Raw genomic sequence first — 72,089 nt, forward strand, 5'->3', positions numbered from 1 at the left:
TCTCGATTATGGAGGTGATAAAAGAGTTCGTTGTAAAAGTTACATCGGTGCAAACTTTTACACTGATCCAGATGACTCTAAGTCTCAATCTGGATACATATTGAAAGTGGGAGCAATTAGCTAGAGTAGCTCCATGCAGAGCGTTGTGGACATAGAATATTTGCAAAATACATACGGCTCTGAATATGACAAACCCGTTGACTAAACTTCTCTCATAAGCAAAACATGATCATACCTTAGTACTCTTTGGGTGTTAATCACATAGCAATGTGAACTAGATTATTGACTCTAGTAAACCCTTTGGGTGTTGATCACATGACGATGTGAACTATGGGTATTAATCACATATAGATGTGAATATTGGTGTTAAATCACATGGCGATGTGAACTAGATTATTGACTCTAGTGCAAGTGGGAGACTGAAGGAAATATGCCCTAGAGGCAATAATAAAGTTATTATTTATTTCCTTATTTCATGATAAATGTTTATTATTCATGCTAGAATTGTATTAATCGGAAACGTGATACATGTGTGAATACATAGACAAACATATAGTCACTAGTATGCCTCTACTTGACTAGCTCATTAATCAAAGATGGTTATGTTTCCTGACCATAGACATGTGTTGTCATTTGATTAATGGGATCACATCATTAGGAGAATGATGTGATTAACATGACCCATTCCGTTAGCCTAGCACTTGATCGTTTAGTATATTGCTATTGCTTTCTTCATGACTTATACATGTTTCTATAACTATGAGAATTATGCAACTCCCGTTTACCGGAGGAACACTTTGGGTACTACCAAACGTCACAACGTAACTGGGTGATTATAAAGGAGTACTACAGGTGTATCCAAAGGTACATGTTGGGTTGGCGTATTTCGAGATTAGGTTTTGTCACTCTGATTGTCGGAGAGGTATCTCTGGGCCCTCTTGGTAATGCACATCACTATAAGCCTTGCAAGCAATGTAGCTAATGAGTTAGTTACGGAATGATGCATTACGTAACGAGTAAAGAGACTTGCCTGTAACGAGATTGAACTAGGTATTGGATACCGACGATCGAATCTCGGACAAGTAACATACCGATGATAAAGGGAACAACGTATGTTGTTATGCGGTTTGACCGATAAAGATCTTCGTAGAATATGTAGGAGCCAATATGGGCATCCAGGTCCCGCTATTGGTTATTGACCGAGAATAGTTCTAGGTCATGTCTACATAGTTCTCGAACCCGTAGGGTCCGCACGCTTAACGTTACGATGACAGTTTTATTATGAGTTTATGAGTTTTGATGTACCGAAGGAGTTCGGAGTCCTGGATGAGATCGGGGACATGACGAGGAGTCTCGAAATGGTTGAGACATAAAGATCGATATATTGGACGACTATATTCGGAGTTCGGAAAGGTTCCGAGTGATTCGGGTATTTTTCGGAGTACCGGAGAGTTACGGGAATTCGCCGGGGAGTATATGGGCCTTATTGGGCCATACGGGAATAGAGGAGAGAGGCTGAAAGGAAGGAGGTGCACAGCCCCCCTCTGGTCCGAATTGGACAAGGGGTGCGGCCCCCCTTTCCTTCGTCCTCTCCCCCTCTTTCCCCCTTCTCCTACTCCAACAAGGTAGGAGGGAGTCCTACTCCCGGTGGGAGTAGGACTCCCCTTGGCGCGCCCCCTCCTAGGGCCGGCCTCCTCCCCCCTTGTTCCTTTATATACGGGGGCAGGTGGGCACCTCTAGACACACAACAACACAAGTTGATCTACGGATCGTTCCTTAGCCGTGTGCGGTGCCCCCCTCCATGATATTCCACCTCGGTCATATCGTCGCGGAGTTTAGGCGAAGCCCTGCGCCGGTAGAACATCATCATCGTCACCACACCATCGTGCTGACGGAACTCATCCCCGAAGCTTTGCTGGATCGGAGCCCGGGGATCGTCATCGAGCTGAACGTGTGCTGAACTCGGAGGTGCCGTACGTTCGGTACTTGGATCGGTCGGATCGTGAAGACGTACGACTACATCAACCGCGTTGTCATAACACTTCCGCTTACGGTCTACGAGGGTATGTGGCCAATACTCTCCCCTCTCGTTGCTATACCATCACCATGATCTTGCGTGTGCGTAGGAATATTTTTGAAATTACTACGTTCTCCAACAGCTCGTTGATCAAAGATGGTTAAAGTTTCCTAACCATGGACATGAGTTGTCATTTGATAACATGATCAGATCATTAGGAGAATGATGTGATGGAAAAGATCCATCCGTTAGCTTAGCATAATGATCGTTCAGTTTTATTGCTATTGCTTTCTTCGTGTCAAATACATATTCCTTCGACTATGAGATTATGCAACTCCCGTATATCGGAGGAATGCCTTGTGTGCCATAAAACGTCACAACGTAAGTGGGTGATTATAAATATGCTCTACAGGTATCTCCGAAGGTGTCTGTTGAGCTGGTATAAATCAAGATTAGGATTTGTCACTCCGAGTATCGGAGAGGTATCTCTGGGCCCTCTCAACAATACACATCATAAGCTTGCAAGCAAACGACTAAAAGGAGTTAGTCACGGGATGATGTATTATAGAACGAGTAAAGAGATTTGCTGGTAACGAGATTAAACTAGGTATGAAGATATCGATGATCGAATCTCAAGCAAGTAACATACCGATGGACAAAGGGAATTATGTATGTTGTCATAATGGTTCAACTGATAAAGATCTTCGTAGAATATGTAGGAGCCAATATGAGCATCCAGGTTCCGCTATTGGTTATTGACCGGAGAGGTGTCTCGGTCATGTCTACATAGTTCTCAAACCCGTAGGGTCCGCACGCTTAACGTTCGAGGACGATATTGTATTATATGAGTTATGTGATTTGGTGACCGAATGTTTTTCGGAGTCCGGGATGAGATCACAGACATGACGAGGAGTCTCAAAATGTTCGAGAGGTAAAGATTGTATATATGACGATGGTACTCGGACACCAGAAGTGTTCCAGAGGGTACCTGGTACTTATTGGGTCATCGGAAGGGGTTTCGGGCACCCCCAACAAAAGAAATGGGCCTTATGGGCTAAGAGGGGAACACACCAGCTACAAGGGGCTGGTGCACCCCACGTATGGTCCAGCCAGGGATGGAGAAGGAAAGGGGAAGGGAGAAAGGCAAGTGTGGATTAGGATTCTCACTTCCTTCTCTCTCCCCCCTCTTTCCTTCCCCTCCATCAAAATGGCAGGGGGATGTAGGGCAAGGAAGCCCCCAGGGGGCCGGGGGCCAGCACTTGGGCGCCTCCTGGCCTCTCCCCTCCCCCTCCCACCTATATATATGTGGGGAGAGCGGCGCCTAGAACACATAATATCAATTGTTAGCCATGCGCGGCGCCCCCTCCACAGTTTACACCCCCGGTCATATTCTCGCGATGCTTAGGCGAAGCCTTGCGAGGATCACTTCACCATCACCATCACCATGTCGTCATGCTGACGGAACTCATCTACTACCTCGACACTTGCTGGATCAAGAAGACAAGGGACGTCACCGAGCTGAACGTGTGCAGAACTCGGAGGTGTCGTACGTTTGGTACTTGATCGGTCGGAGCTAGAACAAGTTCGACTACATCAACCGTGTTGTCAAACGCTTCCGCTTATGGTCTACGAGGGTACATAGACACTCTCTCCCCCTCGTTGCTATGCATCTCCTAGATAGATCTTGCGTGAGCGTAGGATTTTTTTTGAAAATGCATGCTACGTTTCCCAACACAAGCACCCACCGCTGCCCACGAGGGGGAGAAGCAGCCGATGGGGCGAGGGGACGGCATAGGGGAGGCGCCGATTACGCTGGCCGCCTGTCGGAGCTGCCCATGGGCTGGGAGGGTCCAGCGCCGGCGTCCGAGATGCGCCGACGGGGAAGCTGCGGCGAGGCTGCAGATCCGGAGCTGCCCCCGGTCTCCACCTTGGACCACTCCAAGGCGATGTGGAGGGCAAGCTCATACTCTGGATCCACCTCATCGTCAGAGCGGCTGCCAGAGCTTGACATTGCGCTAGATTCGATCTGAATCGGTGAGGGGAGAGGGGAGGACGGAGCGAGAGAGGAGAGTGAGTGAGCTAGAGTTTCAGACCGACGAGACCGATGTTTTTTTTTGTGGGGACACCCATGGAGTCGATGGTGGGCCGGGCTTGTCAGGCGGACGCGCCCGAGCGTGCCTTGGCCACCCTATATCCACCCCATATTTTGGCTGGATATGAGGGGTGCCGGTCAGTTCGAGCGTTTGAGACCCATTTGAGGCATCCGTCTGGGTCCAAAAAATGTGACCGGGCAGCCGGCCCGGGCGTATGAGGTGGCTTTGAGAGGTCTGGCTGTAGATGCTCTCAGAAGATCTTAATTCTTGAATCAACTACTCTTGTTTGATACTTTTTTCTGATAAAGGACATTTCAATGAATTGATATATCGAGGTGATACGACCGCATCAAAAGAATGCCCGATCTCTGGATAGCAAGATGCACACGCCCAATAAGTCCACAGACCCACAAATAAATATCATTTACAATAAAAAGTAATTCAATGCAGCCTAGGGTGCAACAGCTCCTAACTTCCTATTCGGAGATTACATCGCCATCTATGGAGGGAGAAAACCTCCTCATCATATGCTCTAGCCATGTAAACGCCATCATAAAAAGGTCTCTCTCCTGCTGCCTCTACAAGATAGACCAAGTACGGAGCCATCACATACATGCGTGAATAACCTGCACAGGAGATGAAACACAATTATTGTTAAAACCCACATCATTCATGGTAAGCCACAATGCCCAGCCTAAGGCAGGTGCCCCCACAAGAATATATGTAGAAAATAGTTTATCAATACTGGCAACCAATTGTCGAACATGTTAGGTGCACTACATGAGGGTATAGATTTGAAACTATTTGAACTATGACCCGAATTGCACGAGCGAACTTACACTCAAAAAATAAGTGTTTAATGGACATGTCGTGTTGACAAAAGACACATGTCTTGCTACCCTGCCAATTACGTCGTGCCGGGTTATCTCTAGTTAAGATGACCCCTCTATTTATAAATGAGAGAAAAATCTCCACTCTTAGAGAAATTTTAAGCTTTCACAATTTCTTGTTATCAACCAGAGCAACACAACGAACTGTACAAGGATTTGTTTGATGCAAATTCCATTGAGACTTATCTGGTTCACCTAACAGTTGAATAGCTTTCATACGAAGGAGTAATTCATTCCATGTGCTGCCAAGCGAAGTCTTAAAAGGTCCCTTATGGAAAAAATATCAGAGTTTTCTTGTTTCAAAACTTGTTTGATTGTGATGAATGATCCTATACAAGCCAAGCTATTGCACCTTAAGTGAGGTGGCCCAAGCCAGGTGTCCTCCCAAAATTGAACCTGAGAACCGTTCCTAATAAAAAAAGTGGCAAATTGAAAATAATAATTCCTTGACCTTCATTACACGACACAAAAATGTGAATCACCGGGTTTTCAATGCGATGTTCTTAGAGCATCTCTAGCATACCCAGTATAATGCCCCAACTCACAAAATAACCACCAAAATACAGGTCCGCGCGAAAAATGCAGTCCGATCAGACCCCGCAAACGCGTCGGACCCGTAATTTTTTTGGTAAAATCCCATCTCGAACCCGCGAAAACACAGGTTCCCCCCTCGAGCCGACGGTGCCCCGTATCCCAGATCAGCGGTTGACGGGAGGGACATTTCAGCCCGCACCCGTTCCCCACCCCCTTCGGCAGCCGCCCACCATTGGTTCCGCCCGTCCGCCGCCGGTGATTCCGACCAAATCTGCGGATGAAATCTCGTCGTGGGGGCGCCCCTCACACTATTCCACCTAGCCACTTCACCGGCTTCCCGGATCTGCCAAGCCGAGCCATCCCTAGTCGCCGTCGCCATCCCTAGTTGCCGTCGCCGCCCCTAGTTGCCGCCGCAGAGGCACTGCCCCGTAGCCGCCGGTGAGTATTTTGCTTGTTCTTTGGGTTGTGCTATGCATAGTTGGTTTATGCGGCGTTCGTATTTTTTGATTTAGATTGAATTGAGCCCTAGCGAGAAGTTTTTGCTCGACGATTCGTCTGATTTGGATGACTCGGATGTTGAGATGCTACTTGAGAACCATCGACTGCAGATGTTGGTGATGGCCATCGTTGTGAAGGAGCACGAAGATGAGAACCGAAAGAGGCGGCGAGGAGCGACCGTCGGCCGTCTTTGCATTCCTCAAAATCGCCATCTCCGGAACGAGATGTTGATGCAAGACTACTTGGTGGACAATCCAACATATCCGCCGCACCTCTTCCGGAGAAGGTACCGAATGCACCGCTCTCTCTTTGTAAAAATAGTGCAAGCTTGCGAGACCAATTGTCGATATTTTACTCAAAGAAGAAATGCCGCGGAATTGAAGGGATTTAGTGCATATCTAAAAATCTCGGCAGCTATGCGGGTAATTGCATACGACATTCCGGCTGACTATGCCGATGAGTATCTTCGTATTGGTGAAGACACTACAATTGAGTCGGTGCGTAGGTTTGTCAAAGTGATCGTCCGTGTCTTTGATCCTGAATATCTTCGGGCACCCAACAAGGAAGACAGAAAAAAGTTGATGGCACCAAATGAGAGAAGAGGTTGGCCTGGCATGCTAGGAAGCATTGATTGTATGCATTGAACTTGGAAAAACTGCCCGAAAGCATGGCATGGAATTTATTGTGGCAAGTCCCGTAATGCAACAATTGTGCTAGAGGTCGTAGCATCCGAAGATTTATGGATCTGACATTGCTTTTTTGGTATGCCTGGTACTCTCAGTGATATCAATATGTTGCAACGGTCTCATTTGTTTGCTAGGCTTGCTAGTGGTGATGCTCCTGCTTGCAACTACACTATCAATGAGCATGAATACACAAAGGGGTACTTGAAAGTGCTAGTATCGACTAGAGGGGGGGTGAATAGGCGATTTTTATGAAAGTCTTCAAAACTTGATAGTTTCGAAGACAAACAATCGAAATGACCTAATTGATATGCAGCGGAAGATAAACTACAATAAGAAAACCATAGTCAAGTATGCAATGATATGAAAGAACGGGACTAATGGCAGCTAAGTAGTAAGGATCAGGATGGAAGATAGTATGAAGCCAATCAACGATAGTAGTCAAGCAATGAAGTCAAACAGGTATGACAGATAGGCAATGACTTCACGAAGACAAACTCTAAGTAAAGGATGGGAAGGGATAGAACCAGTCACTTGTTGAAGACACGAGATTTGTTGGACCAGTTCCAGTTGCTGTGACAACTGTACGTCTAGTTGGAGCGGTTTTAAACTCAAGGACACCCAGTCCCGGACACACAGTCCTCACCGTATTCTCCTTGAGCTAAGAACACACAGTCCTCGCCCAATCACTCTGGTAAGTCTTCAAGGTAGACTTCCAAACCTTCACAGACTTCGTTCACCGGCAATCCACAATGACTCTTGGATGCTCAGAACGCGACGCCTAACCGGCTAGAGGATACACAGTCCTCAAGTGTAATAAGTCTTCAGGTCACACAGACAGAAAGACTTCAGTGATGCCTAACACTCTTTGGCTCTGGGTGTTTGGGCTTAGTCCTCACAAGGATTTCTCTCTCTCAAAGGCTTCGAGGTGGGTTGCTCTCAAACGACAGAAGCCGTGCACTAACTCTGAACAGCCACCAATTTATGGTGTAGGGGGTGGGCTATTTATAGCCACTGGGCAACCCGACCCGATATTTCCGAAATGACCCTGGGTCACTAAGGAACTGACACGTGTTCCAACGGTCAGATTTCAAACACACACGGCAACTTTACTTGGGATACAAGCAAAGCTGACTTATCCAGCTCAGGATAAGATTTGCTCTCATTGTCTTCGCTCGAAGACATAGGATTTGGGTTGAGCATCACTTCAATCATTCTGACTTAGTTCACTTGGACCCCACTTAACAGTACGGTGGTTCCTATGACTCAACAAAGAAGAAAAGGAAACAGCGAAACAACACAGTCTTCGCGCTCCATAGTCTTCACTCAATGTCTTCTCATGTCATAGTCTTCAATATGAATATCTTCACATACCACCATTGTCTTCAATGTCTTCACACATTTTTAGGGGTCATCTCCGGTAGGTAAACCGAATCAATGAGGGACACTACCTGCGTTATCCTGTAATTCTCACAAACGGATTAGTCCCTCAACCAACTTTGTCGTCAATACTCCAAAACCAACTAGGGGTGGCACTAGATGCACTTACAATCTCCCCCTTTTTGGTGATTGATGACAAACTAGTTGAAGTTTTCAACGGGGATAAAGTATGTGAAATTATAAAGGATAGGGTATTGTCTTCATAAGTAGCAAGGGCTCCCCCTGAAGATGTGCATATAAGTAATTTGCTTTTGGAATGCAAATGCACATGGCAGGTTGTACTTGTGGAGATCCACTTCAACTTATGAAGATAATTCATCATGCATGAAATGATATAGTAAATAGAATGACATGCATAATGAAAAATGGACGTCTGCAGAATGATCTAAGTGCGCAAGTTATCATCGCACATGCGGAATTTATCATTGCATCACAGTAAAGCAAATAAGTAGCAGACGACCATCGAGTTTAAGTGTTACAACTCAAAGAACCAAATGTTTCAAAAGTGAGAGTTGTAAACACGAGGCAAAATATAAAGCAACCGCCCATATGAACCCGCTTGAAGACTATCAAACTCATATGCTTCTCCCCCTTTTGTCAGTAAGGAACAAAAAGGTTTGAAGACATAGAGCATCTACTCATCCTCATGAGTAGGTGAAGAAGCAGGGTTGTCGTTGTTGCTTGGCGGTGCAGACGTACTTGGTGCAGTGTCGATGCGTGCAGAAGTAGGAGGCGGTGAAGTAGCATCATCTTCATCATCGATCACTCTTACATTCACAGTTGCCACGGAGGAAGAATAGTCAGAGTCTTCAAGTGATGGAGTTCGACGTAGGACAGCAGTCCATGGAGGAGTGGAGTCAAACTTGAATCTTTCAGTGAAGCCATCGTCTTGAAGATCTGCTTCAGCACTAAGCAGCATCAAACTCTTCCATGATCGCCGGCAAGTCTCATGAGCAACAAATGCATTCTTGGTGGCAAGATTTCGAATACAATTAACGTCCACCAAGAGACTTTGCATCTGTCTCTTGAGCCAATAGTGATGCTTATCTTGTTTCTGATGAAGTGCCATAAGAAGTTCTCGGCCATTTAGAACACGAGAGCATTTCTTAGGCCTTTGGGCAATGGTGCTTTCAGTGGCTTCAGTTTGCACACGATGAGGCAGACGAGTATTTCCAGCCATTGGATAGATACGTGATACTGCTTGAATGCCTTCCATGGACTGAGTGAAGCTTTGGTGGTCAGCATTTTGAAGACGAAGAGGCTCCTTGGCAGGCTTAGGGTATATAGCTTCAACTAACATATCAACCTCTGGTAGAAAGATCAGATGATTGCGAGCAGAGGGCTGATAGTTGACAGAAGAGTGTCGCTTGATGAGGCGCATGACCCATGGAGCATAAAACTTCACACCAAAAAGGTCAGGTCCAGAAGTAGCAAGTTGCCTGATGAAGAATTCTTGGGAATTGAAGCTGATGCCATTGAGGATGTAAAAGACCAAAGTCTTCATGGCTCCTTCAAGTTTAGCAGCTGATGAATGTCCTTTGATAGGCCATAGAGTTCGCCTGATGATGTGATATATGGTGCAAGGCAGATATTCAAGGTCATCAACAAAGAACTCCGTTGGATATTCAGCGTCAGATGGCAAGCGCTTCATCATGCTCAACATCTGGCTCATATTGGGTTCAGGCTTGTGGAAGATGCTCTCCAGTGCATTGCGGTGTAGTTGACAGTCAGGTTCATAGAGCTCTCCGGGAGTGGATAGGCCTGTAAGCTCGACGACATCAAGAGCTTTGGCTTCATGATGAACATTTCCGGTCATCCACTCAAGAACCCAGGTCTTGATATCTCTATTGTAGCCGCGAATGTGGAGGGTAGCATAGAATTGAAGCAAAAGTTCTTCATTCCAATGTTCTTTGTCAGTCACAAAGCTGAGCAGACCAGCATCACGAAAACAGTCAAGTGCTTCTTCTAAGCACGACAGTCCAGCAATGGCTTTAGTGTCGAGGCGCATATGAGGGAAAATGCGCCCTTGATCATACAGAACGCATGAGTAATAGCTTCGCTGTTGATAGATCCAGAAATGATCTGATGATATCCTTGGCTTTGAGTAGGGGTTCTTGGCGCTGTCAAAGAAGGTATTGTGGCTTTTGAAGCCATTTGCATTGAAGGACCTTGTAGAATTAGCAGTGCCTGGGAACCTTGGCAGTCTTGGCTTTGGTTTCTGGACCTGAGGCCTATGCTCAACATGATAATCAAATTGAGGTCCAGAGGCAGTAGGCGGTGGTACCAGAATGGGCCATCGGACAGTGGTTAGCTGACCATGATTGTATGCTTGCTCAATTGTATAGGGCCTTGGTGGCGGAACAGGAGCAGTGGTAGCAGCTAAGGCTTCAGGCTGCACAATAGGTGCTTCGGGAGCAGTTGCCTCATTGGCTTCAGGCACACTGGTTGGTTAAAGCTCCACATTATATTCAGCCATGACTACGTCATTGGCTTCACTTGCGTTGGTAGTGGCAGCTTCAGGATTTTCAACCTCCACTTGACGAGCTGGAGGGTCGGGCACTGGCACGTTCACATCAGGAACAACTTCTTCAATAACTGGGGGAGTAGGGACACGTACGTCTTCTTGTCTTTCATCGACTGATGCAGCCGGATTGTCTTCAGTAACTTGGGCTTCAGACGCGGAGACATTCTCAGTTGGAGTGGCTTCAGGAAACACTTGACGTGCAACAGGTTGATGATGCACTTCTCCTTCTGGAACGCTCAAAAGAGGGACTTGAGGCTTTTGTCCTTTGCGAAGCCTGCGAAATGACGGCAATGCCTTTGGAGATGGAGTTGGCTGGGCCTCAAAGTCTTCTTCTTCTTCATGCACGGGTGGTGTAACTTGTTGTTGTTGTTGGGGAGTACTTGGGGAGTCTTGTTGCTGTGGGTGATCAGCCCATGATGCATCCTGAGCAATTGGCGTCAGAGGACGACCAATGCTGATGAGTTCGCTGTTCATGAGAACAGGCAATGATACCATGTTGTGTTCGATCTGAGGAAGAACTTCATCATCTTCAACATTGTCATTTTGACCAATGTCTTCAGCAGCGGTGGGTTCAGCTGCTGGAATATCTTTAGCTTCACGAGCCTCTGTGGGAGCAGGCTCATGAACTATCATCCGTCTTTCTTGATGTTCAGACGCAGGGCGAACCACTGAGATAGGTTCAACAACCAAGGGCTCTGTGGGAGCAGCCCAATTCTTCTTGGTTTTGCGCTTCTTCTTGGAGGGAGCAGCATCAGAGGCTTCAGTATTCTTTCTCTTTCTGGCTTCAGCCTCGGTAGCCCTCGCCTTCTTCTATTCTGAAGCGGTAGTCGTGACCTTTAGCTTCGAGCCAGTAATGTTGCTTGGGAAGATAATGTGAGGTGCTTCTTGACTTGAAGGTGCAGGTTGGGCAGTAGAGAGCTTCTTCTTCTTTGCAGCCATCCTGGGGTCAATGCCAGGACGGCCAAGAGACTTGCGCTTCTCAGCCTCATTGTAGGCAAGCACACACTTGTCAGCCAAACTCTTCATACGCTTGCGAGAGCCTTGGGCTTCTTGGCGCTTCTTGAGAAAGGCTTCTTTAAGCTCATGCAGCATGACCTTGAAGTTTCTGACATCTTGCACGCTGAGCTTCGCCACATGCTTCTTGAACTGAGCCTTCTCATAATCAATTTTGTTTTTCAGCTCAACGATGCGTTGAGCGAGAGCTAGCTCAGAAGCAATGGCGCCATTAAAGGAGACGCTGAGGCCAATGGGAAGCTGCAGATCTTCAAAGCTGAGATTTGGTGTGTCAAACCACTCATCAATGAAGTTATGGATGATTGCCACATTGAAGAGAGGCAGGTTGTTGAAGATCTCTGCTTCTTCCTTGCTCTTGATCAGTTGCTCAAGGGCATCATCTGCAAGATCTTCATCGCTGGACAGATCAATGGGTTCTTCACGCAGAATGGCAACAGGAGTCAAGGTTTGATTAGTATGCCTGACGATTTGCTTTCTCTTCTCCGTCTTCTTGGAGATTCGGGATTGATCTTCAGACTGCACATTGTCTTCAGGAGGTGCAGTGGCCAGAGGCTTCGCACGTGAAGCTTTTGGAGCAGCTAATCTTGAAGCTTTTGGCTTCTTTTGCTTTTGCGGCTTTGGAGGAGGAGTTGGGGCTTCATCAGTGTCAGCATCATTATCAGAATGATCCACTTTGGCACCATGGACCAAGATGTAAGTGATGAGGCCATGAAGGTTGGAGAAGGGGCCGATGACATTTGGTTCCGCATCACGTGAGCCGCCAGCACGGGGAGCAGAGGGACCAGGGGTTGAAGTCTAATCCCAATGACTTCTTCTTTTCCTTGGCCGAAGCCTTTGCGTGCTGGAAGTTGCGCTTGAAGAGAGCATCATCACGACACCAGAGTAATGATGAGGGATTGGCATTCTCAGGCTGAGGTCCTCAGACCATGCAGGGATAGAAACCTTGTGCAATAGCTTCAGCTCTGTTCTTGGGTTGAAGGCCTCGATAGAGAATATCACCCCAAGGACACTTGATAGCATTCTTCTCTGCATATTCCTTGGTTACGAACTTGTACTTGAACCATTCTTCAGCCCAGTAGCGTCAAATCCATTGGATTCGTGTCTTGCGCTGATGATAATTCTCTTCAAGATCTATCTTGTAGAGCTCTGCTAGGTCATCAGGCAGATCTTTTGATGTACCCCCTCGACGCTATCTGCCACCCTTCCTTACTGATTTCTCTGCAGCCATGAACTTCAAACTGAATGGCTTCAATACGTTCAAAGGCTTCAGAGACTTACGCTTGCTGGTCAAGCAGGAGCTGGCTTCAAGAGAATTAATGTGATGCTGTAAGTATTCTGCAAACAAATGCAGACTATGAGAACCAAGGGATTCTCCCACGGACATGTACCTGTGACAGCATTAGAGATGCGAGGGAAGGGGAAGAGGTCATATGCATTCTCAGAAGGTTTTGAAGATAAATTAGTTTGAAGATATTGACCTCATGATGCGAAGACATTCACTTATATGTTGTGAGTTGGTTCCAGATTTGTACGAATCCATGAATAAGTACAAGTAAGGAATCAAACTGGATATGAAATTTAAGTGAATAGACTAGGCAGTATGAGATGCAGACAATATAGATCTAACATTGTGTAGGCAGAAACCACTTTTGGTAAATAGGATAAATCTTGAAGATCAAAAAGGTGGTAAAAATAGAGTTATAATTACCGCACGAAGAACTGCTAGATGAGATGAATAGGAGACCGAGCAGTTCAGTCCACCGTGCCCTAACTTGGCGACAGAGGACACCTACGGCGACGGCGGAGAGGACGATGTCCGCGGCTGGCGTGAGGACGGCGTCGGAGAAGTCGCGGCAGCTAAGCGCTTCGTCGTCGGTGTCGTCGAGAGCTAGCGGAGGCGCTAGGGTTTTGACAAGGTGGAGAGGTGGAAGAAGGATTTCTTTACCGCAGGGGACAAGTATTTATAAGTAGGTGTGCGGCATAGCGCAATTACGCTGGTGCCCCTGGCGGTTCACATCTGAGGGGCACATGGCAAGGATGCAACATACTCAGAGTTGTCCCACGTTCCCACGCCCGCCAGGCATGTCGGATGGTTGTTCCGGCTTCTCCGGATTTCAACAATAAAGATGAGTTATTTAAAACAGACTTAATGTTTTGTCTCTGTGCCTTCTGCTGACTAGGACGCAGAGAAGACATTCGACAGTTTCAGTAGAATGCATATGATTTGGACAGATAGAGTTTGAGATTGAAAGCATAGAGAGGTTAGGGTCCGATCACATTCACTTAGTTCAAAAGATTCAACTTGAAGACATAGCTATAAGTGAATGCTGTAGAAGACAGAACACTAGTATATATATATATATATATATATATATATATATATATATATATATATATATATATATATATATATATATCAGAAAGCAATCAAATCATCATAGTGAAGAAAATCATGAAGATAAATTGAAACTGAAGACAAACCAAATGCGAAGTCATTGCAAAAATAACGCCATGAGTGAAACACTTCAAACAGAGAAATTTGGTGGTGGCGTTACCCACCATATAGGAAGTATTAGACCCAGACACGGCGCACAATTATCGTGGCGCTCCGAAGTCAAATTCCATGTTAATGTATTCACACTTAGAGTGTAAGTCTTCATTGATTGAAGATATACATTACTTTGTGTGTTGCACATCTAAGTCATCAACATGCATAAGTGTTAGGATGTGTGCCTGATCACAGGACATTAGAGGATTCCAAGATATTTAGCTCACACCGTAACTTGCAAAACCTTTTCTCATCCAAGGGCTTTGTGAAGATATCTGCCAGTTGCTCTTCAGTGTTGACATGAATGATGTCGATATCTTTCTTCATGACATGATCTCTGAGAAAGTGATGACGAATTTCAATGTGCTTTGTCTTCGAGTGCTGGACTGGATTGTTGGCTATCTTGATGGCACTTTTGTTGTCGCAGAAGAGAGGTACTTGTTTTAGATTGATGCCATAGTCCTTGAGAGTTTGCTTCATCCAGAGAAGCTGAGCACAACAAGATCCAGCAGCAATGTATTCAGATTCAGTAGTTGAGAGTGATACACAGTTCTGCTTCTTTGAAGACCAACAGACAAGTGATCGACCCAAAAAGTGACATGTGCCTGATGTAGACTTGCGATCCACCTTGTCACCAGCATAATCAGCATCCGAGAACCCAACCAAATCAAATTTTGAGCCCTTGGGATACCATAATCCGAGTGTTGGGGTGTAAGCCAAATATCGAAGAATTCGCTTCATAGCTAAGTGATGCGATTCCTTTGGTGCCGCTTGGAATCGAGCACACATGCAAACACTAAGCATAATATCTGGCCTAGATGCACATAGTAAAGTAAAGAACCAATCATGGAGCAGTATACCTTTTGATCGAACTCTTTACCATTGTCGTCGGGACCAAGATGGTGTTTGGCTGGCATTGGCGTCGTGTAACCTTTGCATTCTTCCATTCCAAACTTCTTCAGACAATCTTTGAGGTATTTTTCTTGAGATATGAAGATGCCATTCCTTTGCTGACAAATTTGAAGACCAAGGAAGAACTTCAGCTCACCCATCATGGACATATGATATTGCTCTTGCATCATGTATCCAAACTCATTAGTATACTTCTGGTTGGTGCAGCCGAAGATTATGTCATCCACATATATTTGGTACACAAACAGTTCACCATCATATGTCTTCGTGAAAAGTGTGGGATTGAGGGATCCAGGTTTGAAGCCTTTGCTCTTTAGGAAGTCTTTGATCGTATCATACCATGCGCGAGGATCTTGTTTGAGGCCATACAGTGCTTTGTTTAGCTTGTACACCATATCAGGATGTTTTGGATCTTCAAAGCCAGGTGGTTGAGCGACATATACTTCTTCTTCAATCTTGCCATTGAGAAATGCACTCTTCACATCCATTTGATATAGCAAGATGTTATGATGGTTAGCGTAGGCTAGCAGTATACGAATAGCTTCAAGCCTAGCCACAGGAGCAAATGTTTCATTGAAGTCGATTCCTTCTACTTGAGTATATCCTTGAGCCACAAGACGTGCTTTGTTTCTGACGACTTGACCATGCTCATCTTGCTTGTTTCGATATATCCATTTTGTTCCAATAATGTTATGCTTGCAAGGGTCAGGTCGCTTGACAAGTTCCCAAACATTGTTCAGCTTGAACTGTTGAAGTTCTTCTTGCATAGCTTGAATCCATTCAGGTTCCATAAAGGCTTCAGCAACTTTCTTGGGTTCTGATATTGACACAAATGAAAAGTGCCCACAGAAGTTTGCTAACTGTGTTGCTCTTGAGCGAGTCAGTGGACCAGGTGCATTGATGCTGTCAATTATCTTCTCAATTTGTACTTCATTTGCAACACGAGGATGAACAGGACGAAGACTTTGCTCTTGCTGATCATTGTCATCATTGGGAGGATTATCTTCGGTCTGAGCATTGTCTTTAGGTTGGTTAGGTGCAGAAATGATAAGTTCCTCTTCAGGCTGTGCTTCAGAGGGCATGATTTCACCAGTTCCCATCAGCTTGATAGATTCGATTGGAGGAGCTTCATCAAGTGTACTTGGCAGGAGTTCTCTTTGTGAACCATTGGTTTCATCAAATCTCACATCCACAGTTTCGATGATCTTGTAGAGATAGAGGTTGAAGACTATGTAGGAGTGCGAGTCCTTTCCATAGCCAAGCATGAAGCCTTCGTGAGCCTTAGGTGCAAATTTTGACTTGTGATGGGGATCCTTGATCCAGCATCTAGCTCCAAATACTCTGAAGTAGCTTACATTTGGCTTCTTTCCAGTGAGGAGCTCATATGATGTTTTGTTCAGAAGCTTATGGATGTAAACACGGTTGATGATGTGACATGTTGTATCAATAGCTTCAAGCCAGAACTTTCTAGGTGTCTTGTACTCATCGAGCATTGTTCGAGCCATCTCAATGAGAGTTCTGTTCTTGCGCTCAATGATGCCATTTTGCTGAGGTGTGTATGGAGCAGAGAACTCATGAGTGATTCCCATTGTATCCAGATAAAGATCAAGACCGGTGTTCTTGAATTCAGTGCCATTGTCACTTCTGATATGCTTGATCTTCACGCCATAATTGTTCATTGCTCGATTGGCGAAGCGTCTGAAGACATCTTGCACTTCAGTTTGTAGAGAATTATATGCACCCATGTGTATCTTGAGTAGTCATCAACAATGACGAAGCCATAGAGACAAGCAGTTGTTGTGATGGTGGAGTAGTGAGTAGGTCCAAATAAGTCCATGTGTAACAACTCGAAGGGTTGAGATGTTGTCATGATTGTCTTCGAGGGGTGCTTTGCCCTAGTCATCTTTCCAGCTTCGCAGGCACCACGCAAATGATCCTTCTTGAACTTGACATCCTCGATGCCTATGACATGCTTCTTCTTGATGAGTGAGTGTAAGTTCCTCATGCCAGCATGCCCCAGCCTCCGATGCCAGAGCCAACATCCTGAAGCTTTTGCGAGAAGACATATGGCAAGCTGTGGACCTGCTGAGAAATCTACCATGTATAGATCATCTTTTCGATACCCTTCAAAGACTAGAGACTTGTCAGATTCCATTAGTACAAGGCAGTGATATTTTCCGAATAGCACAATCATGTTCAAGTCACAAAGCATTGAGACAGACATTAAGTTGGAACCAAGGGATTCAACAAGCATCACTTTATCCATGTGTTGATCCGTTGAGATTGCAACTCTACCTAGACCCAATACCTTGCTTTTACCAGTGTCAGCAAATGTGATGTGACTCTTGTCGGATGGACGTAAGGTTGAGTCCATGAGAAGACTTTGATCACCAGTCATATGATTTGTGCATTCACTGTCCATAATCCATTCTGAAGCTTTTGGTGACATGCCCTACAGTGCAGTTAGGAGGATAGGCTTCACAAAGAGTGTTGTGAAGCATAGGCATTTGACACATACAAGGATTGTCACAGCTTAGATCAAAGTTAGGACACATAGTATGACTGGTAAGCGATTCAGATGTGAAGTATATAGTAAGACATTTTATCATGCGTCCTTAATGTGTTTTAGGTCCCCAGCAATAGCATCGGACGCCATTGATTATAGGTTGGAGACCTTTCTCTGCAAAAGAAAGTTAATTCTTCTTCGCCACCCACATCTTTAGGGGTGGCTTAGAAGCAATGAGTCTAAGTGCAGCATCTGAGAATTTTGGCTTTGGAGCCCTAGCAAAGAGCCTTGCAGGAGATGAATGATACTCATATGAATAAGTAGAAAAGTTCTTAGTTCTATGAACATAGCGGTTTGAAGACACACACTCATATTCATGAGTCTGAGTATGATTTCCCTGCAAAACATTGACGTTAGGGTGACTCAGGTGAGTCATGTATCTGTATGAAGCCTTTGGGCCATATGAAGCCATACGTTTGGGGTGTGCCTTCTTCCTTGGTGGTGTCATGACGACATTCACGGGAAGATTCTCAATGTACTGCTTAGGTACCCAGATCTTCTTCATAGGTGGTCCATTCCTGCAGTTAGTACCAATATACCTGGCAAACACTTCACCATTCTGATTCTTGAACAGCTTATAGTTTGCATCAAAGGATTCATCAATGATAATAGGATTAGCACATGTAAAGCCAGATAAAGTGGATGGATCTACTGAAGGTTCCTTTGCAGCAACCCATGTGGTTTTGGGGTACTGCTCAGGCTTCCAGTACGAGCCATCAACATTCATTTTCCTCTCGAACCCAACACCCTCTTTCCTAGGGTTTCGGTTCAGAATGTGCTTTTTGAGGACATCGCAGAGTGTCTGATGTCCCTTCAAACTTTTGTACATCCCTGTTTCAAGCAATGTCTTCAACCTAGCATTTTCATCAGCAATAGTAGTGGTATCCTCCGCAGAGGGGTTAGTTGCCACTTCAGTAGTTGAAGACAATGAAACAGTAGCAGCAGTGGAACATTCAGCAACAGATGTAGCGTTATCACGCTCAATGCATTTTAGACATGGTGGTTCAAATCCATCCTGAGCGGGACTGGTCTGTTGAGCGCGAAGTGACTCATTCTCTTTTTGAAGATCTTCATGAGCCGCTCTCAATTTCTCAAACTCTTGTTTCCTTTGAAGATAATCATAGGAGAGCCTTTCATAAGTAGTTGAGAGCGTTTCATGACGACTTTCAAGTTCTTGGTACTTAGCATGAAGATTTTTTATGTCTTCAACTAAGGACTGTGAACGTGTCATTTCCGCGTCCAACAGGTCATTGCTTTTGTCTAACAGTTTTTGAATATGTTCCATAGCCTTTTCTTGTTCAGTTGCAATTTTAGCAAGTGTTTTGTAGCTAGGTTTGGATTCACAATCAGAGTCATCTTCACTTGATGTTTTAAAGTAAGCATCACGTGATTTTACCTTGGCACCACGTGCCATGAAGCAGTAGGTGGGAGTAGGATCGTCTTCGTCATCAGCTTCAGCGTTGGTGTGGAAGTCATTGTCTTCAGTGTTGAAGATGGACTTGGCAACATAGGCTGTGGCTAGAGCCAGACTTGCAACGCCAGGGTCGGACTCCTCTCCAGACTCCACCTCCGCCTCCTCAGAAGCAGACTCCTCCTCTAAATCCATTTCCTTGCCAACAAAAGCACGAGCCTTGCCAGATGAGCTCTTCTTATGAGATGAAGACCTTGATGAGGACTTGGAAGAAGACTTTGAAGATTGCTTCTTCTTTTTGTCATCAGAATCATATTCCTTGCTCTTCTTCTTTTTCTTCTCATTGTCCCACTGTGGACACTCAGAGATATAGTGTCCAGGTTTCTTGCACTTGTGACATGTTTTCTTCTTGTGGTCATGAGTGGAAGCTTCATCATTTCTTGAGCTGGATCGTGAAGACTTTCTGAAGCCCCTCTTCCTAGTGAACTTCTGGAACTTCTTCACAAGCATAGCAAGTTCCTTTCCAATGTCTTCAGGATCATCAGAACCGCAGTAAGATTCTTCTTCAGATGAGGAAACAACTTTTGCCTTCAAAGCGCGAGTTCGGCCATAGTTGGGACCATAGATATCTCTTTTCTCAGAAAGTTGGAACTCATGTGTGTTGAGCCTCTCAAGTATATCAGACGGATCGAGTGTCTTGAAGTCAGGGCATTCTTGAATCATGAGGGCAAGGGTGTCAAAGGAGCTGTCAAGTGATCTCAGTAGTGTCTTGACGATTTCATGCTTGGTAATCTCAGTTGCGCCGAGAGCTTGAAGCTCATTTGTGATGTCAGTGAGGCGATCGACGTGAGCTGGACATTTTCATTGTCGTTTCTCTTGAAGCGGTTGAAGAGGTTGCGAAAAACACTGATCCTTTGATCTCTCTGGGTTGAGACGCCTTCGTTGACCTTGGATAGCCAGTCCCAGACTAGTTTCGACATTTCCAGAGCACTCACACGGCCATACTGTCCTTTGGTCAGATGACCACAGACAATGTTCTTGGCATTAGAGTCCAGTTGAATGAACTTCTTGACATCAGCAGGGGTGACACCTTCACCAGTCTTGGGAACGCCGTTTTTGACGACATACCAAAGGTCGACATCAATGGCTTCAAGATGCATACGCATCTTATTCTTCCAGTAGGGATATTCAGTTCCATCGAACACGGGGCAAGCAACGGAGACTTTGATTATCCCTGCAGTCGACATAGCTGAAACTCCAGGTGGTTAAATCGAATCACACAGAACAAGGGAGTACCTTGCTCTGATACCAATTGAAAGTGCTAGTATCCACTAGAGGGGGGGGGGTGAATAGGCGATTTTTATGAAAGTCTTCAAAACTTGATAGTTTTGAAGACAAACAATCAAAATGACCTAATTGATATGCAGCGGAAGATAAACTACAATAAGCAAACCATAGTCAAGTATGCAATGATATGAAAGAACAGGACTAATGGCAGCTAAGTAGTAAGGATCAGGATGGAAGATAGTATGAAGCCAATCAACGATAGTAGTCAAGCAATGAAGTCAAACAGGTACGACAGATAGGCAATGACTTCACGAAGACAAACTCTAAGTAAAGGATGGGAAGGGATAGAACCAGTCACTTGTTGAAGACACGGAATTTGTTGGACCAGTTCCAGTTGCTGTGACAACGGTACGTCTGGTTGGAGCGGCTGAGTATTTAAACTCGAGGACACCCAGTCCCGGACACACAGTCCTCACCGTATTCTCCTTGAGCTAAGAACACACAGTCCTCGCCCAATCACTCTGGTAAGTCTTCAAGGTAGACTTCCAAACCTTCACAGACTTTGTCACCGGCAATCCACAATGACTCTTGGATGCTCAGAATGCGACACCTAACCGGCTGGAGGATACACAGTCCTCAAGTGTAATAAGTCTTCAGGTCACACAGACAGAAAGACTTCAGTGATGCCTAACACTCTTTGGCTCTGGGTGTTTGGGCTTGGTCCTCGCAAGGATTTCTCTCTCTCAAAGGCTTCGAGGTGGGTTGCTCTCAAACGACAAAAGCCGTGCACTAACTCTGAGCAGCCACCAATTTATGGTGTAGGGGTGGGGTATTTATAGCCACTGGGCAACCCGACCTGATATGTCCGAAATGACCCTGGGTCACTAAGGAACTGACACGTGTTCCAACAGTCAGATTTCAAACACACACGACAACTTTACTTGGACTACAAGCAAAGCTGACTTATCCAGCTCAGGATGAGATTTGCTCTCATTGTCTTCGCTCGAAGACATAGGATTTGGGTTGAGCATCACTTCAGTCATTCTGACTTAGTTCACTTGGACCCCACTTAACAGTACGGTGGTCCCTAGGACTCAACAAAGAAGAAAAGGAAACAGCGAAACAACACAGTCTTCGCGCTCCATAGTCTTCACTCAATGTCTTCTCATGTCATAGTCTTCATGAATATCTTCACATACCACCATTGTCTTCAATGTCTTCACACATTTTTAGGGGTCATCTCCGGTAGGTAAACCGAATCAATGAGGGATACTACCTGCGTTATCCTGCAATTCTCACAAACGCATTAGTCCCTCAACCAACTTTGTCGTCAATACTCCAAAACCAACTAGGGGTGGCACTAGATGCACTTACAGTACTATCTTGCAGATGGTATCTACCCTCCTCGGTGCATATTAGTCAAGAGCATCGGAGACTGAAAAGAGGCAGGAGCATCAATGTGAATTTGTAAGGGTATAAGAGGCAGCCCGAAAAGATATTGATTGATCATTCGGGTTTTGTAATCTAGGTTAATCATTGTTCATGGTCCTGCTCGTTTTTGGGACAAGCGATCCTTAAAAAATATCATGACATGCTGCGTTATTCTTCACAATATGATTTTCAATGATGAGAGGCATGAACTTGAAATTCTATTCTTTCGCGATAATATGGGTAACCATGTTAAACCAGCTAGAGACCCTAACCGCATTACAACATTTCTTCAGACCTACCGAAAAAATAAAAATGCAAACACCCACTTTCAGCTTTATGAAGATCTCATTGAGCATCATTGACAAAGGGCTGATTAATTTCATTGAATTCACGTGTGATTTGTATCCGGACAAGTTTCGTATTGAATTATTTAGTTTGCTTTCCTGATTTCAATAATTATTTGTAAGTTAAATGATGATTTGTATCCGGACAAGTTTCGTATTGAATTATTTAGTTTGCTTTCCTGATTTCAATAATTATTTGTAAGTTAAATGATTGTTTGTATTATAATATTGACATTTTATCTTATATTGTATTATGATTCTGAATATGTGGTATATCCTATTTGTGGCCCGTGGCCCGCCGCGGGCGCCGGCCGACCATGCCCGTAAAACGGCGGCCCCCGCGGTATGCACGACCGACACCCTCGGCGGCCCGCAAAACCGTTTTTCCGAACTGTAAATCGCACCCTCGGCGGCCCGCAAAACCGTTTTTCCGAACTGTAAATCGCAGAAGAACCCCTTCGGGTAAGTGAAAGAATCAAAAGTAAACCAAAGTAACTTGAGTGGCTGAAGAACCCTTTGGGTAAGTAGTGAAAGAATCAAAAGTAACAAAAGGAGTAACCAAAGTAACTTGAGTGGCTGAAGAACCCTTTGGGTAAGTAGTGAAAGAATCAAAACTAACAAAAGTAATCTGAGTCGCTGAAGAACTTTGGGTAAGTAGTGAAAGAATGACAACGACAACATACATATAATCATATTGACGGAATTGATCAACATGTAGAGAATCATATTGCTGAGGACGGAATTGATCAAAATCAATCACCCCCCATACATGATTAGTGAAATAATCAAAAGTAACAAAAGTAATCCGAGTCGCTGAAGAACTTTGGGTAAGTAGTGAAAGAATGACAACGACAACATACATAGAATCATATTGATGGAATTGATCAACATGTATAGAATCATATTGCTGAGGACGGAATTTATCAAAATCAATCGCCCCCCATACATGATATGACAAGAGTCTCACTGAGCACTAGATGCACTTACAGTACTATCTTGCAGATGGTATCTACCCTCCTCGGTGCATATTAGTCAAGAGCATCGGAGACTGAAAAGAGGCAGGAGCATCAATGTGAATTTGTAAGGGTATAAGAGGCAGCCCGAAAAGATATTGATTGATCATTCGGGTTTTGTAATCTAGGTTAATCATTGTTCATGGTCCTGCTCGTTTTTGGGACAAGCGATCCTTAAAAAATATCATGACATGCTGCGTTATTCTTCACAATATGATTTTCAATGATGAGAGGCATGAACTTGAAATTCTATTCTTTCGCGATAATATGGGTAACCATGTTAAACCAGCTAGAGACCCTAACCGCATTACAACATTTCTTCAGACCTACCGAAAAAATAAAAATGCAAACACCCACTTTCAGCTTTATGAAGATCTCATTGAGCATCATTGACAAAGGGCTGATTAATTTCATTGAATTCACGTGTGATTTGTATCCGGACAAGTTTCGTATTGAATTATTTAGTTTGCTTTCCTGATTTCAATAATTATTTGTAAGTTAAATGATGATTTGTATCCGGACAAGTTTCGTATTGAATTATTTAGTTTGCTTTCCTGATTTCAATAATTATTTGTAAGTTAAATGATTGTTTGTATTATAATATTGACATTTTATCTTATATTGTATTATGATTCTGAATATGTGGTATATCCTATTTGTGGCCCGTGGCCCGCCGCGGGCGCCGGCCGACCATGCCCGTAAAACGGCGGCCCCCGCGGTATGCACGACCGACACCCTCGGCGGCCCGCAAAACCGTTTTTCCGAACTGTAAATCGCACCCTCGGCGGCCCGCAAAACCGTTTTTCCGAACTGTAAATCGCAGAAGAACCCCTTCGGGTAAGTGAAAGAATCAAAAGTAAACCAAAGTAACTTGAGTGGCTGAAGAACCCTTTGGGTAAGTAGTGAAAGAATCAAAAGTAACAAAAGGAGTAACCAAAGTAACTTGAGTGGCTGAAGAACCCTTTGGGTAAGTAGTGAAAGAATCAAAACTAACAAAAGTAATCTGAGTCGCTGAAGAACTTTGGGTAAGTAGTGAAAGAATGACAACGACAACATACATATAATCATATTGACGGAATTGATCAACATGTAGAGAATCATATTGCTGAGGACGGAATTGATCAAAATCAATCACCCCCCATACATGATTAGTGAAATAATCAAAAGTAACAAAAGTAATCTGAGTCGCTGAAGAACTTTGGGTAAGTAGTGAAAGAATGACAACGACAACATACATAGAATCATATTGATGGAATTGATCAACATGTATAGAATCATATTGCTGAGGACGGAATTTATCAAAATCAATCGCCCCCCATACATGATATGACAAGAGTCTCACTGAGCAGAAAAAAAGATTTGCACCAGCCGGGAATCGAACCCGGGTCTGTACCGTGGCAGGGTACTATTCTACCACTAGACCACTGGTGCTTCATGTCACAGATGGTATTTTCCAGTTTCCATTCCTTCTTACCGCAGTCAGAATGGATTGCAATCACAAAGATCTGTCATGCGACAGTACCCGGCTGATAAGAAGTTACTTCATTTATTGGATCAAAATTACAAAGGCTGCTCGTTGCCATGCGTATACAGGCACGCTACAGAACAGACCACACACGATTGGCAAGGAGAAGTAACAAGAAGGTCAGACACACACAGAGCCGAGTGTCAAAATCCACAAGAACTCCTTAGAAGACGGCCGTGATCTCGGCCTCCCCGAGCACGTGCCCCTCGATGGCCTCCATGACCTTGTCCACAGTCACCTGCAAAACCCAGCACCACGAATCAGTGCTCACTCACACGTTAAAAAGTTCAGAGCAGAGTTATTACTACGATGGAAGTTTGCTTGCCTTGTTGCCGAGGCTGAGCACGTCGTCGAGCGCGTAGAGCCGGAACTGGATGCGGTGACCGTGGGAGTCCGGGACGGGGCCGCGCCACCCGGGCTGCTTCCAGTCGTTGACCCCCTCCTGGACGCCGCCTGCGCCGCTGCCGGCGTTGGCGTTGCCCCCGGCGCCGGAGAAGCCCTCGGGCAGCCCCTTCTCCTCGGGCGAGATGTTGGCCACCACCCAGTGCGTCCACGGCACCCGCTCGTCCGCGTCGATGTCCTGCACCACCACCGCCAGCGACCGCGTGCCGTCGGGCACCCCGTACCACTCCAGCGGCGGCGAGATGTCCTTCTTCGCGCCCTGCCCCTCCAGTGTGTACTGCCGCGGCAGCCGCCCCTCGTGCGCCGACACCGGGGGGCACACCAGCCTCAGGCCCTCCTGCGCCATCTCGCCCGCCGGCCGCTCTTCCTGCCTCTCTCTGCTGCTGCTGATGCTCGTGCGATGAGTTCGCTGGATTGTTCTGGTTGCTGTGAGGCTGTGAGTGACCATGTGCTTGCCGTGGTCGGGTTTATAAACGGAAGGGTGGCACGCGGCGGGGGGATTCCGCGGGACGCGTGGCCGGCGGTGCCGGGGTACGTGTAGGTGTAGTCGGCTGGAGGCGTGGCGTGGGTTCATGGAGGGTCGGCGTCGGCGGGGACCCGCGATGAGAAGAAAATCTGGGAGACTGCAGATTTGCGATAGTTTTTTTTTTGAAACGAGGATCAGATTTGCGATCGTTAATCAGTCCTACTCGCTTCCTGCTTTGGCCAGGTGTCCCGTGCCGTGCCTGTCTCCTTTGGGCACGAGGAAGGCGATGAAAGATTTGTTTTTGCTTACTAGTAGTAGTACTTTCCTTTTTCTTTTTGATTGAAACTGTCATTTCTTTTTCTTCTGCGAGAGATGAGTCTGCTATTCGTGGATTAAGAGGGTGTTGGAATGGATGTGTTTTTACTCGTGAATTAACTAAGATTCGTCCCTATTTCTTTTCCTTAGCTGTAATGACCTGTCTGGACCAAGATAAGGACGGGAAAGAGTGGAAAAAAAAAGATTCATCAGCTATGGAATCTGACAGGTATCGGTATTGAACAGAGGGGGCTGTTCACAAAGCATCCCATGGAGGTGCTTCCCCAGCTGCTGTTCCTACTCCTTTGGCTGGTGCCAAATCAGGATTGAGAATCATACAAGTGTCCATCCAAATGGCATCACATTAGGAAAACCAGTATAGCCCTCAAATGTGCATATGCAGTTCAAATTTGACGAAATGTTCTATATAGCTCACAATGTTGCGTGGTTGTCAACATAAATGAAAGGAAATGAATGAGCTATTGAATTGCAGGGCAGGTGGACCAACAGAGTCATGTTTACTTTAATCATGAACAATGGTCTCATATAGGCTTAGCATTTTCATTGGAAACTAGAGTCTTTGCACACAATTTCTTTCAAACAGTTTGCATTTGTTCTTCCTTCATGCTTTCTATTTGGAAATCTTGCTAGTTTCAGTTTGTATCTCTTTGTGATAGTATTGGGCGAGAGTCTCCCCTAATTTGTGAAGGCTCTGTCAGCCATTATATGATTCGTTGTCGACATAACTCTCTGAAATACAATGTATTGGTCATCAAATGCAAAATAAAAATAATGGAGTCCCCTTTTGAAAGAAATAAAAATTGATACCACTAGCCTTGAGGTATTCCCTAATTTCTTCAGACGGTACAACAATGAGCACATATTGTCATAAGTCACAACAGCTACAGAAACTACCTACTAGGCAACAATGCCAAACTGTGTAGACGCTGCAGCACTGGCAAAAAGTATTAGGTGGTGCAAGCATATGCATTCATAGCATAAATGCATAACCAACCATCACTGTACGTGCTAATGTTGACACAAAAAATTGCTATCAATTATTACGCTGCTATATATGGCCCCACGTCTACAAATCAGGAGATATTTTGATTCTTTGGAAAATAAGCATCACACGTTACTCTTTTCTCCAAATACATAATTTGTGATTCCACATTGGCAGCTTGTATTCCCTGGAGATAAGCTTGTGACATATGACTGCACCACTACAGCTATATCAGCTTACAAGTGTCCTCTGAAGCCCTGGAACTTCGCCATAGATCAAACGCCTTTTGCACTTTGAGGGCCTATGGCATCCCTCGTTTTGTTCTTTCAGAAACCATGTGGGGCGACCGGAATCTGAATACAACCACCGGATTCGTTGTCCGGTAACAGGACGCAACTCAAACAGATCTTGGCAAATTTGCGGCATTTTACGCTGGTTGCCACCGATTTGACACCCACCCACAATTATGATTGCAGACCCTTGATTCTGTTCCAAGTCCTTCCAGCTTATTATGATAAAATTCCCAGGAATAACTCTCTTGTCTCTTGGTTAGCTTGCCCAACCTGTTGAGACAACCTCGAAGGGATGGCTACCTGCAGGCTTTCTGGATCCTTGTTGAGACAACCCCAGTTTTGATTTCTCAGCTCGCATTTCATATCAATAAAACTCGCTATGATTTGTTGCCTGGAGACTCTTCCCTGGTCAGTGCTCCCAGCAAAGTTTACATGGTCGAAAGAAGAAGAAAATGGTTTGTTGAGGCCAACCAGGAACACACAAATTTTGCTTTGCGGGAACTCGTATCGACATCACAATGACATGGCACCATCCCCACCAATGCAAATGCTCAGAGTGCTCAGTAAATCAGATTAAGAATGACAAGAGATCAATAAACAACAACCACTTTGACAGGTTGATTTCTGTGTCCAGCCTCATAGTGAAATCAACATCACCTTCTTCATATCCTCTTGCAATGTTTGTCCCACGACGTTGAAAACAAACAGGAAGCAGTAACAATGGTAGGATATAAGAATCTGTCACAATAAAATTAGAAAGCGGTAGAATGGAGTAGGATAATTACTAACCATTGTAGAGCCATGATCTCCAGAGTAGACACTTTCAAGAGTAGCAAGTAATGTATCATCATAAGGATTTCCACTGCATTGTCATGACAGGATTATCACATCTCAAATTGTAACTTGATCTGATAACAGTATTCATGGTGTATACCAATCACGTATATACTTGTGGTTCAAAATAAAGTTGAATGAGATATCAAGAATTAAGACCTTAAATTGGCTGTAAAGAAATCTCTGATCACAGGGTTGCCTTTGTCATCACCGAGCAGCAGAACGCTACATAGAGAGTGTCAACATAATTAGACTATTTTTATGAAGGAGTAGCACAGCCTGATGACATTCCTGAATACACACACGCGGCCAAGTTCAGACGATGCCCCGAAAGAAGCCTGATAAAGAGCATGGCACCCGCGGCCTTTTCCTCTTTTTGCTCAAGTAATGTCGTCCCTTTGGATATACAACCATCACAGGCAAGGTTAACTAAATCGTCACCATCACCCACTGGTTTCACTCTCTGTTTAACTGTTAAAACAAACATCCTGCTGGCACAATCAACATCTGTTGGTGGGGGTGGTCCACTAAAACGGTTGCCCTGCCCTGCCAGCTTGATTAAAGGGGTGTCATAGGCTTCGTAGCTAGCTCAAGCAGGCAAACTGGTCACTGAAGATCAATGTACTACTAAGGCTCTCACAACCCAACAATAACATCCAAGGATGGTGTGGGTTCTCTTTACTCGATTATAACATTATTGCAGGTCGGAAATACACAGTATTTGTGCGATATTAGGAAAAAACAAATGTTTTTTTTGTTGAGTATCTAGACAATACCGTATGTGCACCTGTATATCCTTGCACATACGACATAGTGTTTGACTGTGCTGCCCGTTGTGCGCACGTCCTAGAGTAGTGGCCACCTCATGATCTCATTCTCCACTAGGCCAGGTGCGGCACCAACTGTATATAATACCCCTGCCTATGGCGTAAGTGTGGTGAAACCTTTCCTTAATCTCCCCTCGAAACATGTTCGAATATGCATGCAACATTTCTTCCAGTGGCTAACTATCAAGACCAGTTCTTCGGGAGCCCTAACAGCTCGTGCTCTATGTGCGAGCGCACGTCCTGCATGCCAGGCTATTCCGGCAAGTGTCGTCGTACTCTTACCCGACCCCCCTTATCTCTCTCTCGTTAAACTGTATATATACGTAGTTACATACATCAAGATGATCAATACAGGGGAAGGGGGTCGCACCTGCGGCTGCCGCGGCCATCCTCCGCAATGCACTGATGCCGTGCTTGAACTCATGGTGCCCCGTCTGGACGGCGCTGACGCCGGCCCGTCCTCCACCGCCGGCCTACCTCCATCATGGCTCACCACTTCCACTCCAAGCTGGAACTCGAGCCCGGTGCGTACTCCAAATGGCGTCGGTTATTCTACTTCACTTGTTGCAAATACAATGTCCAACATCACCTCACCGCGGATCCTGCCCACTAGAGAGCCGTCTGGTGGAACGACAATCTCACCATCGTCCTCTGGATGTATGGTGTCACCTCCGAGGAGCTGCAGAACGTGGTCACGTCGCCAACCAGCACCGCCTACGACATGTGGGCTCAACTCCATCTCCTGTTCTGGGACAACCAGCCTGGCCGCGGGATCATCCTCGGCGCCGAGTTCCACAACATGGTGCAACGCGACCTCACCATCGCGGAGTACAGCCGCCGCCTCAAGGCCCTCGCCGACATGCTAGGTGACATCGGCGAACACATCACCGACCAAACCCTCACGTTGCAACTCATCTGAAGGGTCAGCCGCAAGTTTCAAGTGATGTCCACCCTCTCCAGGCTCGCCCTGGCTGCTCTTGGAGGAGATCGCCGCCAAAGAGCGCACCCTCCTGGACGACCGTCCTCCGCAGCCCTCACCATCGGGCAGGCGGCCCACCACGGCTCCGCATCCGACCGCGGTGCTGATCAAAGCCGCGATCAGGCGCTGAGCCGTGGTGGGCAGCCTGGCCAACGTTGAGGGCAATGGAGGACGCCTTGGGATGACCGTCGAGACGGGCGCACTCGTTGGCGGCGATCTCCTCCAAGAGCAGCCCGGAGTGAGCCTAGAGAAAGGAGGAGAATGGGTCTTGCGTCACGAGCAAGGTAGCCATCACCTGAAATTTACGGCTAAGCCCCCGGATGAGTTGCAACGTGATGGTCTGGTTGGTGATGTGTTCACCGATGTCATCGAGAGCGTCGGCGAGCACCTTGAGGTAGCGGGTGTACTCGGCGATGGAGAGATCGCCTTGCACCATGTTCCGAAATTCGAGGCGAGGATGATGGCACAACCCAGTTTGTTGTCCTGGAACAGGAGATGAAGTTGAGCCCAGACGTCTTAGGCGGTGCTTGTTGGCGACATCAGGTCCTGCAGCTCCTCGGCGATGACACCATACATGCAGAGGACGATAGTGAGGTCGTCATTGCGCCACACGACACTCTCGTGGGTGGGATTGACGATGGCGTCGAGGTGATGTTGGACACTGTATTTGCAACAAATGAAGTAGAATAGCTGACGCCATTTGGAGTAAGCACCGGGCTCGAGTTCCAGCTTGGACTGGAAGTGATGACCGATGGACAGAGGTAGGCCTGCGATGGAGAACGAGCTGGTGTCAGTGCAGTCCATACAGCGCACTATGGGGCCGCCGCCACCCAGGTTCAGGCACGGGACCAGGGTGCTGCCTTAAGTGCGGAGGATGGTCGCAGGAGAGCCGCAAGGGCGGCTGTCGAGCGGCCAAAGAGAAAGAGGAGGCAACGGCCGCGGCGACAAGTGTGGCCCTCTTTCCACAATCAACGGCCAAAGCAGCATGAGTCACCAAAATGGCGGCGATCGGGCAGCCGGCAGGCGATGGGGAGTTGAGGTCAGTCGTGCGCGCGTGCCGGAGAAGATGATTCATATAGAAAGTGAGAAAGATCACAGATGCGTCTGATACCAAGTTGAGATGAAGGAGGATGGTCAGCGGTTGAGAACATAGGTGGCAGAGTGAAGGGCCTCAATCCAAAATGGGGATGCTAGGTTAGCATGCATGAGAAGAACACGAAGAATGTCGTTGGTGGTGCCTATGAGACGTTCGACCTTGCCATTTTGTGGCGAGGTGTGAGGGCATGAAAATCGAAGGACGCACCACAACGAAAGAAGAGGTCACGTAGGTAAGTGGTGAGAAATTCGCCGCCGTTGCCACATTGCATACACTGTATAGAGACATGAAACTGAGTAAGTACGTAAGCGTAAAAGCGATGGACCGTGTCGAAGAGTAGTGTTTCTGTGAGTAGTCATAAAAAGATATGAGGTAATATTAAAAACCAGAAAAATACAAGTTGGAGAGGTCCATAAATCACACTGGATCAATTGAAACAGCGCAGTAGCAAATGACATTGAGTGAGAAAAGGGCAACCATGGCTGCTCACGGACTTTGCTAGACTCACGTAAGGTTACTTAAAACTTTTACGTAAATGAATACGTGGAGGGCTGGGGTTGGAGGAATTGATGGAGGAAGGGGCCCACCCCCCTGAAAATGAATGGGGACAGAGGTTTAGATAGGAAGTTTACGTAAGTTTCCGTTAAGCTCTTCGTAGATGTTGTATTATCGGGCTGCTCACCTCATTGAAATGCGGAACAAAACATACCTTTTTGGCATGTCATTGTTAGATGTAGGTGGCCAAGTACCCCGTGCAGGGCTGGCTGCCGCGGCCATACGAGGTGCCGCCGCTCATAGCATCTCCAGCAATTCGGCCTACCAGGGCGCCAAAAAAGACCGGCTTGGGGGTGAGCCGGCGCTAGTTCGGCCCTTGGGGTTCGTTTTTTCTCAGCCACGCGCCCAGGCGCCACCCCCAAGGCACTCCATATTCGAAAAACATCATTCCCGCTCAAAGAAACAGCAAACCGGCGATCATCGCAATAGTTCAGCGAGTCGGTGTCACCGTTCGGCGATCAAAACAAAAGGACACACAGTAGTTCGGCGTACAAAAAAAGGAAGGGCGCGGAAGGAGTACATCAAGCGTCGAGCTCAACCTCCGGCGGCATAGTCGTCGGTGTACGCGGGCTCGGAGGAATCGGCGCGGCTTCCGGGCTGTTCGGCGCGTCATCTGTGCTGCTGGGCGCGACGGAGGCATCGTCGGTGGGGCTGGGCATAGCGGAGGCATCGTCGGTGGGGCTGGGCGTAGTGGAGGCGGAGACATCGTCGTCCCTGGTCTCGTCGTCGTCATCGTCGGTGGGGCTGGGCGTCGGCGTCGCCGGTATCTGGTTCAGGATGAGGCCGCGCTGGGCCAAGAACCACGCCTAGAGCTTCTCGTCGCCGCTCTGGAGCATGTCAGCGCCGCCCATCAAGAAGGCGAGGTCGTTGTTCCTCTTCTTGGCATCTTGAGCTTGCAGTTTCGCGGCGGCGTTGGCGCGGAGCAAGTCAAGTTTGACGGCGCTGTTCATCATCAAAACAGCCCACCTCGCCTCTGTTTTCTCCTCTCGCTCGGCGGCCTGGTTTTGGCGTCGGCGATGTAGTGCTCGATGGACTCTTGCACGCGCGCGACAGCTATCTCGGCGTATTTCGCCTTCTTGGCACCTTTGTTGCCGTCCGGGCGTCCATCGGCCGCGCCCGCTGTCGGCGCGTCCAGCTTATACTTCTCTTTGGCCTTGGCGAGGGTGCGTCGGACGGCCGCCCATTTCTCGCACTTGTCGATCCGCTTGAAAACGTGGAGGTACTTGAAGTCTGTGTTGCTGTTGTCATCACGGAACATGGCGAACATGCGCAATAACTGCACCGAGAAAGAACGTCAGTTGGCCCAGAGCGCGCACCAAGGCACGCCCAGGGCGCGCGCAAGGCGAAAGGGCGCGCGCGGCGAAACGGCAGCAACATGGACGGCGTGCCATACCTGATCCTCGACGCTGGTGCCGCTTTTCGGGCGAGCCGCGACCTCCTCGATGATCCCATGCCATTTGTTGCACGTCGTTTGAATGAGCGACCAATGGTTCGCCATCCCCTTCGACCCCTGCTTCATGTGCATGCCTTTGAAGTAGGGGTCGACGAGCTTTCGCTCGTCGAACTCGGCCTTGATGCGGTCCCAATACATCTCGATGCTCTGATTCGTACCGGTGACCGAGTCGAGGCAGACGACCTTCCACGCTTCGGCGAGGCACTCTTCTTCCTTGGACGCCCATTTGATGCGCGGTTCGGCGGGCTTGGCCTTCTTCTTCTTCTTCCTCTTCTTCTTGCTCTTCCTCGCCGGCGCCGGCGCCTCCTCCTCCTCCTCCTCCGGCTCTTCCTCGACGTAGTCGAGCTCGTCGTCCACGTCGGCGAGGTCCTGCGTAGCAAACCCGGGGGAAGCGGCGGCCGCAGCCAAGCCGACTGCGATGATGTCCTCCATATCGGCCTCCGTCGTGTCGGCGTCGCCAAGATGCGACGAGGAGGAGGCTTGTGAGTAGAGGCCACGACGGAGAGGCGGCGTTGGTGAGGTTGCGTAGTCCGGCGGCGAGTACGTGTACGGCGTGTACTGCACGTCGGCGAATGCGGGCGAGGGCGTGCGCTGGAGGGGGCGCCCATGGGGGAAAGTAATGTTGAGGTTGAAGCCACCAGGGGCGTCCCCGTCGGCATAGCTCGGCGACGGCGTGCTCCATGAGTGCGGCGACGACGAGAACCCGGCCGAAGAGCCGACGCTTTGCTGGCTCCAGGGCGCGTACGGATGTCCGGGTGGATTCATCATCGCCGCGGGCGCCGCCTCCGCTTGTTCGGCCGCCGCGCGCTCTGCCTCCGCTCGTTCGGCCGCCGCGCGCTCCCTGGCCTTCTTGGCCCTGTTGCGCCTGTCGGCGGCGATAGCTTCCCGGCGCTCCAAATCCGCCTTCCACTCGGCGTTGGTCATGGCGGGGGGCTTGACCAACGGAGCCCTGGGCTTCCTTTGCTTCGGCTTCGGCGGGGCGGCGGCGGCGGGATCCGTCGCGGCGCGCGGCATCACGTACTTTTTCGGCGGCATGGCGGGCGAAACGGCAGGGGTGGAGGCGGGGTTTGGCGGGAGGAATGGAGAAGAGGGGGGAGCGGGAGGAAACGGCGGGAAAAAGTCTTCCAGTCGCCGACAGAGCGCCCCACACCTCTTTTCTCTTCCGCCGGCGCGCCCAGACGACACCCGGTCGCTTGGGTTCGGGGCAAGACCGCCGGCTCTTAATTTCACCCAAACCGGCGCTAAACGAGATCCTGGGGGCGCGACTGGGCCGATTTTCGGTCACCGGCGCTAAAAATTCGCCCGGCTGGAGATGCTCTCATTGGTGGAGATCTCCTCCAAAAGCAACCGCCGCGAGTGAGCCTATAGGCTACAGGAAGGAGGGAAAGGGGTCTTGCATCGGCAGCAAAGTGGCCATCACCTAAAACTTGCGGCCAAGCCCTCGGATGAGTTGCAGCGTGAGGGTTTGGCCGATGGTGCGTAGGCTGTCACAAAATTTGAAGTCAAAATTCGAAACATAAATTTAACACTGATGTCATTTTTGTATTCTCAACCAGATCGCATACTCGAGCTCGCATACTCGAGTATCTCTACACCCTATACCAGATCGCATACTCTACTGTCTTCGTGTATTGCTGCTTGGTGATACCAGTCCTGAAGAAAACGCATATAAATCAAGAAACAGCATCATCAGTACGATCTGCCTTACCCGTAGTAGCCGGCCAGCCGGTGGGCGTATCCTCTCGCCCCGCCACGGGTTCTCCATCAGCGCGCCGTCTCCGCACTCTTCGTAGGTCTGGGGAACGACGGAGGCGAACCGACGCGCCATCCCCACGCCCCTCCCACGGTGGCCGCCACATCCCCTGCTCACTGACCTCGAGCCGGTCTGCGCGGGTGGCGCGGCGAGACTGCAAGGGGAGTGGAGAAGGGTGCACGCCTGGTTGCCGTGGAGGATGGGGGTGATGCGGCGCCAGCGGAGGCTGCACTCCGGCGTGAGGTTCGGGGGCAGGAGACCTCCTATACGCCGCGCCTGTGCGTCCGAACGTCGCGGCTTAGCTGAAGCGGTGCGCACACGGGCCGGCCCGATTATCAAGCGGTGAGCAAAAATTCGAAAAAGGTAGAAGCGCTCATGCGGTATCGAGCTTCCGACCTCACGGTTGATTGTAGCGAGGGTAGCCAGCCGGGCTAGCGACCTCGATCGACATAATCACAGCGCCACGCTAAAAGTAGAAAGGACAGAGGCAAATATTCAAAAACATTCAACATCTTTACAATATACGTTGAACAATTTTTCAAATATGGTGAAACTTTTTGTAAAACTACACTGAAAAAAATTTAAAATATACGAATGAACATTTACAGTATACATTGAACAATTTCTTAATATACGATGAACAAAATTTAAATACACAACGAACATTTTCTAATTTATGTTGAACAATTTAATAATATAAAATGAACATTTCTTTAAATCATGATGAACATTTTTATAATGCAAGGTGAACTATTTCATACTATACGATGCACATTTTCTTAATACGCTGAAGATTTTTGTAATATGCGGTGAACTTTTTATATAATACGCAATAAAGAGAAGAAGAACAGAAACAGAAAATAAAAAGAAAACGTAAAAGAAAGAAAAATGAAAAGAAAAAAGGAACTAAAAAAATCGGAACAAAACAACTGAAAACCAGGCACAAGAGTGAAAACCCTGGAAGCCAAAAACGAAAAAAAAACGAGAAACAAGGAAAGAGCAGCGAAACCAAAATCCATACTTGGGCCGGCCCAAGTGGTGACTCTCTTCAGCGAAAGCTCATCCTTTTGACGCCTGCGGGCGTCAAATAGGATCCCGCCGGGGGCAGAGACGGCCGGCGTACGGATCCAGGCGAGAGGAGAAAGGCCTCGGTACGGGAGTGCCCCATGTGCTTTTATACGCCGCAGATGGACGCGGGCCCAAAGGAAACGCGGCCCAGACCCCGGCCCGGGTTACCGCGGATTCAAATAAAACCTAATCGCTTCCAAGGTCCGAAGCAACGGGTGGCCAGTGGCGGCCGCCGAGATCCCGTCGCCCAGCCTCGCCGTCGCTGGAGGTCAAGAAGCTCGATCGCCAAACTTTAATTCGTCCGCTACTTCAAGACGTAACCTAAGAGCATCTCCAACAGGCGCCCAACATGCGGCGCGCTACAATATGATTTGCGACGCGCGCAACATCAGATTTGACGTGACACGCAGCACTGGCTCCAGCAGCTGCGCTAAAATGTAGCGCACGCAGCTCCACTAGTGCGCTAAAATGCAGCCCGCGCGAGCAGCCGCGCATCCACATTTGTTGCATTTTACACAACACATTCATCACAGAAAACAAAGACATGGCATATAATTTTTAAATCACAAACATCATTCACAATCAAGTTTAAATGAATAGTTCAGTTTATTACAACTTATCAAATAAATAGTATTTTTAGAAATACAACAAATAGTTCAACAATACAACATCAAACACACAAATCATGATGATCTTCGGCGGCCATTCTAAACCCACCACTCCTCAATGAGATTCTTCTTGAGTTCATTATGCGCTGCCGAACGTTGAATGGCATAATAGGAGGCAATAAAACGGGCCACCCTTTCAGCCCTCCGCCGCACTCGCACGGGATATCCCAAGAGCTCATACTGAGAGTAGTCTACATCTTGGCCACGCTCATTCTCGATGATCATGTTGTGCATGATCACACAAGCATGCATTATGTACCAAAGCATCTTCTGATCCTAAAATCTAGCCGGTCCTCTCACAATAGCAAATTGGGCTTGCAAAATTCCAAGAGCTCTCTCCACATCTTTTCTAGCCGACGCGTGAGCATTTCGAAAATCAAGATATTTCTTACCTTACGGTTTTTTCAACGGCTTCACAAATGTTTACCACTTTGGGTAGATGCCATCCGCAAGATAGTAGTCATTGTTGTATATACGACCATTAGCTACAAACTGCACTTGTGGCAGTTCACCATTTGTAATCTTACTCATTAGTGGTGACCGGTTGACAACGTTGATGTCATTCAAAGATCCAGGCATTCCAAAAAAAGCATGCCAAATTCAAGTCTCGTGATCGGCCACCACTTCAAGGATTATAGTGGAACCCTTTTTTTGTCCGTGGAATTGTCCATGCCATGCCTTTGGACAATTTTTCCAACTCCAATGCATGCAATCTATTGAGCCAAGCATACCTGGGAACCCGCAAGCTTTGTTCATCTCCAATAGCCTTGCGACATCTTCAGCATTGGGAGTTCTCAAGTACTCCGGGCCAAACACTTGCACAATTCCGACTGCGAAGCGCTTGACACACATGATGGCTTGGCTCTCACCCATGGCCAAGTGGTCATCAACTAGATCAGTCGGGATACCATATGCCAACATACGCAAAGAGGTTGTCACCTTCTGAAAGGTGCTATGCCCGAGCTCTCCGGCGGCATTCCTCCTCTGCTGAAAAAACCAGTCATGGCTCGCTAGTTTCTCTGCAATGCGCCTGAACAACTCGATGCTCATCCTAAACCGGCGACGAAAGTACGACTCGGGTTATGTGGGATTCTCCACAAAATAGTGCCTCATCAATCTGTTGTGGGCATCAATCCTATCCCTTCAAATTTTCTGCCGACCCATAACCGAACCACCATGCTTCGTTTTTTATTGATGTTTATAGCTAGGATCATTGCAACATCCTCCTCCTCTTCCATATCAAATTCTTCTTCAGAAGAGTCATAGCCCGAACTTATCTAAAATGTTCAAAACTAGGCAATAAACAACATGCACCAAATTTCATGCAAAAATATGGAAGTTGGAAGCAATACATACCTTGCGGGCCTTTTGTCGAACACCTTGCGGGCGCCAAAGCGGCGGTGGGTGGCCGGGCGCTGTTCGTCGGAGACTGCCGCGCGCGACGGGCGGCGCTGACTAGAGAGAGAGGGAGGAAGCCGCGGCCGCGCGGGAAGAGACCAGGGAAGCGCCGGAACGGTCGCCGGAAAAAATGGGGTGGCGCGGGGCGGCAGCGGCGGCGCGGCTGGATGGGTAGGTGAAGTTGCGAGCGAGCGCTCGAGAGTCCAGCGCGCGGGAGCGGGCGCAGCAAATAAGCGGCGCGCGATGGCGTTTCCGCCTACGCGCTGAATTACATATACCGCGCGCGCGGTTTTTACGCGTCCGCTGAAGCGTCGGGAACAGTAGCGCGTGCTAAAACCGCTATTTTTTTCGCACGGCGCGTTTATAGCGCGCATATTGAAGATGTTCTAAGCACCCCTCATCTAAATTCTTCTCTGCATGTGATTACTTCGAGCCAGATCGTACGGTGTGAATTGCTGCTGTTTGTCCATGATTTGATCCTAAGTACGTAGATTCATGTGGTCGTGGTAGGTTGTGAAACAGGAGGAACAATACGGGCAGATGCAAATTTGCCCGTGATTGAATCGGACCAAGGAAATCCTTTTGGATGCTGTAGACAAATATGTGGTACTTCATAAGTTTGAACTAGTAAAAAGGTCCGTGCGTTGCAACGAGAGAAAAAACACCACACCCTCTTAATTTACAAAATAAGTTTTATAATCTAAGAATTTGTAGCTATTTCTTAACTACATGAAGAGTTAAAAAAGTTGTTAAAAAATACATGATTTTTTAATCATAAAAAGAGATTTTTTTTTCTGGAAAAGAATAATTTTTTATGGTCTCATGTTGACGCAAGTACTTGCGTCCCTATTTCATCACTATTTCTTGCCATACATGTTATAGGTATTGGTCCCTGTTTCATCATTATGTATTTCTTATCAAACTTGTATTTTATTTTATTTTTTTGTCATGCATGCCTCTTTTTACTTTTTTCATGCATGTCCTTTTTTCTTCTTCTTATATATAGAAGAATAGCGCAACATCTCATCTTTATCAGATTTCCTCCGCATTTTCTCTTTTATTTATTTTATAGCGGACATCCCTTCTTTGGTTGGTCCTTTTATTTCTTGTCATGCATGTCCTTATTTATTGGCGTCTCTATAAATTTATCTTCAATTTGATGTCTAATCCTGATTTTGCTGAGATCTTCATTCCCAATCTTAATCAGTACCGGTATGACAAAAAGACGGATAATGCATTGTTGATTTGTAGCCTAGATAGTATTTTTTAAATTGTTAACAGGTAAACATCATATTCATATTTTACATATTTTTCTATTCAAATTTCATATATGTTATGTTAAATTTGGAGTTACGGTTTAAAAGATATGAGTATTTTAAAAAACATTTGATATGTACTGCGGGTTTAATGTTAGAAATATGAGAGATTTTTCTACAAAATAGCATGACGAGCTAAGAATACCTATTTCTTTTATTAGTAGGTATTGATCATGCTCAACTATTGTATTCCAAACAAGAAGGTTATTTCTTTCCGTAATCGATTTTTTTACACGCCGAAGCTTCTGTTGTTACGGCCACCACTTCGGATCATGCACCTATCTTGGTGGATTTCAACACTGAGAGGGTGACAGGCAAGTTTTTCAGATTTGAAAATCATTGGTTGCAATACCCTGAGCTGAGACAGATCATATCCAGTGGATTGTCCCGAGGAACAAGGCACTTCTCTTCGGCTACCTCTCTCCTTAACTTCAAGCTCAGGCGAACCCGTGCAACAGTACGCAAATGGACAAAATCCCGAGCAGGCCTGCACTTACTTTTACAGAACTGTAAGCATGTTGTTTCCTTCTTTGATGTTGTTGAGGAAAAGAGGGCTTTTACAACTTTGGAATTCTCCATGAGAAAGTTCAGCATTGATAAGGTGCAGCAGATCGTTATTGGCAGACGGACGCTTGAAGGCGCCGTGCAAAAATCAAAGGATGTGTGCCGGGTGATGAAAACACTGCTCTCTTCCATGCTGTTGCCAACTGCCACCGTAGAAAGAATAGGATCAAGCTTCTACTAAACGATGGCGTTGAGCATTTTGACATCAAGGATAAGCTTATGATTGCTACAAACTTCTTTCAGGGTATTTTTGGACAGCCCTTGCCCTCACTGCCAACTAGGGGTGGGCATATAAACCGAAGACCGAAATACCGAACCGAAAGAACCGGCACCGACAGCGAACTGACAGAAACCGATTACTTCGGTTGTAACTTCTGTAGAACCGAAATTAGTTCGGGATTCTCGGTTATAGGCCTCAGTTACCCGATAAACCGATATACTTCAAAATCTGAGAAATAGCCCAGCCCATTAACATTACCTGGCAACTCCCGAGCCCCAGCAGGCTGGCACCCCACGTGAACTACTAAAAAGTCACCCCCGTTTCCCCCATCTCACGCAATGCCCTGACCTAGCCGCCACGAGCGTTTCCTCCCTGGTCTGCTCCCCCGCCGGCGGTAGCGCTCTGCTCTCCTACCTCGTCTGCTGCCTCGTCTGCGTGTATGCGCCTCTACTGCGGTTGCCTCCCTCCTCCCTCCGACGACCGCCTGGTGGACTAGCAGCCCGCAACGGGACTCCTCTCTTCTTTGTGATTTCTTTTACCATCCCGTCATATTATTCCTTGATGATTTCACGTTTTCTTGAGAAACTGGTTAGGTAGATGAGAAGTTCTTGCCTTTAGATCTGATTGCGTTCGATTGACGGTGTTTTATTTCTCTGTTCGATCGTGTGTGCTGTCAAACAACTTTGGTCTTGTTCGGTTATACAGGAAACTAAACCGAAGTCAGGGCGCCCCGAACTCTCGGTTAGCAAGATTATGAAAGACCGATCGGTCATTGTTTCCAGGAAACCGAATTAGCTATAACCCGAACAAACCGAACCGAAATTCTCGGTTAAACCGAATGCCCAAAAAGATGTCGGGGAAACTGATCCACGAACACCTATGGGACCGGCGGACCGAGCCCCTTTCGGTTCGGCGGGGGGCGGAGATCGCACGAAGAGCGGATCGAGGCGAGGCACACAAGCAGTTTACCCAGCTTCGGAGCTCTCCAGAGAGATAACACTCCTACTGCTGCATGTCTGAGTGTATTGAGTTCTTGCTCGGGAGCGCTAAGTGCTACAGTACACCCTAGCTGCTAACGAGACCGAGCGCGAGTGTTTTTCTGCCTTCGAACCCCCCACCTACGTTGCGCATGGGCCTCCTTTTATATGATAAAGGGGTCACCGACAGGTGGCAACGTAGACAAGGGTAAAAATGGAAAAGGAATTGCGGTGGGTACAACTACCTGTACAGTGTATCATACCTAACCCTGACGGCAGGGGACAAAGGCATTAAATGCCCATCTGCGTCACCCAAATAGTGCAAAAAGGGACCGTCAGGGACGCCACCGCTTGCCACGATGGCAATCTTGTCAGCGCCGCTTGCCATCGCGCACCGCTGGCTGCACAGCCTCTTGCCACGCGCGCCTGGAAAGGCCCCAGGGCGACACGTTGGTGGATGTGCTGGAGCGCGGGTACAGAGTGGTAGCCTGCCGCGGCAAGCTCCTTGCCGCGGTCGTTGTCTTGTCGCGTCCGGAAGCTTGTCGCTCACCGGGCCTCGCCGGGATGCGTGGCGCGTCGCGGCAAGTTCCTTGAGATGCCTTGGTTGGCCTTCCCGGCAAGCTCCTCTTGCCGGGGCCTTGTCTCCTTGGCTTGAATACTTTGTTCTTGAATGGCTCCAAAGGAACCACGGAGGACCTTGGCGGTCACCCGGCAAGCCTTGCCGCGGGGTGCTGCGACTGCCCGTGCACAAGTTCGGGATATTAGGGTACCCCTACTCTAGTACACCGACAGGAGCCCCCGGGCCTGGGCCACACACAGCGCCGAGCGCTATTGGGCCAGGCCCAAAACAGGGCACGGGCACGCGCGGCCTAGGTTACGCCGTGTCTTACTCCGTATCCACCGCGCCCTCCCCGAATGGCACGCATCGAATGCGGCGTCGTGGGAGAGATCGTTGGTGGTTTCTTTATTCAGAAAGACGGAATATCCGCCCCCTCCCTCTTTATAAGCAGAGGAAACAGGGGCAGTTTGCCCATCTCACCGGTTGCTACTCCAATCTCAGAAACCTCCGCCGCTCCCCCTTCTTCCCAAAGCTGAAAGAGGGCAGCGCTCCGCCCCCCATCGCCACCAGCACCATCAACGCCGTCGATCTCCCCCACCACCTCCGCCATGGCTCCGAAAGCCGACAAGGGGAAGGTTGTGAAGTCGGCCGAGGCGCAGCGGCTCGCGGCGCTGCGAAAGGAGCGGGCAATCTCCCCCCTAGCTCGCCGCGAAGGAGCTGAGGGAGTATTACTACCTCTTCTGGTCGACGGAGACGCGAGCGCATCCGCGCACGAAGGTACTCCCAGCTGCCGCTTCGGAACTAGCTCCAAATGGATATCCCTTCTTCGCGTTGTTCTTCTACTGCGGGCTCTGCCCGCCTTTCTCTGAGTTTTTCTGCGACATTATGAACACCTACGGGTCCCGCCTCCTTGACTTCACCCCCAATGCCGTTCTGACCATGGCAGTTTTCGCACATCTCTGCGAAAACTTTGTCGGAGTCTATCCAAATGTAGCTCTTTTCCGCCACTTCTTTATGCCCCGAGTTGAGAGAGGGGAGCCTTTATCCGGCGAAATCGCCTGGATCTCGAGAACTGGCAAGAAGAAGGCTTATCTGGAGGGAGAGCTTCACAGCAAGTGGGATGAATGGAGAGCAGACTGGTGCTGGATTGTCGAGGAGAACCCGCAGCCATTCACCGCCCAGCGCCAAGCCCCAGTAGCGCGCGGCAACGATTGGAGCAACGTGGCCCCGGAAGATGCTAGGCTGAAGATTGCCGTCACCCGGATCCTACGCCTCAGGCTTGCCGGGCTCACTGTAGGCGCCGTTGGTGCAGATTTTCTCCGCCGCCGCATCGCCCCCTTGCAGGAGAGGAGGAGACCCGCCTGGGAGTTCCAGAATGCGGCGGATATCATGAGGCTGCGCCCGGGCCTCAACTTCAACTTCACTGTCCTGGAATTGGACGCAATGCTCCTGGAACTGTTCAAGCACGATCCTCAACATCCCAGAGCGTTTAGGTTGCCGAAGGGTGTCGTTCCACTGTGCAACAACTCCTCGCTCGACCGCATCCGTGCAATGATGCCGCTGTGCGATTCGCATGGAATTGTCCCAACTTGGCAAGAGCCTGCAGACGACGTCGTGTAGGAGTTCTTTGATGACTTGGTAGAAGTGCCGGTCCGCTCCGATGAACAGAAGAGCCTTACTCGCGACACCACCGATGATGATATGCAGCGCATCGCCACTAGGCTGGAAGAGGCGGCGGCAGCCGCTGCCGCGGGCGAGTTTGGATTCACCGTGGAGGAGGCGGAGGCAGCAGAGGCGGCAAGCCTTGTCGAGCAAGAGGAGCTTGCCGGCGAGGAAGAGCTTGTCGGGCCTGAAGCTGAGTCGAGCGAGCCCGCCGAGGGCGCGAGCGACTCATTGAAGATCGACTCCTCCTCCTCCCCACCTTCAGCTAGCTCGCCGCAAGCGGAGCCCCCAGCTCCACCAAGAAGGCGTCTCCGCAAGGCCGGGGACGTAGCGGGGCGGCAGACGAGTCAACAGCCGCCACGCCGCGCGACACGCTCTACCGCGGCAAGCACTGTTGCTGCGGGAGCGCCTCACGCCGCTGCGGCAACTGGAGCGAGGTCTTCCCGGTCCACCGCTTCTGCCCCTGCCAAGCGGCTAAGGGAACCTACTCCTCCGCCTTGCCGCGCCGAAGGTGGGCCGGACTTCGACCTCTCCACGCTCAACTCCGACGAGGAAGAAGAAGAGTAAGATTCTTTGCTATACTTGTAGTTCTTCAATTCTTGCTGTTTTGTCTTGTATCTGATTTGCTTTACTCCGAACTCATTCCTTTTCAGGACTCTGGCCCAGAGAGCGGCGAAGAGAGCCAAGGTCCCGGTGATTGTCATCGAGGACGAACCCACCGCGACAGCAGGGGACGTGTCCGAGACCACCTTGCTGGACCCGGCAACTATTCCCCAAAGCAGCCCCCAGCGCAGCCCCCAACGTAAGTATATGGTTTACTTCCTGCTGTTAGGTGCGCATGGGTGCTCTTCCTTTGCTGACATCTGATTGTTGGTTTGTGTAGGAGCAGAGCAGCCTCACCAGGAGTGCCCAGAAGCCGCTCCTGCCATCTGCTTCGACTAAACCGCCAAGGGAGGATTCCCCAGCAAGGGAGCGTTCTCCGGCAAGGGAGAATTTTCCGGTAAGGGAGAAGTCTCCGGCAAGGGACAGTTCTCCGGCAAGGGACAGCACCAGCGATCCCCCGGTGGCGGAGACCACGACTGTAGATCCTAGTACAGGTAATCCTCTTGCTTGAAAACTTCCCTTGGGTTCTTCTTCTTCTGATTTTCTTTTTGAATATTTGCTTGACTTTTCTCCCTTTTCCGATCGTCAGATCCATCTGCCACGGAGCCGATGGAAACCGAGGTCGCCGGCGAGGAGAACGCGCGCGGCAATACCAACGACGCCGCTGCCACCGAAGAAGAAGCCGGCGCTGATGATCCTGCCGGCGAAGAGGCAGCCAAAGCTGCCGCCGCAGAAGCTGGCGAGGGGTCCGGTGATCGCACTGATGGCCCCGAGGCCGCAGGAGCGTCAGGCACTACGCCGACCGCCGATCCCTCCGCCGCTGCTGCAGCGTCAGGCTCCGAAGAGCCCCAGCCCGGCGCCTATTTGAAGGCCGGCGATGGCGTCTTCATCAAGCTCCCCTGGGCGTCAAGCTCCAGGGCGCCGGTCGAAGGAGAAATCTTGGATGGAGAGGTGCTTGCCTCCGCTGGGCTGATGCTGGTCGACACGCCGAGCAGCAGCAGCGGCGAGCCTAAGGAGGAGCGGCTGCTGCGGAAGCTGTTGTCACTATACCGCGCTCGACAGGCCAAGCCGGAATCCCGAGAAGCGCTTGTCGCGAAGGCGGGAGTGGACATCGAGAAGCGCACGGAGGAGCTCTGGGGTCTTAACCAGGAAGCTCTCCGATCCCTGGCAGAGGAGCGGGAGCAACTCGCCGAGGAGCGGAAAGCCTTCCTCCTCGAGAAGGCTGAAGTTGAAGAGCAACAGTGGCTTGCTGCCGAGAAGCTGTCTGCGCAGGAAGGCGAGTTGGCGCAGCGGAAGGTCAACCTTGACAGCCACGAGGAGGAGCTTGCCGCGCGCGAGCAAACATTCAGCGGGGCTCTCAAGGAAGCAGAGGATGCTGCCGCAGCTGCCGAGGCCGCCAAGAAGGAGCTGGAGACGAAGGTGGCGTAGCTGGAGGCCGATCTCAAGGCGAGCGGCGAGGAGCTTGCTGCGCTCAAGCGTGAGCCCGAGAAGGACGCCTACACCCTTGGCGAGCTACAGGGTCGTCTCACCGAGAGGAGCAAGGAGCTTAGCGCCACCAAGGATTCCAATGCAGATCTTGAGTTGAAGCTGACTACTTTGACTCAGACGCTGGATGGTGCCAGGGAGCAGGAGGTGGCCTTGAAGGAGAAGATCAAGGCCGACGAGGCGCTGCTGGCGAGTGCTGCTGCCGCCCAGAACACTTTTAGGGAGAATGTGGAGCACTGGACGGAGGGTCTCGTGGATGTTGCCCCAGCCATCGATAGGGAGCTGGCGCAGCTGGGGATGGAGGATCTCGGGTATTCCTCCGATGAGCACCTCCAACCCAGCGCCAAGCTCAGCTTGTTCTTCAGAGGCGTGGCGACGGCCCTCCAGCGACTCCGGGAGAAGATCCCAAAGCAGCTGGCCGACGAGTCGTGCAAGATCTGCGCAGGAGCTCTTCAAAAGGTGCTTGTGAAGGTGGCCTTCCGCAACCCAGGCCTCAACCTCACCAACGTCCTCAGGACCTTGCCGCCGGATGCTGATATGGAAGCGCTCAAGACCCTTGTCGCACCCATTGTGGACAAGGTGAGCGGTATCAAGAGGGTTGAGGGCGATCGCGTAGATTAGGTCGCCCGTTTTCTCTTTTTCTTGTTGCTGCTGGTCATGTTATGAGAACAATCTGTTAGAGCTGCGACAAGCTATCTTGTAATATAACTCTATTTTGGGTAGCGATTGCTGTGTTATTTCCTTTACTTGATTCCTTCCTTTGTATGTTTTTGCCCTACGCTTTTAGGGAACTTGTTGGCGCAGGAACCTTAGTCGCGAGCGCTGAGTGCGGGACGCCAGCAGCCTGCTGGCGGTGCCGCTACCGACAAGAAACCTTGTCGCAACTAGTCGCAGCTCACTTAAGTTGTTGAGCGGACTCGAAACAAAGTAAGGGCGCGACTAGCTACGAGTTGGTTCCTCCGCGCACAGGTTTTCCATACAAAGCACGGTCGTTCGAGGAAGATAACTTAAAAATTTTAAAACTGATTGCTCAAACTTTGGCAACTTAGTTTTTCTGTCGTTTGCTTCCCAGTAAGGCGAAACTTCCTCGAACGACGCTTGGTCCACACCATTATCTTCTCCTTTCCCCCCGGCAAACTTGTGGGCGAGGGAACTTTCCTTTCTTCGAGAAAGAGAAAGAAGAGAAAATGAATATATGGAGCCTTACTGCTCGTTATTGCTTACCGGGGGTAGGTGTTGCACAAAGTGTCAGATAACACATGCAAAAAATAGAAAGCATGAAATTGACAAGATGTGCGGAGCACATGAGCTTTACTTATGCACGGGGTCTGCGCCCGGCTTTGTACAAAGGATTACATGCAACATCGGTAAGACTTGTACAAAAGGTGGTTGCCGGAACAGGTTCCGGCAACCGCGCCCTATGGATAAAACTTACGAAGATGCTCAATGTTCCAGGAGTTGCTCGCCGGAATGCCATCTTCGGTCTCAAGGAGGACAACGCCAGGCCTAGTGACTCGTTTCACCCGGTAAGGGCCTTCCAACTTCGGCGTCAACTTGTTGGAATTCTTGGTGGACTGAACGCGCCGAAGAACAAGGTCGCCTTCCTCGAGACTTCTGGCATTAACTTTGCGGCTATGGTAGCGGCGCAAAGCTTGCTGGTATCGAGCAGCTCGTACAGCGGCCTGAAGATGGTCCTCCTCAAGGAGCAGCACGTCATCTTGTCGCAGCTGCTCTTGCTCAAGCTCATCATAAGCGAGCACTCGAGGTGACCCGTATACGAGTTCCGTGGGGAGAACTATGTCTGCTCCATAGACTAGAGCGAAAGGTGTCTGGCCAGTGGCTCGATTTGGCATCATCCTAATCGACCAAAGAACCATCGGCAGCTCCTCAATCCAGTTCTTTCCGCACTTGTGCAGCCTGTCGAAAGTCCTGGTCTTGAGCCCGCGCAACACTTCAGCATTCGCCTCTCCGCTTGACCGTTGCTTCTCAGATGAGCAACAGAAGCGAAGCAGACCTTGGCGCCAAGATCTTGGACGTACTGCATGAAGGTGCGGCTCGTGAATTGCGTGCCGTTGTCGGTGATGATCCTGTTAGGGATCCCGAAGCGGCAAACAATCGACCTGAAGAACTTGACTGCTGACTGTGCTGTCACCTTCCTCACTGGTTGCACTTCCGGCCACTTTGTGAACTTGTCGATTGCAACGTACAAGTACTCAAAGCCCCCGACAGCTCGGGGAAAGGGGCCGAGGATGTCGAGCACCCAGACCGAAAATGGCCAGGATAAAGGGATCGTCTGGAGAGCTTGGGCTGGCTGGTGTATCTGCTTGGAATGGAACTGGCACACTTCACACTTGGTTACTTGTGTAGTTGCATCCTGGAGGGTTGTCGGCCAAAAAAAACCTTGCCGGAATGCTTTGCCGGCAAGTGCTCTCGTGCCAATGTTGTGACCACATATGCCTCCATGTATCTCTGCCAACAGCTTTTGTCCGTCTTCCCGGTGAATACACTTCAATTTCACACCGTTGAGTCTTCTTCTGTACAGTGTGTTGTCGACAAACTGGTACATACTTGACTGCCGGGCTACTCTTTCCGCTTCTTCTTGCTCTTCGGGAAGTTCTCCTGTCTGAAGGAAACGGACAATTTGCTGTGCCCATGCTGGAGTTTGCGGCTCGACAACAAGGAGTAAAGGCACATCTGCTGCTGCGGGAACATCCGCTTCTACGGCGAGAACCTGCGGCTCAGCCGGAGCTTGACGTTCCCTGGCAAGCTTGCCGGAGCAAAACTTGTCGGGAGCACCCTTGGTGTTGATCTTGGGGACCTTCTTGGCGGCGGCTTCGGGGAGCTCTGCCGGAAAATAGTCACCAGAAATCAACTTCCTCTTCTTGCTCTGTCCAGTTGATGGCGTTACAGACGGTTGAGTCAGTTTGAGCACAAAGATCCCTGGTTCCACAGGTAACTTAAGTGTTAACTTAAGTGCGGCGCACTTCGACAGGCCATCGACAATGTCGTTCTGAGCTCTTGGAACATGTTTCATTTGTAGGCCGTCAAAGTGCTCTTCTAGCTTTCTCACTTCATCAACGTAAGCTTCCATCAACGGACTCTGATAATTCTTGTTCACTTGGCGGACGACAAGCTGTGAGTCACCCCTGACAATGAGCTTCTTGATCCCAAGGTCTGCTGCGATCCTTAGACTGGCAAGCAAACCTTCATACTCTGCGGTACCTGCCAATCATGGAGATTAACTCCCTGTATGACCGATCTGACCTAAATGCTCTTGAGGAACCTTCCACTTGGGGCGAGATTGCTTCAGCCATCGACAAATCACCAAGCAACAGAAGTCTAGGCCCGGATGGATACACCAATGAGTTCTTCAAATCCTTTTGGAATGAGCTCAAGGATGTCCTGCTCCTCTTTTTCAATGATTTTTATCACTGCAGGGCTGATCTACAAGGTGTTAACACAGCTAACATCGTCCTCATCCCAAAGACTAACAACCCGGTGGACATCAAGAATTTCTGGCCTATATCTTTGGTGCACAGTCTACCCAAGTTGACTTCTAAGGTCCTCGCTATCCACTTTCAATGCATAATTCCATCCTTGGTACATTCGTTGCAGTCTGGCTTCCTACCTGGAAGATGTATAGTGTAAAACTTTATCCTTGTGGCAGACATGGTGCAACAGGCTCACAAACGTCATCTCCCTGTGATTTTGCTAAAATTGAATTTCAGGAAAGCCTTTAACAGTGTCATTTGGAATGCTCTAAATCACATCATGAATGCCCGAGGCTTCAGTGATTGATGGAAACATTGGATTAACTGCCTGCTACCATCCAACTCTTCAGGTGTCTTGATTAATGGACAAATTAGGTATAAAATTAAATTACAGAGTGGCCTAAGACAAGGAGATGCTTTATCTCCTTATCATTTCATTCTCCCGGCTGATGTTCTACAACAAATGTGCATCTCTGAATATAACATGGGAACTCTCAAGCATCCTCTAAACGTTGATGGGCCTTTTCCAGTTTTACAGTATGTAGACGATACTCTGTTGCTGATCAAAGGCACGCAAGAGCAGGCACAAGTTGCCAGGAGGATTTTGGATGCATTCTCCGCCTTCACTGGTCTGCACATCAACTTCAACAAGAGCACCTTCATGCATGTTTGCATGGATGAAACCACTTCCAATAGGGTGGCTAACATACTGCAGTGTCCAATCTCCTCTTTCCCATGCAACTTCCTGGGCTTACCACTGTCATCGCAGAAAATCAGTTACGGGATGCTACTACCAGTCATTCACAGGGTTGATCAAAGACTATCCGGATGGCTCACCACTTTCCTCTCCTGGGGCGGCGTCTCACCCTCGTTAATTCTGTACTTGCCTCTATCCCCAGTTACTTCATGGCATGTTTTATATGGCCACAACAATCTCTAGAAAAACTGGAGCGAATCTCGCGAGGCTTTCTTTGGTAAGGAAAGAACTCGGCAACTGGTGGGCACTATCTGGTGGCATGGGATTTCGTCACTCCCTCAAAGCTTAATGGTGGACTTGGCCTCAGAAATTTAAAGGAGCATAACATGGCAATGATCTGCAAGCTCACTTCTAATATTTTCCAAGGTCAGGGAGCTCCATGCTATGAATGGTTCGCCAAAAGATACTACGGCAACACACTTCTAGACAGTATACGGAGTGGGGACACTCCCATTTGGTGATGCCTGCAATCGACCATACATCATGTTATACAATCTACCAGGTGCATTTTGGGAGATGGATCTAGAATCTCTTTTTGGAAGGACTCGTGGCTTGCTTGCAGAAGACTAGAATTCTCCTTCCCAGTGCTTTTTCTCTTTTGCCTGAACCAAGAGTTGTTTTGTTGCATCCCAGTTCAATGCTGGAGTTTGGGACATCAAACTATATCCGAACCTGACTGCCATAGCCAACAGAGAATTGCAAGCTCTAAATGATATCTTGGCCGGCATCCAACCTGTGGAGGAGTATGTGAGGGAAATATGCCCTAGAGGCAATAATAAAGTTGTTATTTATATATTTCCTTATATCATGATAAATGTTTATTATTCATGCTAGAATTGTATTAACCGGAAACTTAGTACATGTGTGAATACGTAAGATAAACAGAGTGTCACTAGTATGCCTCTACTTGACTAGCTCGTTAATCAAAGATGGTTAAGTTTCCTAGCCATAGACATGAGTTGTGATTTGATGAACGAGATCACATCATTAGAGAATGATGTGATTGACTTGACCCATTCCATTAGCTTAGCACTTGATCATTTAGTATGTTGTTATTGCTTTCTTCATGACTTATACATGTTCCTATGACTATGAGATTATGCAACTCCCGAATACCGGAGGAACACTTTGTGTGCTACCAAACATCACAATGTAACTGGGTGATTATAAAGGTGCTCTACAGGTGTCTCCGATGGTGTTTGTTGAGTTGGCATAGATCAAGATTAAGATTTGTCACTACGATTGTCATATAGGTATCTATGGGCCCTCTTGGTAATGCACATCACTATAAGCCTTGCAAACGATGTGACTAATGAGTTAGTTATGGGATGATGCATTACAGAATGAGTAAAGAGACCTGTTGGTAACGAGATTGAACTAGGTATTTGATACGTCTCCAACGTATCTACTTTTCCAAACACTTTTGCCCTTGTTTTGAACTCTAACTTGCATGATTTGAATGAAACTAACCCGGACTGACACTGTTTTCAGCAGAACTGCCATGATGTTGTTTTATGTGTAGAAAAGAAAAGTTCTCGGAATGTTCTGGAAATCCACGAAGGCACTTTTTGGAAAATATAAAAAATATTGGTGAAAGAATCAAGACCAGGGGGCCCACACCCTGTCCACGAGACAGGGGGCACGCCCCCTTCCCCTGGGCGCGCCCCCCTATCTCGTGGGCCCCCTGGACCTCCACCGACCTCAACTCCAACTCCATATATTCACGTTCGGGGAGAGAACAATCAAAGAGAAAGTTTCATCGCGTTTTACGACACGGAGCCACCGCCAAGCCCTAATCTCTCTCGGGAGGGCTGATCTGGAGTCCGTTCGGGGCTCCGGAGAGGGGGATTCGTCACCGTCGTCATCATAAACCATCCTCCATCACCAATTTCATGATGCTCACCGCCGTGCGTGAGTAATTCCATCGTAGGCTTGCTGGGCGGTGATGGGTTGGATGAGATTTACCATGTAATCAAGTTAGTTTTGTTAGGGTTTGATCCCTAGTATCCACTATGTTCTGAGATTGATGTTGCTATGACTTTGCTATGCTTAATGCTTATCACTAGGGCCCGAGTGCCATGATTTCAGATCTGAACCTATTATGTTTTCATGAATATATGTGTGTTCTTGATCCTATCTTGCAAGTCTATAGTCACCTATTATGTGTTATGATCCGACAACCCCGAAGTGACAATAATCGGGATACTTCTCGGTGATGACCGTAGTTTGAGGAGTTCATGTATTCACTATGTGCTAATGCTTTGTTCCGGTTCTCTATTAAAAGGAGGCCTTAATATCCCTTAGTTTCCACTAGGACCCCGCTGCCACGGGAGGGTAGGACAAAAGATGCCATGCAAGTTCTTTTCCATAAGCACGTATGACTATTTACGGAATACATGCCTACATTACATTGATGAACTGGAGCTAGTTCTATGTCACCCTATGTTATAGCTATTACATGAGGAATCGCATCCGGCATAATTGTCCATCACTGATCCATTGCCTATGAGCTTTTCACATATTGTTCTTCGCTTATTTACTTTTCCGTTGCTACTGTTACAACTCCTACAAAAACCCAAAAACTATTATCTTTACTTTTACCACCGTTACCTTTATTATGATACTACTTTGCTACTAAATACGTTGCTGCAGATACTAAGTTATCCAGGTGTGGTTGAATTGACAACTCAACTGCTAATACTCAAGAATATTCTTTGGCTCCCCTTGTGTCGAATCAATAAATTTGGGTTGAATACTTTACCCTCGAAAGTTGTTGCGATCCCCTACACTTGTGGGTTATCAAGACTAATTTCTGGCACTGTTGCCGGGGAGCATAGCTCTATTCTCTGAGTCACTTGGGATTTATATCTGTTGATCACTATGAAGAACTTGAAATACGCCAAAACTACGATCTATCCCTCAACTACGAGGGGAGGTAAGGAACTGCCATCTAGCTCTGCACTAGATTCTCCTTCTGTTTTGAGTAAGCTTGCGACACCTAAACCTGCTACTGCTATGAACTCTGATATGTCGCATGTTATTGATGATGCCACTTCTGCTATGCATGATACTTATGATGAAACTACTTCTGTGTGTGATACTACTTTGTCATTAGGTGAATTTCTTGATGAACAACTTGCTAGGGCTAGAGAGAATGAAATTATTGAAGATGCCATTATTGATGATAGTGATGATGAAAATTCTCCCAATGATTATGAATTGCCTGTTGTTCCTGAGGGTTATGTTATGAATGAAGAAGCTGCTAGAGCTATCTTTGCTTGCAATGATAGATATGATCTCAAGAAATTATTGGCTAAATGGAAGCAACAGTCTCTTAATGCTAGAATGAAACCTGACCTTGCTTTTGCTACTTCACCTATCTGTGTTACTGATAAGGATTATGAATTCTCTGTTGATCCTGAGATTATTACTTTAGTTGAATCTGATCCTTTTTATGGCCTTGAATCTGAAACTGTTGTGGCACATCTTACTAAGTTGAATGATATAGCTACCCTGTTTACTCATGATGATAAATCTCGCTATTTTTATATCCTTAAGATATTTCCGTTCTCATTAAAGGGTGAGGCTAAGACTTGGTATAATTCTCTTGCTCCTGGTTGTGTGCGTAGTCCCCATGATATGATTTATTACTTCTCTGCTAAATATTTCCCTGCTCATAAGAAACAAGCTGCCTTGCGGGAAATATATAATTTTGTGCAAATCAAAGAAGAGAGTCTCCCACAAGCTTGGGGGAGGCTTCTCCGATTACTTAATGCTTTGCCTGATCATCCTCTCAAGAAAAATGAAATACTTGATATCTTTTATAATGGACTAACCGATGCTTCCAAGGACTACCTAGATAGTTGTGCTGGTTGTGTTTTCAGGAAAAGAACAGTGGACGAAGCTGAATTATTATTGAATAATATGTTGACTAATGAAAATAATTGGACTCTTCCTGAGCCAATTCCCGAGGAAATTTCTGAACCAATTGAGCCAACCCCTGAGCCTATTCCTAAACCCACTCCGAAGAAGAGAGGTGTTTTATTTCTCAGTCCTGAAGATATACAAGAGGCGAAGAAATCAATGAAAGAAAAAGGTATTAAAGCTGAAGATGTTAAGAATTTACCCCCTATTGAAGAAATACATGGTCTTAATATACCGCCTATTGAAGAACCACATTGTCTTGATAACCCTACACAGGTAGTAAAGGTAAATTCTCTTTATAGATATGATAAAGTTGAAATCCCCTCTATTAAATTTCATAGCCCATGCTTAAACGAATTTGATGACTTTATGGCTAGACAAGAAAGTTTTAATGCTTATGTTGGTAGAGAGTTAAAGAATAATGCTTTCGAGATAGGATGTGTGAGCGATAATATGGCTAGAGTTAAAGGCGAACTTAAGCTCATTAGCAAATATGCTTCTATGGTTGCTACTCAAGCTGAGCAAATACTTAAAGCTCAAAATGATTTGCTTGATGAATTAAATAATAAAAATGACTTTGCTGTTAGAGTGGCTACTAGAACTGGTAGAATGACTCAGGAACCTTTGTATCCCGAAGGCCGCCCTAAGAGAATCGAGCAAGATTCTCAGAGAAATAATTTAGAAGCACCTAGTTCTTCTAAAAAGAATAAAAAGAAAAATGATAGGACTTTGCATGCTTCTAGTGAACCTACTGTAGACACACCTGCGAATCCCAATGATATTTCTATTTCTGATGCTGAAACACAATCAGGTGATGAACATGAACCTAGTGATAATGTTAATGATAATGTTCATGTTGATGCTCAACCTAGCAAAAACAATGAAGTAGAGATTGAACCTGCTGTTGATCTTGATAACCCACAATCAAAAAATCAATGTTATGATAAGAGAGATTTTGTTGCTAGGAAGCACGGTAGAGAAAGAGAACCATGGGTTCAAAAACCCATGCCCTTTCCTCCTAAACCATCCAAGACAAAGGATGATGAGTATTTTGAGCGCTTTGCTGAAATGATTAGACCTATCTTCTTACGTATGCGCTTAACTGATATGCTGAAAGTAAATCCTTATGCTAAGTATATGAAGGATATCATCACAAATAAAAGAAAGATACCGGAAGCTGAAATTTCCACATGCTTGCTAATTACACTTTTAAGGGTGGAATACCAAATAAACTTGGAGATCCCGGGGTACCAACTATACCATGCTCCATTAAAAGAAATTATGTTAGAACTGCTTTATGTGATCTTGGAGCCGGTGTTAGTGTTATGCCTCTCTCTTTGTATCGTAGACTTGAATTGAATAAGTTGACACCTACTGAAATATCTTTGCAAATGGCTGATAAATCAACTGCTCTACCTGTCGGTATTTGTGAGGATGTGCCTGTTGTGGTTGCAAATGCCACTATCTTAACGGACTTTGTTATTCTTGATATTCCCGAGGACGATAGTATGTCGATTATCCTTGGTAGACCTTTTCTGAATACTGCAGGGGCCGTTATTGATTGCAACAAAGGCAATGTCACTTTTCATGTTAATGGTAATGAGCATATGGTACACTTTCCGAGGAAACAATCTCAAGTTCATAGTATCAATTCTATTGGAAAAGTTCCAACTATTATTATTGGAGGTTTTAAATTTTCTCTCCCTACTGTCAAGAAAAAGTATGATATTCTTATTATTGGGGATTTTCATATCCCCGTTGAGGTAACTTAGTGTTATTTGAAATTTCTCCGGTTCCGTGTTATTCGGAATGAGTTTGTTAACAAGACTTGATCAACCTTGTTAGTGGATTCATTTTTATGATCATGAGATGGATGAAACTAGAAGGCACAACCTTCTGTACCCTCTTTTTACTTTCTGTTATTTAGAATAAATAAAGCAAAAATAGTATTATTCGTCTGTTTTCTGAATTATCCATGCATTAAAAAATATCCCGAAAATAAAAGTGCTCCAAATGCCCTGCAAATTTAGTATGATTTTTTATGGAATATTTGAGGATTTTAGGCACTGAATTCACTGCAGGAGGGGCAAGCACCAGACCACGAGAGTGGAGGGCGTGCCTACCCCACCTAGGTGCGCCCCCCTGTCTCGTGGGCCCCTAATGCCCCCCTCCACCTATGCCAGCACCCACACACTTCATCTTCTACCCAAAAAAATCCCCATCCAGCTCAAGCACGAGTTCTAGCTCATTTTGCTGCGATTTTCGATCTCCTTGCTCAAAGCTCCATTCACAAAACTGCTTTGGGAGATTGTTGCTTGGTATGTGACTCCTCCATTGGTCCAATTAGTTTTTGTTCTAGTGCTTTAATCATTGCAAATTTTTGCTGCATAGGTGACCATGTTCTTGAGCTTGCATGTTAAATTTATGAGGTCCCAAGCAATTCTAATGCATGATATAGGCTCTAGGCACTTGTAGGAGTAGTTGCTATCAATCTTGTTTAGTTTTATTCACTTTTTATTTTGAAGTTACTAAAATTTCAGAATTATTTCAGAAAAAGAAATATGCTTAGAAGAATGTACCAAGGTGGTTCTTCGGTGAAGAAAGGGCCCAGGATTGCTATACGTGAGCAAGATGTTGAATTACTGAGGGACATGGATGTACGAGCTTGTGAGTGGCCATTCGATAATTTTATGGTCGAAGCAGGCTTTAAGGAGGAATTTGACGCGTTTGTGCGTAATGCTGAGCTGGAGGACTTCTTACAAGATAAGTGTCCTCAGTACTATCAATTGACTGATTCCTTTGTGCGGAGGTTTAAATATAACTGTACGCGTAATTCTCCTAGTGTCATATTTGATATTTATGATACATCTTATACCATGGACTTAGAGGATTTCACAACTGCTTGCAAACTCCCGCATTGGGGTAATATTAATGATCCTCACAAATTTGAATTTAGAGATTTCCTTGCTAGTATTACTATGGGAGAATCCAAGGATATTGCACAAGCTACCATACGGAGCATTCATTTTCCTGCTATACATTATCTTGCTCTCTTTATTGGTAGATGCATTAACGGTAAAGACGAAGCATGTCACATGGGTGTCCCTGATCTTTGTGTCCTCAAGAGTGCTGTGTCGAGTTATAAAGGTTACAACTTGGGGGCAATAGTTGCACGTAGGTTGCAGAATAATAGTAGAAAGGGAGATTTATTTGGAGGAATTTATGCAACCCGTGTGGCTAATTATATTGGTATAGCTCCACGAGAGGGAGAATGTTGATACCTCATGTTTATTTGGATTATGAAGCTATGGTCAATCATCAATTTTTAAGGAGGAATGAACAATTCCTCCAATATTGACTAATCTATGACAGACGCAACGTCGTCCATGTTACTCTTCCTGCTCCCCACCTTTTTGATTATCAGGCAAAAGGAAGATATGTTGTCACCAGGGAGGAAGCAGCTGAACACGAGGGGAGAGCAGAGGCAGCTCGCCAACATGCCGCAGCTCAGGAGGCGGTTGCTGCTGCATCTCAGTACGACCCCAGCTACAACTATGGATATCAGCCAGGCGGTCCTTGGTACTAGACCAACTTAGGCCAAAAGCCTAAGCTTGGGGGAGTACGTATTTCTCACCGACTTTACATTCATGTTCACACACTAGTCGTCGGTGCTCATACTCTTTCATTGTATTATCCATGCTAGTTTAATTTTCTTTTTCGCTTTCTTCTTGTGTGTTTGATAAATCTTAAGAAAAAACCAAAAAAATTAGTTAGTTTAATTTCCATGCTTGTAGTAGAAATCAAAATGAAAACCCAAAAAGATTTCTAGTTCTTCTTACTTGTTGGGAGCTTTCTCGTGTAAATAGTTTTATTTTCTTTTCTTTCCTTTGGGGGTCGAGAAGACCATATTGTAAATGTTTAGCGGCTCTCATATGCATGATTGTTTATTTAACTTAGAGCCCATATTACTTGTCTTCTCTCTTGAGTTGAATGCTTGCAGATTCCAGCTTAGTCCAATGCACGTGCACTCTTATTATTATACACATCGTTCGGTCGTGCAAGTGAAAGGCAATAATGACGATATATGATGGACTTATTGGGATGAGAAAAGCTGGTATGAACTCGACCTCTCTTGTTTTTGTAAATATGATGAGTTCATCGTTCCCGAGTCGGCTTATTATGAAGTAAACATATTTGAAATGACATTTAGAGATTATAGTTGCTTGTGCCATGCCTGATTAGCTATGAGTTATAATGGTTTATCTTGCGTGCCAACATGCTATTAGAATGATTATGATGTGGTATGATGGGATGGTATCCTCCTTTGAATGAATTGAGTGACTCAACTTGGCACATGTTCACGCATGTAGTTGAAACAAATCAACATAGACTTCATGATATTTATGTTCATGGTAGATTATATCCTACTCATGCTTGTACTCAGTGTAAATTAATTTTAATGCATGTTCATGGCTGTTGTCGCTCTCTCAGTTGGTCGCTTCCTAGTCTTTTGCTAGCCTTCACCTGTACTAAGCGGGAATACTGCTTGTGCATCCAAACTCCTTAAACCCCAAAGTTGTTCCATATGAGTCCACTATACCTTCCTATATGCGGTATTTACCTGTCGTTCCAAGTAATTTTGTATGTGCCAAACTCCAAACCTTCAAATCAAATTCTGTTTTGTATGCTCGAGCAGCTCATGTTTCAACTAGGGCTGCCTATATCTTCCATGCTAGGTGGGTTATTCTCAAGAGGGGTGGACTCCGCTCCTCATTCATGAGAAAGGGCCGGTAACCGGGATGCCCAGTCCCATGATCCAAAAAGATCAAAGCAAATCAAAATAATTAAACAAAACTCCCCCAGGGCTGTTGTTAGTTGGAGGCACTCGTTGTTTTGAGCAAGCCATGGATTGATGCTTGTTGGTGGTTGGGGGAGTATAAACCTTTACCATTCTGTTTGGGAACTGCCTATAATGCATGTAGTATGGAAGATACATCCATCTCATAGTTGTTGCGTTGACAGCAAAATTATGTCGCTCAAAATGTTATTCAATCTCTATTTTAAAATCGAGCTCTGGCACCTCTACAAATCCCTGCTTCCCTCTGCGAAGGGCCTATCTATTTATTTTTATGTTGAGTCATCACCCTTCTTATTAAAAAGCACCCACTGGAGAACACACTGTTATTTGAATTCATTACTATTGGTTTACATTGGGTATGACTTCACTGGATCTCTTTTACCATGAATTACAATATTTAGTCAGTCCTTGATCTTTAAAGGTGCTCTGCATTTATGTTTTGCGGTCTCAGAAAGGGCTAGCGAGATACCATTTTGTTATATCATGTTATGATTATTTTGAGAAAGTGTTGTCATCCGAGTTTTATTATTATGGCTCGCTAGCTGATTATGCTATTTATATGAGTAATTGTCAGACCTAAGTGTTATTGTGAGTATGGTTAGTTCATAATATTTGCTGAAACCTGAATGCTGGCTTTTCATGTTTACAACAACAAGAGCAAACAGAGTTTGTAAAAGTTTTTATTTATCACTTTTAGTTTATCAACTGAATTGCTTGAGGACAAGCAAAGGTTTAAGCTTGGGGGAGTTGATACGTCTCCAACGTATCTACTTTTCCAAACACTCTTGCCCTTGTTTTGGACTCTAACTTGCATGATTTGAATGAAACTAACCCGCACTAACGTTGTTTTCAGCAGAACTGCCATGATGTTGTTTTATGTGTATAAAAGAAAAGTTCTCGGAATGTCCTGGAAATCCACGGAGGCACTTTTTGGAAAATATAAAAAATATTGGCAAAAGAATCAAGACCAGGGGGCCCACACCCTGTCCACGAGACAGGGGGGCGCGCCCCCTCCTCCTGGGCGCGCCCCCCTATCTCGTGGGCCCCCTGGACCTCCACCGACCTCAACTCCAACTCCATATATTTACGTTCGGGGAGAAAAAAATCAGAGAGAAAGTTTCATCGTGTTTTATGACACGGAGCCACCGCCAAGCCCTAATCTCTCTCGGGAGGGCTGATCTGGAGTCTGTTCGGGGCTCCGGAGAGGGGGATTCGTCACCGTCAGCATCATCAACCATCCTTCATCACCAATTTCATGATGCTCACCGCCGTGCGTGAGTAATTCCATCGTAGGCTTGCTGGACGGTGATGGGTTGGATGAGATTTACCGTGTAATCAAGTTAGTTTTGTTAGGGTTTGATCCCTAGTATCCACTATGTTCTGAGATTGATGTTGCTATGACTTTGCTATGCTTAATGCTTGTCACTAGGGCCCAAGTGCCATGATTTCAGATCTGAACCTATTATGTTTTCATGAATATATGTGAGTTCTTGATCCTATCTTGCAAGTCAATAGTCACCTACTATGTGTTATGATCCGGCAACCCTGAAGTGACAATAATCGGGATCACTCCCGGTGATGACCATAGTTTGAGGAGTTCATGTATTCACTATGTGCTAATGCTTTGTTCCGGTTCTCTATTAAAAGGAGGCCTTAATATCCCTTAGTTTCCACTAGGACCCCGCTGCCACGGGAGGTAGGACAAAAGATGTCATGCAAGTTCTTTTCCATAAGCATGTATGACTATTTATGGAATACATGCCTACATTACATTGATGAACTGGAGCTAGTTCTGTGTCACCCTATGTTATAGCTATTACATGAGGAATCACATCCGGCATAATTATCCATCACTGATCCATTGCCTACGAGCTTTTCAAATATTGTTCTTTGCTTATTTACTTGTCCGTTGCTACTATTACAACTACTACAAAAACCCAAAAACTATTATCTTTACTTTTACCACCGTTACCTTTATTATCATACTACTTTGCTACTATATACCTTGCTGCAGATACTAAGTTATCCAGGTGTGGTTGAATTGACAACTCAACTGCTAATACTCAAGAATATTCTTTGGCTCCCCTTGTGTCGAATCAATAAATTTGGGTTGAATACTTTACCCTCGAAAGCTGTTGCGATCCCCTACACTTGTGGATTATCAGTATTGAGATACCGACGATCGAATCTCGGGCAAGTAACATACCGATGACAAAGGGAACAACGTATGTTGTTATGCGGTTTGACCGATAAAGATCTTCGTAGAATATGTGGGAGCCAATATGTGCATCCAGTTTCCGCTATTGGTTATTGACCGGAGACATGTCTCGGTCATGTATACATAGTTCTCGAACCCGTAGGGTCCGCACGCTTAACGTTCGGTTACGATCGGTATTATGAGTTTAGGTGTTTTGGTGTATCGAAATTAGTTCGGAGTCCCGGATGTGATCACGAACATGACGAGGAGTCTCGAAATGGTCGAGACATAAAGATCTATATATTGGATGGCTATGTTTGGACGCCGGAATGGTTCCAGGTGAGTTCGGGCATTTACCGGAGTACCAGGAGGTTACCGGAACCCATCGGGGAGTCAATGGGCCTTATTGGGCCTTAGTGGAAAGGAGGAGGAGGCGGCCAAGGTGGGGGCGTCCCCCCTAAGCCCAATCCGAATTGGGAGGGGGGCCGGCCCCTCTTTCCTTCTCTCCTTCTCCCCCTTCCTTCCCTTTCCTACTCCAACTAGGGAAGGGGGAATCCTACTCCCACCGGGAGTAGGATTCCCCCCTTGGGCGCGCCTAGGAGGCCGACCCTCTCCCCCTCCTCCACTCTTTTATATACGGGGGAGGGGGCACCCCATAGACACACAAGTTGATCATTGATCTCTTAGCCGTGTGCGGTGCCCCCTCCACCATAATCTAGCTCGGTCATATCGTTGCAGTGCTTGGGCGAAGCCCTGTGCCAGTAGCTTCATCATCACCGTCATCACGCCATCGTGTTGACAAAACTCTCCTCCGACACTCTGCTGGATCGGAGTTCATGGGACGTCACCGAGCTGACATGTGCAGATCGCGGAGGTGCCGTACGTTCAGTACTAGGATTGGTCGATCATGAAGACGTACGACTACATCAATCGCGTTATCATAACGCTTCCGCTTTCGGTCTACAAGGGTATGTGGAAAACACTCTCCCCTCTCGTTGTTATACATCACCATGATCTTGCGTGTGCGTAGGAAAATTTTGAAATTACCGCGTTTCCCAATAGTGGCATCCGAGCCAGGTTTATGCGTAGATGTTATATGCACGAGTAGAACACACATGAGTTGTGGATGATAATAGTCATACTACTTACCAGCATGCCATACTTTGATTTAGCGGTACTGTTGGACGAAGCGGCCCGGACCGACATTACGCGTACGCTTACGCGAGACTGGTTCTACCGACGTGCTTCGCACACAGGTGACTGGCGGGTGTCAGTTTCTCCAACTTTAGTTGAATCGAGTGTGGCTACGCCCGGTCATTGTTGAAGGTTAAAACAACACATACTTGACGAAAAATCATTGTGGTTTTGATGCGTAGGTAAGAACGGTTCTTGCTGAGCCCATAACAGCCACGTAAAACTTGCAACAACAAAGTAGAGGACGTCTTACTTGTTTTTGCAGGGCATGTTGTGATGTGATATGGTCAAGACATGATGCTAAATTTTATTGTATGAGACGATCATGTTTTGTAACAAAGTTATCGGCAACTAGCAGGAGCCATATGGTTGTCGCTTTATTGTATGCAATGCAATCACCCTGTAATTGTTTTTACTTTATCACTAAGCGGTAGCGATAGTCATAGAAACAATAGTTGGCGAGACGAAAACAATGCTACGATGGAGATCAAGGTGTCGCGCCGGTGACGATGGTGATCATGACGGTGCTTTGGAGATGGAGATTGTCAGGACCCCGACTCAATGTCACATCGATCTAGCCTGTAACACCTCATATCACTTTGCGGCCTCACGCACGGTATCCCCACGGGTGTTGCCTTACATTTGCCCGGGACCGTTTGCGCCTTTTGGCTCACATATATGATAGTGTCGCTAGCATCCATATGATAAGGAGCCCGGGCTGACATGACTAGTCATAAACCCAAAGTGGCACAGACTTACAGGGACAGGCATCCATGACCCAGCATCGAACGTGTCGGTCATCAGCAAGTGGGTCCGGGTTGTAGCACTGGGCTAGCAGGACTCCGGTAAACCGGGCTGTAGCGGGCTAACAGGACTCCGGTGCTCAATGCGTGACATTTCCCCAAAGGGACAGACACAGGAACGAAGAAGGACACATGCCGGCCAGCCTAAGTGTTCCGGAGCAGTATCAAGCTACCATGGCTCAATGGAATCACTAGGAGACATTTCCCGGTAAGAGAGGCTACTAAAGATAAACAACTAGATAGTCAGATCCCACACATACCAAGCATTTCAATCATACACACAATATGCTCGATATGTGCAAATACAACAAGGCATCAGAACATGACACTACGACACAAGTACTTTATTTAAAGGCTCAGAGAGCCATACATAACATACACACAAGTACGGGTCACACGACCCACATTCAAGTCATACAGGCATACAAGTCGACAGTGGAAGTAACTTGTCTGGGTACAGACAACTAGTAAAATAAAAGAGGCTTGGGTAAGCCTAGCTATACTACATGGTCCTTCACGTGCTCAAGATCACCACCTGGGCCTTAGTCTACTCATCGATGTCAACGTCTACGAAGAACCCGTCGGAAGGGGTTGTAGCATCTTCTGAAAATATAAATTAAAGCAACATGAGTAGAAAGGTACTCAGCAAGACTTACATCAGATCCTACATACATGCACATTATCAAGAAGGGTTGGTGGAGTTATTGCAGCAAGCCAGCTATGACTCTTGGCTAAGCTATCCTACGAGACTCCAACTTGAAATGGTTTTGCACACACGAGTCCACTACTCACCACTTCAATACACTACCGAGGATCCACCTCCGTCTTCCTACGGAAAAGCCATCCTCGGCACTCACGCTTATCTTGAGGCTTTTAGTAGTTTCCATTTACTTGTCTATGAACTGTATAGGCAACCAAGCAGTCCTTTACCGCGGACGCGGCTATTCGAATAGATTATGTTACCCTGCAGGGGTGTACTTCTTCATACATGTTTCCACCACTTAGCATCTGCACACGACATGTGCTCAGCAGACTTCAAGCGAAAGCCGACGTGGATGTAGACCACGACCTACCTAGACACTCAAGTCTCTAGTCCAGGTTTATCGCCTATTCGGGTTCCATCCATGAGGAGATCCGACCGGGGTTTCGCTCACAGCCCCAAATGATGTGAACAGGGTTCCGAGACACCTAACGGGTGCCCGGTATACCCGGCCACATACCTACCGCATCACAGCCCACCCCTATGGTCAGTGCTGTCCATGGCCTCCAGTAAGCTATAAACACCAGAAACTACTTGCAACTCCTGGACAGAGGACTTGGGTGAATAAGAAGTCGAGCGGGGTCATATTTCAGGGCCCAATGTATGGTAGTAGCTGAATCTTAAATCACACATACAAGTCTCGGTGCTTAAGGACGGCTTCAATGAAACAACCCACCATGTACTCCTACATGGCCTCTCATCGATACCTTTACCAAATCATGTTCAACACACCACTCTCATACTGACATGATCATTTCACTCTAGCCCATCACCCAGATGAACCAGACCTGACACGACTCTAAGCATAGCAGGCATAGCAAGGTAGGAACAACACACATACTTGGCTCAATCAACTCCTACACATGCTAGTGGGTTTCATCTAATTACTGTGGCAATGACAGGTCATGCAGAGGAAATGGGTTCAGCTACCGCAACACACAGCGGTTTGAATCGTGTTGTCTTAATGCAGTAAAAGAGAGCAGAAGCGAGAACATGGGGTTGTATCGATATGATCAAATGGTTGGTTGCTTGCCTGATGGGTCGGTGCACTGGTATTGCTCTTCGTTGGGGTAATCACGGTACTCCTCGGGGGCAGAACCTGCCGCAGAGAACACCGATACACAAACATCACCAAACAATATGCAACAATATGATGCATGCATGAAACATGGCAAATATGAGTGTGTTGGGCTAATGCAACTAAGACCAGATGGGTTTGAACCATTTTTAACCAAAGATTCAATTTCCTAACACATTTGTGATCTTAAATAGTGCTTTATCATGTTTTGCACTAAACAGCAAGTTAACTTGTTTAAACATGCATGAAAACAGTACAGATGGATAGATTGGATTTTTCTGATCATTTTTCATATATACTTTGTTTGATTTGGAGCTATGGTTGAATTACTATGAATTTTTGAAGTTTGAACTAAATTCTGGAATTTATAAATCATTCTGGATTTATTTTAATTCCAGAAAAGGATTACTGCATCACCATGATGTCATGCTGACCTCAGCAAGTCAACAGAGACGTCCAGGTCAAACCTGACTGTGGGTCCAGGGTGTCAGTGCAATTAGTTTAGCTAAAAATTAATTAAAACTAAACCGGATTAGTTAACAGGGCTGGGCCCCACCTGTCATTGACTCAACAGAGTCAACCAGGGCCCACCCGTGGTCAAGGTCAAAGTCAGCTGCACCGGTGTTTAGCCGCCGGCGAGCCCGACGCGGCGGCGGAAGTGATTTTGGCCGTTCCGGCCACCAAATGGGTCGCGGAAGGCATCTAGGTGGAGCTGGGGACAAACCGCAGCTCTTGGTGGAGTTAGTTGGGGTCGGGGTGGCCGGAGTCGGTGCCGGCGACGACCTAGGCGGCCGCCGGAGTTCGGGTGGATGCGAACTTGAGGCTAGGGTGTGCGGTGAGGTGCGGGGAGTGCATGATTAGACCCTACGCGACGTGGTGAGTGTGATGAACACCGAGAGGTGGCCGGAGGATGGCCGGGAGCACGTCGGCGACGAGATCCGCGGCGGTGCATGCGGGTGATCTTCGTGCGGTTGCTACACAGCTCGGGGGCGAGAGAGGAAGGGAAGGGGAGGTAGCTAGGCTCACAGAGCACTCGTAGAGGCAACCGGCGGGGTCGGGGACGAACTAATGCGGCGACGGCGTTGAAGGGGATCTTCGGCGATGGCGGACTCGGGCAAGGTCGGTGCGGTGGACTCGGGCCACACGAGCACGCGGGGCTCGGCTAGCTCGACGAAGAGGATGGCGGCGAAGCTCCTGGACACGACGAGACGGAGCACGGACGGCGGGGAGCGCGGCTACGGTGATGGAGCGGCGGTGGTGGCGTCGGCCATGGCTGGGGAGCGCGAGGGGGAGGATCTGGGGAGGAGAGGAGATGTCCGAGGGGTCCGGGGGAGAGAGGGGGAGCGATCCACGTTGCGGCTGGATGAGGGGAGCGGCGAGGCGGTAACCAGGTGCGTGGCACCCATGCGGTGCTCGCCGCCGAGCACCTTGCCTGCCTGCCTGGCCGAGCCAAGCAGCTCGCTGGCGCGGCAGCTGGGCTGGGCCGGCAGGTGGGCCGGTTAGTAGGCGCCAGGTAAGGTTTCTTCTTGTTTTTCTTTTTCTATTTTTTTGCAACTTTGTGGAGTTTTTAAAAATACTTAAACAGTTCCAAAATTCACCAAACTGCTCCTGGTCCATAGTTGGAATATTTCCAACATGGAACATTTTAGTTTGGGATTGTTTGAGCATTTGAAATATTTTATAAATTTTAAATGCCCAAATTCAAATACTTATGATTTAATTCAAAGACCCTAGGATGACCTAGGAAATTGTGCATCACTTTTGGCAGAGGTTCTGAACCAAGACAAAAATGATGGACATTTTAGAAGGGCATTTCAGGTTCATTGAAAATATTTTTATTAAACCCTAGTTGGTTTAGAGAGAGGGCTGGGGGTTCTGTCATCCCCATTTGAAGTTTCTGTTGAAAGAATAAACATGATGCAACACTGTAATGCTTGAACTAGCTAGGGTGTGACAACTCACCCCCACTCAAAAGAATCTCGTCCCGAGATTTAGGTTCCTCTGGGAAGAAGGCGGGATACTCGAGTCGAAGACGATCCTCCCTTTCCCAAGTTGCTTCCTTCTCAGAATGGTGCGACCATTGAACCTTGAGAAACTTGATATTATGACGTCGAGTGGTACGCTCGGCTTGATCGAGGATACGAACGGGGTACTCTCGATATGTGAGGTTGTCTTGGAGATCAAGCGTTTCATGGTCCACTCCACGGATAGGATCCGAGAAGCAACGCCTGAGTTGAGAAACGTGGAAGACATTGTGGACTCTGGAGAGATGCGAATGTAGTTCCAATTGGTAGGCAACTTCTCCTCGTTTAGCGAGAATGCGAAAAGGTCCAATGTAACGAGGAGCCAATTTGCCTTTGATACCGAAACGATGGGTTCCCTTCAGAGGAGTAACCCGAAGGTAAGCCTTCTCGTCAACCTCAAAAGTCATAGCCTTATGTTTTTGGTCATATTGACTCTTTTGACGAGATTGGGCTGTTTTCAACTTTTCACGAACGATGCGAACTTGCTCTTCTGCTTCCTGGATCATATCCGGGCCAAAGAATTGCCTTTCCCCGGTTTCTGACCAGTTAAGGGGTGTTCAACACCGTCGTCCATAGAGAACTTCAAAAGGGGCTTTACCCAAGCTAGATTGATAGCTGTTGTTATAAGCGAATTCGGCAAATGGAAGGCATTTCTCCCAATCCATTCCGAATGAGATAACAGAAGCTCGAAGCATGTCTTCTAGAATCTGGTTGACGCGTTCTACTTGACCACTTGATTGAGGGTGAAAGGCGGTGCTAAAAGAAAGGCGGGTTCCCATGGCATTTTGGAAACTTTCCCAAAATCGAGAGGTGAAAAAAATTCCTCGATCCGAGTTAATTTCCAAAGGAACACCATGGAGCGACACTATTCGGGAGATGTACAAGTCTGCTAACTGACTAGCAGTTATACTCTCACGAACAAGTAAGAAATGGGCCACTTTGGAAAGACGATCGATAACGACGAAGATAGCATTATTCCCTCTCTTGGTCCTTGGAAAACCGGTGATGAAGTCCATACCAATTTTATCCCATTTCCATTCAGGAATAGCTAGGGGTTGAAGGGTGCCAGCAGGCCGTTGATGCTCTGCTTTTACACGACGGCAGACGTCGCAGCTAGCAACAAACTGAGCAATGTCTCTCTTCATCCTAGTCCACCAGAACCTCTGGCGTAGGTCCTGATACATCTTAGTGCTACCGGGATGAATGGTGAGAGGAGATTCATGAGCTTCCTTAAGGATCAACTGCCGTAGTTGTCGGTTCTTGGGAACCACGAGACGGTTCCCAAAGTATACAACACCATGATCATTTGTGGAGAAACATTTAGCATCTCCGCTAGCAATGTTCTCCTTGATCCGGGATATTCCATTATCTCGTTTTTGGGCAGCGGTGATTTGATCCGTAAGAGTAGGTTTCGCCACCAAGGTGGAAAGGAATCCTTGAGGAACAATGTGAAGGTTAAGTTTCCGAAATTCCTCATGGAGAAGTGGTTGACTTTGTTGCAACATCAGGTTGTTTCAATAAGACTTACGACTTAGCGCATCAGCCATGACATTGGCTTTTCCTGGGGTGTAAGTTATTCCTAAGTCGAAATCTGTGATCAACTCGACCCATCGTCTTTGCCTGAGATTCAAATCCGGTTGGGTGAATATGTACTTCAGACTTTGGTGATCAGTGTAAATTTCACAACGATTACCGAGGAGGTAATGTCGCCATGTTTTGAGTTCATGGACTACAGCTGCAAGCTCTAGATCATGAGTAGGGTAGTTTTCCTCATGTGGGTGTAATTGCCGTGAAGCGTAAGCGATTACGTGTCGATCTTGCATGAGAATACAGTCTAGTCCTTGTCGCGAGGCGTCGCAGTAGATAACAAAGTCCTTGGAAAAATCTGGTGGTACCAGTACGGGAGCAGAAGTTAGCCGTCTTTTCAGTTCCTGAAAACTGTGCTCACATTGTGGAGTCCACTCGAACTTTTTATCTTTCTTGAGGAGTTCAGTTAGAGGTTTAGCAACCTTGGAGAAATTCTCGACAAAGCGACGACAATAGCTCGCTAAGCCAAGGAAACTCCGAAATTGCTTGACGGATTCAGGTGGAGTCCAATTAAGGACGGCTTGAACTCGCTCGGGGTTAACAGCAATACCTTTACCCGAAATTACATGTCCCAGATAGGTCACTTCTGACAACCAAAATTCACATTTAGAAATTTTTTCATAAAGGCGATGCTCTCGAAGTTTCTTCAACACTAGCCTTAGATGTTCGGCATGTTCTTCCTCGTTCTTGGAGTAGATGAGTATATCATCGAGGTAAACCACGACGAATTTATCCAAATACTCCATGAAGATTGAGTTCATTAACCGAGAAAAAGTTGCTGGAGCGTTGGTTAAACCGAAGGACATGACGGTGTACTCGTATTGGCCATAACGAGTAACAAAGGCCGTTTTAGGAATGTCCCCGTTCCTGATTTTGATTTGATGATAGCCCAACCTCAAATCCATTTTGGAGAAGACTGAGGATCCAGCGAGCTGATCATACAGGTCATTGATCCTGGGGAGCGGATACTTGTTCTTAATTGTGACCAAATTAACAGGCCAATAATCTACAACCATCCGGTCCGTACCATCCTTCTTCTTGACGAAGAGGACGAGGCAAGCCCATGGAGATGAACTAGGTCGGATGAAACCCTTTTTCAAGGACTCATCGAGTTGTTTCTTAAGTTCGGCTAGTTCAAAAGGTGCGATCTTATAGGGTCTTCTGGAAATTGGGACAGTTCCTGGAATGAGATCTATCACGAATTCGACATCTCTGTCAGGTGGGACACCTGGCAATTCTTCTGGAAAGACATCCGGGAAGTCACGGACTACCGGGACATCTTCAAGGTCTGGCAAAGGGCTGGCGTTAAGAGAATATAGTTGTCGTTTAGCTACTTGGGTCAAGACATTGACTATCTTTCCCGAAGGGTGTGAGTTGAACAGTCCTAGAGAAGCAATCGATCTTGGCATGATGGGCTGACATCCAATCCATACCCAAGATAATATTAATATCCGAAGATTTGAGAGATATCAAAGATGCGAGAAAAACAAGTCTGTCGACTTGAATTTCATTCCCATGGCTCACGCTAGAGGTTTGCCATCTAGAACCGGGAGTGGAAATTTCCATGGTGGAAGGCATGTCACAGAATGTGGTGTTATGCAAGCGAGCATAGTTTTCGGATATGAATGAGATAGATGCTCCAGTATCAAAAAGAACAGATGCCGGGTGGCAATTAACAAGGAGCGTACCGAGAACGACGTTGGGATCCTCTTGATCCCCTTCCGCAGAGACACAATTCACATGGCCACGTGCGGTGGTGGCCGGCTTGGCGTAGAACACCTTCCCTGTCGGCTTGCCACAGCCAACAGCTTTTGCAGACTGGTTGGGGTTGGTTTGGGGGCACTCGCGCATATAGTGGCCTGATTCCCCACACTTGAAGCACGTCACGGAACTGGTGCGTGGAGGAGCATTGCTGGTTGGACCACCATAGGGCTTGGCTGGTGCATACTGCCGAGCTGGGCGAGGCGCCTGATAGGATGGCCTCGGTGTAAACCTGGGTGGCAGGGCAGTGTTAGGCACCCACACCCGGCGCTTCTGTGGTCCAGCATCAGATGAGGAACCCAAGTCACGGCCATGCTTGCGTGTTGCGTCGAAATCAGTCTGACTCGTCTCAGCACTGATGGCTTTATTCACAAGCTTCTGAAAAGAGGTGCACTCATGCAGACGGAGGTCACGGCGAAGCTCAGGGCTAGGTTCCATACGAAACCTTGCCTGCTTCTTGGCATCGGTAGAAACTTCCTCAGTTGCATATCGTGCAAGGTTGCCGAACTCCCTGCTGTAAGCGTCAACAGAGAGTTGACCTTGAGTGAAACTGTAGAACTCCTCATGTTTACGGTCCATGAGACCCTCAAGAATGTGATGTTCACGGAAAGCCTCGCTGAATTCAGCCCAAGTAGTGACGTGGCCCGTTGGGCGCATAGCTTCATAGTTCTCCCACCAGAGACTGGCGGGGCCTTCGAGATGATATGCAGCAAAGGTGACCCTATCAGCCTCAGCTACGAGTGCAGAATGCAGTTTGTGAGTAATACTGCGAAGCCAGTCGTCAGCGTCGAGAGGCTCGACGGAGTGGTGGAAGGTAGGTGGATGTAACTTGATGAAATCACTGAGGGACACCAAGTTATTCCTCTAATGGTGTGCTCTGTTCTGTTCGATGCGCTCCAACAAACGGTTGGTCTCCCGCTTGTTTCTCTCGGCTTCCAGCATAACTTCGGCCAAAGAAGGAGGGTGAGGCAGGTTTGTTTCCCCAATTCTGCTGCCTTCGGCCTGCTCTGGGGGAGCAGGGTAGTTGCGGGTGTTGACCATCCTAGGAAAAACAAGACAATGGTTTAGTCCAGAATGATAAGATTCCGACATAGAATGTAGAATGTAATGGACAACTCAGAATACAAGATGATCATCTGTATGACATGGTAGATACAGAGACTGCTTCTTTTATTCCATCGTTATACACACCATACAAGGTTAGTACAAGACAAAACATAGTACTACTACGGTGAAAGAAGGATTACATCTCGTTGGAGGCATCCCAAGCTCCTATACATTATTTTTCCTACAGCCCCGGAATTGCTACACACTAAGTCATATTCCACAAGTCACACAGGACGGTGGAAATACAACTATTACAATACTAGTGGAACTACTACTATCTCAGTCATCTCCGTAGTAGTTCTCACAGAAGTCTCCTCCATAGCCTGGAAGTTTAACGTGAGCATCCGGAAACAGATGGTCCTGAGGAGCCTGTGGACCAAAAGGGCTAGGGTGAGGTCTTGGGCCAACAAACGGTGGCCTGCGGGGACCACGAGGTGGGGTGATGCCTCCCACATCACGCCAATCCATCATGTCTGGCAGAGCAGATCTAACAGGATACAGGTCTCTCATATCCATATATCCAGCTTGCACAGCCGGTGCAAACCGAGTCAAGGTGGCCCAATGATCAGCGCGGGTGTTGCAAAGCTCCATTCTCAAGGCCCGATTCTCTCGGTCCTTATCCTCGAGCAACTCGACAGTGGTGCGAGTTAGTGAGTCCTCCCGGCTGGAGTCAGCATAGATAGCCCAGAGATAACCATGCGCTCTAGGAAGTGAAGCTGGCATATACCGGAAGTCGGTGTTGCGAAGCAGGCCAGTCCTGACTCGCATGATGGTCATCATAGAATAAGCCGCATCTTGCACAGCCATCTCAATAGTAACATCGAGTCCATAGGAACAGTGGAGGGCCTCGGTAGAACCAGGATAAGAGGGAAATATCCTGACGGTGCAAAGATACTGGCTTTGATTAAAATCTCGAAACTGCTCTTCAACCGTGTATTCGGGATACCAACGGTAACCCGTCTCGATCATTACCCGGACTAACATAGCCGTATGACCGGCCACACCAATGCATCGGGTCAGGCGAACCACTTGATTTTGGTCACGAGTGGCCATCTGAAAGCACAACCATAATGCAAAGGCATTAGAATTTCTAGCAGAATTTTGACAGCATAACGACTGTAAATGCTCAAGAAGAGTTTGAGACATTTATCAAAGAATTGTATAGACACTCAACAATATCATATCAAGGTTCTGGGTCCAACTTATCAGCATAACAGGGTAGTAGAACTGAACTAGGCTTGTAACCAACAAACCTATAAGGTACTACTGATTAGTAACACGTGAACCTGATAGAGAGAAGAGATCCTAGTCCTTAACCCTCG

At 47.2% G+C, this 72,089-nt stretch overlaps 1 protein-coding gene and 1 non-coding gene across 2 annotated transcripts; both read right to left on the reverse strand.

Annotated features, from left to right (window-relative positions):
- Positions 1 to 24,565: 24,565 nt before the first annotated feature.
- TRNAG-GCC (transfer RNA glycine (anticodon GCC)) lies at positions 24,566 to 24,636 on the reverse strand. Its single transcript has one exon. It is a non-coding gene; the product is annotated as a tRNA-Gly (tRNA).
- A 96-nt stretch (positions 24,637 to 24,732) lies between these two features.
- On the reverse strand, positions 24,733 to 25,595 carry LOC123094021 (UPF0098 protein CPn_0877/CP_0992/CPj0877/CpB0906). The gene is made up of 2 exons (XM_044516102.1): positions 25,056 to 25,595; positions 24,733 to 24,968 (listed from the first exon to the last, which is right to left on the reverse strand). Exons 1-2 carry the CDS (start codon positions 25,578 to 25,580, stop codon positions 24,894 to 24,896), a joined length of 600 nt encoding a protein of 199 aa, XP_044372037.1. The 5' UTR covers positions 25,581 to 25,595; the 3' UTR covers positions 24,733 to 24,893.
- Positions 25,596 to 72,089: the final 46,494 nt, after the last annotated feature.

Source organism: Triticum aestivum, chromosome 1B (genome assembly GCF_018294505.1).
Source record: "Triticum aestivum cultivar Chinese Spring chromosome 1B, IWGSC CS RefSeq v2.1, whole genome shotgun sequence".
Classification (NCBI taxonomy): domain Eukaryota; kingdom Viridiplantae; phylum Streptophyta; class Magnoliopsida; order Poales; family Poaceae; genus Triticum; species Triticum aestivum.

Bases quoted from the DNA above. Each gene is read 5' to 3' on its own strand.
- LOC123094021 (XM_044516102.1), bottom strand. From the start codon at position 25,580: ATGGTCACTCACAGCCTCACAGCAACCAGAACAATCCAGCGAACTCAT. The intron at 24,969-25,055 runs GCAAGCAAACTT...TGGGTTTTGCAG, and splicing joins TGCTCAGCCTCGGCAACAAG to GTGACTGTGGACAAGGTCAT.